The sequence below is a fragment of the Oncorhynchus masou genome, chromosome 5, assembly GCF_036934945.1.
Source record: "Oncorhynchus masou masou isolate Uvic2021 chromosome 5, UVic_Omas_1.1, whole genome shotgun sequence".
NCBI classification, from domain to species: Eukaryota; Metazoa; Chordata; class Actinopteri; order Salmoniformes; family Salmonidae; genus Oncorhynchus; species Oncorhynchus masou.
The window spans coordinates 613,547-685,635 of record NC_088216.1 but is presented as its reverse complement, the minus strand read 5'-3'; the positions used below and the strand labels follow the sequence as shown (position 1 = coordinate 685,635).

At 42.1% G+C, this 72,089-nt stretch overlaps 2 protein-coding genes across 2 annotated transcripts; both read right to left on the bottom strand.

The window, feature by feature from the left end:
• Window positions 1-14,269: 14,269 nt before the first annotated feature.
• On the bottom strand, window positions 14,270-22,804 carry LOC135526020 (zinc finger protein 135-like). The gene is made up of 2 exons (XM_064954044.1): window positions 22,247-22,804; window positions 14,270-15,717 (listed from the first exon to the last, which is right to left on the bottom strand). Exons 1-2 carry the CDS (start codon window positions 22,584-22,586, stop codon window positions 14,624-14,626), a joined length of 1,434 nt encoding a protein of 477 aa, XP_064810116.1. The 5' UTR covers window positions 22,587-22,804; the 3' UTR covers window positions 14,270-14,623.
• A 9,927-nt stretch (window positions 22,805-32,731) lies between these two features.
• Window positions 32,732-55,685, bottom strand: LOC135530475 (gastrula zinc finger protein XlCGF57.1-like). Its single transcript, XM_064958795.1, has 2 exons — window positions 55,001-55,685; window positions 32,732-38,798 (listed from the first exon to the last, which is right to left on the bottom strand). The coding sequence occupies exons 1-2, from the start codon at window positions 55,320-55,322 to the stop codon at window positions 37,108-37,110; spliced, it is 2,013 nt and encodes a 670-aa protein (XP_064814867.1). The 5' UTR covers window positions 55,323-55,685; the 3' UTR covers window positions 32,732-37,107.
• Window positions 55,686-72,089: the final 16,404 nt, after the last annotated feature.

Sequence of the window (72,089 nt, the reverse complement as noted above, 5' to 3'; positions counted from 1 at the left end):
ACCAGCCTTCTCCTCCTCCAAATCAGGGAACACCAGCCCGCTCCTCCTCTATATCAGGGAAGACCAGCCTTCTCCTCCTCCAAATCAGGGAACACCAGGGTGCTCCTCCTCCATATCAGGGAACACCAGCCTTCTCCTCCTCCATATCAGGGAACACCAGCCTTCTCCTCCATATCAGGGAACACCAGCCTTCTCCTCCTCCATATCAGGGAACACCAGCCTTCTCCTCCTCCATATCAGGGAACACCAGCCTTGTCCTTCTCCATATCAGGTAACACCAGCCGTCTCCTCCTCCATATCAGGGAACACCAGCCTTCTACTTCTCCATATTAGGGAACACCAGCCTTCTCCTTCTCCATATAAGGGAACACCAGCCTTCTCCTTCTCCATATCAGGGAACACCAGCCTTCTCCTTCTCCATATCAGGGAACACCAGCCTTCTCCTTCTCCATATCAGGGAACACCAGCCTTCTTCTCCTCCATATAAGGGATCACCAGCCCGCTCCTCCATATCAGGGATCACCAGCCCGCTCCTCCATATCAGGGAACACCAGCCCGCTCCTCCATATCCGGAACACCAGCCCGCTCCTCCATATCCGGAACACCAGCCTTCTCCTCCTCCATATCTGGGAACACCAGCCTTCTCCTTCTCCATATCAGGGAACACCAGCCTGCTCCTCCTCCATATCAGGGAACACCAGCCTTCTCCTCCTCCAAATCAGGGAACACCAGCCTGCTCCTCCTCCATATCAGGGAACACCAGCCTTCACCTACTCCAAATCAGGGAACACAAGCCTTCTCCTCCTCCAAATCAGGGAACACCAGCCCGCTCCTCCTCTATATCAGGGAAGACCAGCCTTCTCCTCCTCCAAATCAGGGAACACCAGGGTGCTCCTCCTCCATATCAGGGAACACCAGCCTTCTCCTCCTCCATATCAGGGAACACCAGCCTTCTCCTCCATATCAGGGAACACCAGCCTTCTCCTCCTCTATATCAGGGAACACCAGCCTTCTCCTCCTCCATATCAGGGAACACCAGCCTTCTCCTCCTCCATATCAGGGAACACCAGCCTTCTCCTCCTCTATATCAGGGATCACCAGCCTTCTCCTCCTCTATATCAGGGAACACCAGCCTTCTTCTCCTCTATATCAGGGAACACCAGCCTTCTCCTCCTCCATATCAGGGAACACCAGCCTTCTCCTCCTCCATATCAGGGAGCACCAGCCCGCTCCTCCATATCAGGGAACACCAGCCTTCTCCTCCTCCATATCAGGGAACACCAGCCTTCTCCTCCTCCATATCAGGGAACACCAGCCTTCTCCTCCTCCATATCAGGGAACACCAGCCTTCTCCTCCTCCATATCCACAACACCAGCCTTCTCCTCCTCCATTTCAGGGAACACCAGCCCACTCCTCCATATCAGGGAACACCAGCCTTCTCCTTCTGCATATCAGGGAACACCAGCCTTCTCCTTCTCCATATCAGGGAACACCAGCCTTCTCCTCCTCCATATCTGGGAACACCAGCCTTCTCCTTCTCCATATCAGGGAACACCAGCCTTCTCCTCCTCCAAATCAGGGAACACCAGCCTGCTCCTCCTCCATATCAGGGAACACCAGCCTTCTCCTCCTCCAAATCAGGGAACACCAGCCTGCTCCTCCTCCATATCAGGGAACACCAGCCTTCACCTACTCCAAATCAGGGAACACCAGCCTTCTCCTCCTCCAAATCAGGGAACACCAGCCCGCTCCTCCTCTATATCAGGGAAGACCAGCCTTCTCCTCCTCCAAATCAGGGAACACCAGGGTGCTCCTCCTCCATATCAGGGAACACCAGCCTTCTCCTCCTCCATATCAGGGAACACCAGCCTTCTCCTCCATATCAGGGAACACCAGCCTTCTCCTCCTCCATATCAGGGAACACCAGCCTTCTCCTCCTCCATATCAGGGAACACCAGCCTTGTCCTTCTCCATATCAGGTAACACCAGCCTTCTCCTCCTCCATATCAGGGAACACCAGCCTTCTCCTCCTCCATATCAGGGAACACCAGCCTTCTCCTCCTCCATATCAGGGAACACCAGCCTTCTCCTCCTCCATATCAGGGAACACCAGCCTTCTCCTCCTCCATATCCACAACACCAGCCTTCTCCTCCTCCATATCAGGGAACACCAGCCTTGTCCTTCTCCATATCAGGTAACACCAGCCGTCTCCTCCTCCATATCAGGGAACACCAGCCTTCTACTTCTCCATATTAGGGAACACCAGCCTTCTACTTCTCCATATTAGGGAACACCAGCCTTCTCCTTCTCCATATAAGGGAACACCAGCCTTCTCCTTCTCCATATCAGGGAACACCAGCCTTCTCCTTCTCCATATCAGGGAACACCAGCCTTCTCCTTCTCCATATCAGGGAACACCAGCCTTCTTCTCCTCCATATAAGGGATCACCAGCCCGCTCCTCCATATCAGGGATCACCAGCCCGCTCCTCCATATCAGGGAACACCAGCCCGCTCCTCCATATCCGGAACACCAGCCCGCTCCTCCATATCCGGAACACCAGCCTTCTCCTCCTCCATATCTGGGAACACCAGCCTTCTCCTTCTCCATATCAGGGAACACCAGCCTGCTCCTCCTCCATATCAGGGAACACCAGCCTTCTCCTCCTCCAAATCAGGGAACACCAGCCTGCTCCTCCTCCATATCAGGGAACACCAGCCTTCACCTACTCCAAATCAGGGAACACAAGCCTTCTCCTCCTCCAAATCAGGGAACACCAGCCCGCTCCTCCTCTATATCAGGGAAGACCAGCCTTCTCCTCCTCCAAATCAGGGAACACCAGGGTGCTCCTCCTCCATATCAGGGAACACCAGCCTTCTCCTCCTCCATATCAGGGAACACCAGCCTTCTCCTCCATATCAGGGAACACCAGCCTTCTCCTCCTCTATATCAGGGAACACCAGCCTTCTCCTCCTCCATATCAGGGAACACCAGCCTTCTCCTCCTCCATATCAGGGAACACCAGCCTTCTCCTCCTCTATATCAGGGATCACCAGCCTTCTCCTCCTCTATATCAGGGAACACCAGCCTTCTTCTCCTCTATATCAGGGAACACCAGCCTTCTCCTCCTCCATATCAGGGAACACCAGCCTTCTCCTCCTCCATATCAGGGAGCACCAGCCCGCTCCTCCATATCAGGGAACACCAGCCTTCTCCTCCTCCATATCAGGGAACACCAGCCTTCTCCTCCTCCATATCAGGGAACACCAGCCTTCTCCTCCTCCATATCAGGGAACACCAGCCTTCTCCTCCTCCATATCCACAACACCAGCCTTCTCCTCCTCCATTTCAGGGAACACCAGCCCACTCCTCCATATCAGGGAACACCAGCCTTCTCCTTCTGCATATCAGGGAACACCAGCCTTCTCCTTCTCCATATCAGGGAACACCAGCCTTCTCCTCCTCCATATCTGGGAACACCAGCCTTCTCCTTCTCCATATCAGGGAACACCAGCCTTCTCCTCCTCCAAATCAGGGAACACCAGCCTGCTCCTCCTCCATATCAGGGAACACCAGCCTTCTCCTCCTCCAAATCAGGGAACACCAGCCTGCTCCTCCTCCATATCAGGGAACACCAGCCTTCACCTACTCCAAATCAGGGAACACCAGCCTTCTCCTCCTCCAAATCAGGGAACACCAGCCCGCTCCTCCTCTATATCAGGGAAGACCAGCCTTCTCCTCCTCCAAATCAGGGAACACCAGGGTGCTCCTCCTCCATATCAGGGAACACCAGCCTTCTCCTCCTCCATATCAGGGAACACCAGCCTTCTCCTCCATATCAGGGAACACCAGCCTTCTCCTCCTCCATATCAGGGAACACCAGCCTTCTCCTCCTCCATATCAGGGAACACCAGCCTTGTCCTTCTCCATATCAGGTAACACCAGCCTTCTCCTCCTCCATATCAGGGAACACCAGCCTTCTCCTCCTCCATATCAGGGAACACCAGCCTTCTCCTCCTCCATATCAGGGAACACCAGCCTTCTCCTCCTCCATATCAGGGAACACCAGCCTTCTCCTCCTCCATATCCACAACACCAGCCTTCTCCTCCTCCATATCAGGGAACACCAGCCTTGTCCTTCTCCATATCAGGTAACACCAGCCGTCTCCTCCTCCATATCAGGGAACACCAGCCTTCTACTTCTCCATATTAGGGAACACCAGCCTTCTACTTCTCCATATTAGGGAACACCAGCCTTCTCCTTCTCCATATAAGGGAACACCAGCCTTCTCCTTCTCCATATCAGGGAACACCAGCCTTCTCCTTCTCCATATCAGGGAACACCAGCCTTCTCCTTCTCCATATCAGGGAACACCAGCCTTCTTCTCCTCCATATAAGGGATCACCAGCCCGCTCCTCCATATCAGGGATCACCAGCCCGCTCCTCCATATCAGGGAACACCAGCCCGCTCCTCCATATCCGGAACACCAGCCCGCTCCTCCATATCCGGAACACCAGCCTTCTCCTCCTCCATATCTGGGAACACCAGCCTTCTCCTTCTCCATATCAGGGAACACCAGCCTGCTCCTCCTCCATATCAGGGAACACCAGCCTTCTCCTCCTCCAAATCAGGGAACACCAGCCTGCTCCTCCTCCATATCAGGGAACACCAGCCTTCACCTACTCCAAATCAGGGAACACAAGCCTTCTCCTCCTCCAAATCAGGGAACACCAGCCCGCTCCTCCTCTATATCAGGGAAGACCAGCCTTCTCCTCCTCCAAATCAGGGAACACCAGGGTGCTCCTCCTCCATATCAGGGAACACCAGCCTTCTCCTCCTCCATATCAGGGAACACCAGCCTTCTCCTCCATATCAGGGAACACCAGCCTTCTCCTCCTCTATATCAGGGAACACCAGCCTTCTCCTCCTCCATATCAGGGAACACCAGCCTTCTCCTCCTCCATATCAGGGAACACCAGCCTTCTCCTCCTCTATATCAGGGATCACCAGCCTTCTCCTCCTCTATATCAGGGAACACCAGCCTTCTTCTCCTCTATATCAGGGAACACCAGCCTTCTCCTCCTCCATATCAGGGAACACCAGCCTTCTCCTCCTCCATATCAGGGAGCACCAGCCCGCTCCTCCATATCAGGGAACACCAGCCTTCTCCTCCTCCATATCAGGGAACACCAGCCTTCTCCTCCTCCATATCAGGGAACACCAGCCTTCTCCTCCTCCATATCAGGGAACACCAGCCTTCTCCTCCTCCATATCCACAACACCAGCCTTCTCCTCCTCCATTTCAGGGAACACCAGCCCACTCCTCCATATCAGGGAACACCAGCCTTCTCCTACTGCATATCAGGGAACACCAGCCTTCTCCTTCTCCATATCAGGGAACACCAGCCTTCTCCTCCTCCATATCTGGGAACACCAGCCTTCTCCTTCTCCATATCAGGGAACACCAGCCTTCTCCTCCTCCAAATCAGGGAACACCAGCCTGCTCCTCCTCCATATCAGGGAACACCAGCCTTCTCCTCCTCCAAATCAGGGAACACCAGCCTGCTCCTCCTCCATATCAGGGAACACCAGCCTTCACCTACTCCAAATCAGGGAACACCAGCCTTCTCCTCCTCCAAATCAGGTTACACCAGCCCGCTCCTCCTCTATATCAGGGAAGACCAGCCTTCTCCTCCTCCAAATCAGGGAACACCAGGGTGCTCCTCCTCCATATCAGGGAACACCAGCCTTCTCCTCCTCCATATCAGGGAACACCAGCCTTCTCCTCCATATCAGGGAACACCAGCCTTCTCCTCCTCCATATCAGGGAACACCAGCCTTCTCCTCCTCCATATCAGGGAACACCAGCCTTGTCCTTCTCCATATCAGGTAACACCAGCCTTCTCCTCCTCCATATCAGGGAACACCAGCCTTCTCCTCCTCCATATCAGGGAACACCAGCCTTCTCCTCCTCCATATCAGGGAACACCAGCCTTCTCCTCCTCCATATCAGGGAACACCAGCCTTCTCCTCCTCCATATCCACAACACCAGCCTTCTCCTCCTCCATATCAGGGAACACCAGCCTTGTCCTTCTCCATATCAGGTAACACCAGCCGTCTCCTCCTCCATATCAGGGAACACCAGCCTTCTACTTCTCCATATTAGGGAACACCAGCCTTCTACTTCTCCATATTAGGGAACACCAGCCTTCTCCTTCTCCATATAAGGGAACACCAGCCTTCTCCTTCTCCATATCAGGGAACACCAGCCTTCTCCTTCTCCATATCAGGGAACACCAGCCTTCTCCTTCTCCATATCAGGGAACACCAGCCTTCTTCTCCTCCATATAAGGGATCACCAGCCCGCTCCTCCATATCAGGGATCACCAGCCCGCTCCTCCATATCAGGGAACACCAGCCCGCTCCTCCATATCAGGGAACACCAGCCCGCTCCTCCATATCCGGAACACCAGCCTTCTCCTCCTCCATATCTGGGAACACCAGCCTTCTCCTTCTCCATATCAGGGAACACCAGCCTTCTCCTCCTCCAAATCAGGGAACACCAGCCTGCTCCTCCTCCATATCAGGGAACACCAGCCTTCTCCTCCTCCAAATCAGGGAACACCAGCCTGCTCCTCCTCCATATCAGGGAACACCAGCCTTCACCTACTCCAAATCAGGGAACACCAGCCTTCTCCTCCTCCAAATCAGGGAACACCAGCCCGCTCTTTCTCTATATCAGGTAAGACCAGCCTTCTCCTCCTCCAAATCAGGGAACACCAGGGTGCTCCTCCTCCATATCAGGGAACACCAGCCTTCTCCTCCTCCATATCAGGGAACACCAGCCTTCTCCTCCTCCATATCAGGGAACACCAGCCTTCTCCTCCATATCAGGGAACACCAGCCTTCTCCTCCATATCAGGGAACACCAGCCTTCTCCTCCTCTATATCAGGGAACACCAGCCTTCTCCTCCTCTATATCAGGGAACACCAGCCTTCTCCTCCTCTATATCAGGGAACACCAGCCTTCTCCTCCTCTATATCAGGGAACACCAGCCTTCTCCTCCTCCATATCAGGGAACACCAGCCTTCTCCTCCTCCATATCAGGGAGCACCAGCCCGCTCCTCCATATCAGGGAACACCAGCCTTCTCCTCCTCCATATCAGGGAACACCAGCCTTCTCCTCCTCCATATCAGGGAACACCAGCCTTCTCCTCCTCCATATCAGGGAACACCAGCCTTCTCCTCCTCCATATCAGGGAACACCAGCCTTCTCCTCCTCCATATCAGGGAACACCAGCCTTCACCTCCTCCATATCAGGGAACACCAGCCCGCTCCTCCATATCAGAGAACACCAGCCTTCTCCTCCTCCATATCAGGGAACACCAGCCTGTTCCTCCTCCATATCAGGGAACACCAGCCTTCTCCTCCTCCATATCCAGAACACCAGCCTTCTCCTCCTCCATATCAGGGAACACCAGCCTTCTCCTCCTCCATATCCGGGAACACCAGCCTTCTCCTCCTCCATATCAGGGAACACCAGCCTTCTCCTCCTCCATATCCAGAACACCAGCCTGCTTCCCCCAAAGTGATCGATAGTATATCTTGGCTCTGTGATGATTGTGATTCTGAGCTCTCAGGTTCATACAGCAAGTTATGGTCTTCACTGATCTCACTGCGTCTCACTGATCTCACTCTGCGTCTCTCTGATCTCACTGGGTCTCACTGATCTCACTGCGTCTCACTGATTTCACTCTGCGTCTCACTGAGTCTCACTGATCTCACTGCGTCTCTCTGATCTCACTGGGTCTCACTGATCTCACTGATTTCACTCTGTGTCTCACTGATCTCACTGCGTCTCACTGATTTCACTCTGATCTCACTTATTTCTCTCTGCGCCTCACTGATCTCACTGATTTTTGTTATCTACCTTCCAGCCCCCCATTCACCCACTCAGACCTGTCCTAACACGTTATCTACCTTCCAGCCCTCCATTCACCCACTCAGACCTGTCCTAACACGTTGTTATCTACCTTCCAGCCCTCCATTCACCCACTCAGACCTGTCCTAACACGTTGTTATCTACCTTCCAGCCCTCCATTCACCCACTCAGACCTGTCCTAACACGTTGTTATCTACCTTCCAGCCCTCCATTCACCCACTCAGACCTGTCCTAACACGTTATCTACCTTCCAGCCCTCCATTCACCCACTCAGACCTGTCCTAACACGTTGTTATCTACCTTCCAGCCCTCCATTCACCCACTCAGACCTGTCCTAACACGTTGTTATCTACCTTCCAGCCCTCCATTCACCCACTCAGACCTGTCCTAACACGTTGTTATCTACCTTCCAGCCCTCCATTCACCCACTCAGACCTGTCCTAACATGTTGTCATCTACCTTCCAGCCCTCCATTCACCCACTCAGACCTGTCCTAACACGTTGCTATCTACCTCCCAGCCCTCCATTCACCCACTCAGACCTGTCCTAACACGTTATCTACCTTCCAGCCCTCAATTCACCCACTCAGACCTGTCCTAACACGTTGTTATCTACCTTCCAGCCCTCCATTCACCCACTCAGACCTGTCCTAACACGTTGTTATCTACCTTCCAGCCCTCCATTCACCCACTCAGACCTGTCCTAACACGTTGTCATCTACCTTCCAGCTCTCCATTCAGAATAACTAATTTCTGTAAGTACATAATGTAGATAATGAATGTTCACTAGTGGCTAACATCGTTCAAAAATATTAATTTAATCTTTATTCAGATACAAAAATGTTGCCTTAATCAAATTATTATTACAAATCAGCATCTGTGTTTTTTCCGACTTGGCGGAATAATACTGATGGGAACATTAATGAAGTAGCTGGGAAATGTTTTAATAATACCAATGGGAAACATTCATGAAGTAGCTGGGAAATGTTTTAATAATACTGATGGGAACATTAATGAAGTAGCTGGGAAATGTTTTAATAATACCAATGGGAAACATTCATGAAGTAGCTGGGAAATGTTTTAATAATACCAATGGGAAACATTCATGAAGTAGCTGGGAAATGTTTTAATAATACCAATGGGAAACATTAATGAAGTAGCTGGGAAATGTTTTAATAACACAGATGGGAACATTAATGAAGTAGCTCGGAAATGTTTTAATAACACTGATGGGAACATTAATGAAGTAGCTGGGAAATGTTTTAATAACACTGATGGGAACATTAATGAAGTAGCTGGGAAATGTTTTAATAACACTGATGGGAACATTAATGAAGTAGCTGGGAAATGTTTTAATAATACTGATGGGAACATTAATGAAGTAGCTGGGAAATGTTTTAATAACACTGATGGGAACATTAATGAAGTAGCTGGGAAATGTTTTAATAATACTGATGGGAACATTAATGAAGTAGCTGGGAAATGTTTTAATAATACCAATGGGAAACATTCATGAAGTAGCTGGGAAATGTTTTAATAATACCAATGGGAAACATTCATGAAGTAGCTGGGAAATGTTTTAATAATACCAATGGGAAACATTCATGAAGTAGCTGGGAAATGTTTTAATAATACCAATGGGAAACATTCATGAAGTAGCTGGGAAATGTTTTAATAACACTGATGGGAACATTAATGAAGTAGCTAAGAAATGTTTTAATAACACTGATGGGAACATTAATGAAGTAGCTAGGAAATGTTTTAATAATACCGATGGGAACATTCATGAAGAAGCTCGGAAATGTTTTAATAATACCGATGGGTACATTCATGAAGTAGTAAGGAAATGTTTTTTTTTGTCAGCAACTTATCATCGTTATCAGAACTACATTTTCATACAACTTTAGCTTGAAGACTAAGGGCTCTATTGAATCCACTACGCCCAAGTTCAGCTTTACAGCGTGATACAGCAGGAAACAGCAGAGGGAACACCCCCCTATCCACATCGATGGAACAGTAGTGGAGAGAGAAGCAAGTTTTAAGTTCCTCGGCATACACATCACAGACAAACTGAATTGGTCCACTCACACAGACAGCATCGTGAAGAAGGCGCAGCAGCGCTTCTTCAACCTCAGGAGGCTGAAGAAATTCGGCTTGTCACCAAAAGCACTCACAAACTTCTACAGATGCACAATCGAGAGCATCCTGGCGGGCTGTATCACCGCCTGGTACGGCAACTGCTCCGCCCTCAACCGTAAGGCTCTCCAGAGGGTAGTGAGGTCTGCACAACGCATCACCGGGGGCAAACTACCTGCCCTCCAGGACACCTACACCACCCGACGTTACAGGAAGGCCATAAAGATCATCAAGGACATCAACCACCCGAGCCACTGCCTGTTCACCCCGCTATCATCCAGAAGGCGAGGTCAGTACAGGTGCATCAAAGCTGGGACCGAGAGACTGAAAAACAACTTCTATCTCAAGGCCATCAGACTGTTAAACAGCCACCACTAACATTGAGTGGCTGCTGTCAACACACTGACACTGACTCAACTCCAGCCACTTTAATAATGGGAATTGATGGGAAATGATGTAAATATATCACTAGCCACTTTAAACAATGCTACCTTATATAATGTTACTTACCCTACATTATTCATCTCATATGTATACGTATATACTGTACTCTATATCATCGACTGCATCCTTATGTAATACATGTATCACTAGCCACTTTAACTATGCCACTTTGTTTACATATTCATCTCACATGTATATACTGTACTCGATACCATCTACTGTATCTTGCCTATGCTGCTCTGTACCATCACTCATTCATATATCCTTATGTACATATTCTTTATCCCCTTACACTGTGTATAAGACAGTAGTTTAGGAATTGTTAGTTAGATTACTTGTTGGTTATTACTACATTGTCGGAACTAGAAGCACAAGCATTTCGCTACACTCGCATTAACATCTGCTAACCATGTGTATGTGACAAATAAATTTGATTTGATTGAAATGTAAAGGCAATGCATTCAAGGTAAACCCTGCACGTGTCGGCTCAATCCGAAATGACCTTCTATATTTTTATAGCGGAACCCTTCAGCTGTACAGACGGAATGGAGCCCTGGTGCACAAATTAACTCAATGAAACCAAAATACTAAATTCATGAAGGTTAGAATTAAGAAATACAAACATAAGCAACCGTTTCCATTTTAAAAACAGGTTCTCCGGCACAAAATGCTGATCAGGAAATTAAAATCCTAAATTTACTGAAGAGTGAGTTGAATAAGGAACTACCTCTTCCTTCAGCCTTAAACACAAACACAGTGCTACTGCCTAATAACCATATTGAATAGACTATATTACAGGAACACCTAAATGTAGGACCGTCAACGTTGATATTGCCTAATAACCATATTGAATAGACTATATTACAGGAACACCTAAATGTAGGACCGTCAACGTTGATATGGCCTAATAACCATATTGAATAGACTATATTACAGGAACACCTAAATGTAGGACCGACAACGTTGATATTGCCTAATAACCATATTGAATAGACTATATTACAGGAACACCTAAATGTAGGACCGTCAACGTTGATATTGCCTAATAACCATATTGAATAGACTATATTACAGGAACACCTAAATGTAGGACCGACAACGTTGATATGGCCTAATAACCATATTGAATAGACTATATTACAGGAACACCTAAATGTAGGACCGACAACGTTGATATGGCCTAATAACCATATTGAATAGACTATATTACAGGAACACCTAAATGTAGGACCGACAACGTTGATATGGCCTAATAACCATATTGAATAGACTATATTACAGGAACACCTAAATGTAGGACCGTCAACGTTGATATTGCCTAATAACCATATTGAATAGACTATATTACAGGAACACCTAAATGTAGGACCGACAACGTTGATATGGCCTAATAACCATATTGAATAGACTATATTACAGGAACACCTAAATGTAGGACCGACAACGTTGATATTGCCTAATAACCATATTGAATAGACTATAGTACAGGAACACCTAAATGTAGGACCGACAACGTTAATATTGCCTAATAACCATATTGAATAGACTATATTACAGGAACACCTAAATGTAGGACCGACAACGTTAATATGGCCGAATATCCATATTGTGGAAAGAACCAAATCAAATGTATTTATTTATATAGCCCTTCTTATTTCAGCTGATATCTCAAAGTGCTGTATAGAAACCTAAAACCCAATGTTTAGAATATGGTATGTTTACAGGTTTAACTCTCATTATCATCCAACAGATGGCAGTATTGCAGTCTCATTATCACCCTACTGATGGCAGTATTGCAGTCTCATTATCACCCTACAGATGGCAGTCTCATTATCACCCTACTGATGGCAGTATTCCAGTCTCATGATCACACCACAGATGGCAGTATTACAGTCTCATTATCACCCTACAGATGGCAGTGTCATTATCACCCTACAGATGGCAGTCTCATGATAATCCTATCAATGGCAGTATTGCAGGATCATTATCATCCTACAGATGGCAGTGTCATTATCACCCTACAGATGGCAGTATTCCAGTCTCATGATCATCCTACAGATGGCAGTATTGCAGGATCATTATCATCCTACAGATGGCAGTGTCATTATCACCCTACAGATGGCAGTATTCCAGTCTCATGATCATCCTACAGATGGCAGTATTGCAGTCTCATTATCATCCTACAGATGGCAGTCTCATGATCATCCTACAGATGGCAGTCATGACAATCCTACCAATGGCAGTATTGCAGTCTCATGATCATCCTACAGATGGCAGTGTCATTATCACCCTACTGATGGCAGTATTCCAGTCTCATGATCATCCTACAGATGGCAGTATTGCAGTCTCATTATCATCATACAGATGGCAGTATTGCAGGCTCATTATCATCCTACAGATGGCATCTCATTATCATCCTACAGATGGCAGTCTCATGATAATCCTATCAATGGCAGTATTGCAGTCTCATGATCATCCTACAGATGGCAGTATTGCAGTCTCATGATCATCCTACAGATGGCAGTATTCCAGTCTCATGACAATCCTACCAATGGCAGTATTGCAGTCTCATGATCATCCTACAGATGGCAGTCTCATTATCACCCTACAGATGGCAGTATTGCAGTCTCATGATCATCCTACAGATGGCAGTCTCATTATCACCCTACAGATGGCAGTATTGCAGTCTCATGATCATCCTACAGATGGCAGTCTCATTATCACCCTACAGATGGCAGTATTGCAGTCTCATTATCATCCTATCCTATCATCCTATCATCCAGATGGCAGTATTGCAGTTCTTTAAAGATGTTTATCTCGAGTCAGGAGGACTCGAATCAACAGTCTAGAAGGGGAATATTGGCAAATTTGTTAAATGTCTCTAAGTTCCTAAACCCCTCGAACACAATGTTGGACTCTGTCAAAGTTCCCACCTCTCTCACTCAGGGAGAGATACATCACAGCCCCCCTCACATCTACTTCTTATGTGATACATTTGGGTTGTCTCACATCTACTTATGTGATACATTTGGGTTGTCTCACATCTACTTATGTGATACCTTTGGGTTGTCTCACATCTACTTCTTATGTGATACATTTGGGTTGTCTCACATCTACTTCTTATGTGATACATTTGGGTTGTCTCACATCTACTTATGTGATACATTTGGGTTGTCTCACATCTACTTATGTGATACCTTTGGGTTGTCTCACATCTACTTATGTGATACATTTGGGTTGTCTCACATCTACTTATGTGACACATTTGGGTTGTGGGCTCACATCTACTTATGTGATACATTTGGGTTGTGGGCTCACATCTACTTATGTGATACATTTGGGTTGTCTCACATCTACTTCTTATGTGACACATTTGTACTTTTTCTCAGATCTTTGCAGAGCAGGAAACAGCAGCGTACTGCTCCTAGCATAGGGCTGTAACGTGTGCCTTGTTATCTGATGAGAACCGCTTCAAATTTAGCCTGCAAGTAAATCCCTGCCTTGTTATCTGATGAGAACCGCTTCAAATTTAGCCTGCAAGTAAATCCTGATGGTAATTAGCAGATACGCATTTTCTGCCACAGAACCTTTTTTAAAATGTAACATGGTGGCTTATGGATCCGTTTTATATTCCTCCATTTAATAATTACATTTTACAACTTTCTAAATCATATCATTAACATCTGAGGGTTCATATTTCTATTCAATCAATCCAAAATCATAATCAAATATACATTTTAAATTGTAACTTTATTGTAATTGTAATCATGTCTGAAGAGGAAAAAAGTAAAGTAGGACTTTTTTTGGGGGGGGGGAGATTTGATATAAACAACATGATTTAATGTGGCATCAAAAAAAACAACACTCAAAAACATCAGTCAGAACAGCTATTTAGAACGTCTATTCTCTCTATTCTGTGATTAGACTAGACTATTATTAGACTAGCCTTGTCTATTCTCTCATGTGATTTCAGGTTCTCTGTCCGGGAAAATGTCTTTCCACAATTAGGTTCCCGAACTAAAACTCTATCCAAACTCTATCCAAACTGTGTGTTTATGGTCTCATGCCTTTTCAGGTTCCCTAACTTGGAACAATGTTAAGGCTTCTCTGCAGAGTGTATTCTCTTATGTTTATTTAAGTTCCCCAACTGGGTAAAACTCTTTCCACACTGGGAACAGGGGTAAGGCTTATCTCCAGAGTGTATTCTCTTATGTTTATTCAGGTTCCCTAGCTGGATAAAACTCTTTCCACAATGGGAGCAGTGATAAGGCTTCTCCCCTGTGTGTGTCCTCTCGTGCTCTTTTAGGTTCCCTAACTTGGTAAAATCCTTTCCACACTGGGCGCAATGATAAGGTTTCTCCCCTGTGTGTGTCCTCTCATGCTCCTTCAGATTATCTAACAACCTAAAATTCTTTCCACAATGGGAACAGGGGTAAGGCTTCTCTCCAGAGTGTATTCTCTTATGTTTGTTCAGGCTCCCTAACTGGGTAAATCTCTTTTCACAATGGGAGCAGTGGTAAGGCTTATCTCTAGAGTGGATTATCTCATGCTTTTTTAGGTTCCCTAACTGGGTAAAATCCTTTCCACACTGGGAGCATTGGTAAGGTTTCTCCCCTGTGTGTGTTCTCTCATGCTCTTTCAGATTATCTAACAACCTAAAATTCTTTCCACAATGGGAACAGGGGTACGGTTTCTCTCCAGAGTGTATTTTTTTGTGTTTGTTTAGGTTCCCTAACTGGGAAAAACTATTTCCACACTGGGAGCAATGGTAAGGTTTTTCCCCTGTGTGTGTCCTTTCATGCTCCTTCAGGGTATCTAACAACCTAAAATTCTTTCCACAATGGGAACAGGGGAAAGGCTTCTCTCCCGAGTGTATTCGCTTATGTTTGTTCAGGCTCCCTAACCACATAAAACTATTTCCACATTGGGAGCAGTGATAAGGCTTTTCTCCTGTGTGTATTCTCTTATGTTTGTTCAGGCTCCCCAACAAAGTAAAACTCTTTCCACACTGGGAGCATTGGAATGGCTTTTCTCCTACGTGTGTCCTTTTATGCTCTTTCAGCTTCCATGACCACTTAAAACTCATATTACACAGGGAGCAGTGATGTCGTCTCGCTGGTTTGGGAGTCTCTGGGTCTGGTTCCCCTGAAGGACTCTTCCATCTGTCAGAGTGAGAGGCTGGTCTCTTTCCTGCCAAAAACAAAGAGTATTTGGTTAAACTGAGAGACCTGAATGAAATCTCCTCATGATCCCTATGTAATGCCTGTTAACAATTAGATTTGAATTATCCCTATACAACCACTGTCCCACAGCCAAGCCAGCCAATTTATAAACTAATCTCCCCTGGAAAAAAGCATCTAGACATTATTACCCCATTCTTCTAGTCTAGTAGTGAGTAAAATGAGGTAAGCTAGTTTTGCTGAAGAGAATAACGTTTTGAAGTTGAGGACTTCTCCCCTTCTCACTGACTCAACATCTCTAATTCAGTTCTATGTGTAGGCTAAAGGCTAGACCTTGTGTTTAGCCAAGCTGGCAACAGCTAGCTAGCATAGCTTGGTGATTGCTGCAGCTGGCTATCCTCTCTATCACAAAGCTATGCTCGCTAGCTGCTGTCAGCTAACTGATTTGACAGAGAAATATCAGGTCAAGACCCCGGTGAGGACGACGAGCACGCAGATGAGCATCCCTGAGACGGTTTCTGACAGTTTGTGCAGAAAATATTCAGTTGCGCAAACCCACAGTTTCATCAGCTGTCTGGGTGGCTGGTCTTAAATGAAGAAGCTGGTCCTGGGCTGGTCACACGTGGTCGGCAGTTATGAGGCCGGTTGGATGTACTGCCAAATTTTCTAAAACGACATTGGGGGCGGCTTATGGTAGAGAAATTAACATTCAATCCTCTAGCAACGGCACTGGTGGACATTCATGCAGTCAGCAGCATGCATTGTGTTGTGTGACAAAACTGTACATATCAGTGGCCTTTTATTGTCCCCAGCACAAGGTGCACCTGTGTACGGATCATGCTGTTTAATCAGCTTTTTTGATATGCCACACCTGTCAGGTGGATGGATTATCTTGGCAAAGGAGATATGCTCACTAACAGGGATGGAAACACATTTGTGCACAAAATTAGAGAGAAATAAGTGTTAAGTGCGTATGGAACATTTCTGAAATATTTTATTTCAGCTCCTGAAACATGGGACCAACACTTTACATGTTGCATTTATATTTATTGTTAAGTGTACATCCCTACAGATGAAGGCTACACGTGGACATAAACTTTGCCCAGCTTGAGCGTATAGATGCTCCGATCACAGCCATTCAACTTGGTTTTAAAGTCACCATTGGCTTCATGGTGAAATCCCTGAGCAGTTTCCTTCCTCTATGGCAACTGAGTTAGGTAGGACGCCTGTATCTTTGTAGTGACTGGGTGTAAATAAATAATATAATAATAATAAATCTAAAGTAGGGTTGGGTGGTATACAGTTTTTTGCGAAATACCGATATTGAAGCACGGACCGGTTTGAGTTTGACTTGACCTTCTATACCGGTATTTTGAATGTTTGGTTTGTTAAAATGTGACACGCAGTGTGTAATGTCCATTTTTATAGTTTACTTCGATACTTGAGTCATCTCGCTCTCTCTATGCGGCTTTCTACACAGACCACGTCCCTCTGTCACAGGAGCGCATTTGGATGTTCGTCAACAACGAGACACTTGCGTTCAGACTGCATCGTCAATGCAACACTGTTGATAACCATGCAGTTGTCACTTTGCTTCTTAAATATACTAGCATTTTATATAATTACACTATTAGCTTGTGTTTCTTGCATCTGCAAACAGCTAGTTTGTCTTTTATTAGCAAGTTGTTCCTCAATCTTGTTAGCCGCTAATGCTAATCGCCAACTTAGCTAATAAATGTACTGAGTAAGAGCAAGCATAATGTAATGTTATTTATTTCACCTTTATTTAACCAGGTAGGCTTAACTTAGTTCTCATTTACAACTGCGACCTGGCCAAGATAAAGCAAAGCAATGAGACCAAACAACAACACAGATACACAGGGAATAAACAAACATACATTCAATAATACAGTAAAACAAAGAAAACAAAAAGTCTATATACAGTGAGTGCAAATGATAAGGAGGTTATTATAATTAGCTATACAGCCTCATAACACCAGTGATGGTGTAGACCTAAATCAGCATGTTGTTTGTGCAAGTGTCTTTGAAATTAGAAGAGGTGAAACGCAAAGCAAGAATAAGCTACATGAAGAAGCTAAGAGAAAACATTCAATGTTGCCAAAGATTATAGGGTCCCATTAATTCCTACCCTGTCACAACCTCCCTGGCATTTTCATTCATTGTCATGTCAAACGCTGTATTCAAAGTGCCAAATATTATATTCTAACTATATAATTAGAATAGACATTCTCGTCCCATGATTCCAACAGTTAACCCAAGTGTTTTGCTCTAAGTCAAATTGCAAGATGTGGTTAAAAATAAGGCCCAGATTCTAGCCCATATCGAGCAGCCCTGGAAATGATCTCAAATGCAGGAATTGTTTAACATGATGACTTTTTAGGGGGGTTGAAGTTGAATTGAACAGTATAAACCAATCAGAATGGAGAAAAACTAATTGAAATCACTTAGAATATATGTGCTGCCACCCTAAAAATCACTCACTACTCATAAAGCAAATTTAAAACTTTCATTATTAAAAAAACATTTCAATACAGTCAAATATCGTCAATTTCTTTTAAAATACCATGATAGAACATTTTAAATCCAAAGTGTAATTAATAACTTCACCATGCTCAAAGGGATATTCAATGTCTGCTTCTTGTTGTTGTTAAACCCATCTACCAATGGGTGACCTGTGTGAGGCATTTGAATTTATATATTTTTTGTATATACACTACCGGTCAACCGTTTTAGAACACCTACTCATTAAAGGTTTTTCTTTATTTTTACTATTTTCTACATTGTAGAATAAATAGTGAAGATATCAAAACTATAAAATAGCACATATGGAATCATATAGTAACCAAAACAAGTGTTAAAAAAATCCAAATCCAAATATATAATTTTATATTTGAGATTCTGCATATAGCCACCCCTTTGTCATGATAACATCATTGCACACTCTTGGCATTCTCACAACCAGCTTCATGAGGTAGTCACCTGGAATGCATTTCAATTAAAAGGTGTCCAAACTTTTTGCAGGTACTGTATATAAAAAAGTTAACCAGTTTAATTTAGACAAATATAAGATTTTTATGCAATGTCCTATTTAAACTTGCCTGAACTCCAACATATAGATCTTAAGGATAACGATGCATGTGGTTTCATTTGAAAATGACTAACTTTATATGTGCACGTGCTCAGTTGGACATTTACATGGAATTGCCCTTAAAAATGTTGTGAAAAAATATATTGGGAAGCATTTAATCCATTAACGTTTTGTTGGTGGATCAAACTCATGGAAGCTTTATAGCGGTAGTCTCCTTTAAACACCTGATTTACTGAACACAAGGCACATCTCAACAGGTGGTCCAGGTAAGTCATGACATGACACATCTCAACAAGTGGTCCAGGTAAGTCATAACATGACACATCAACAGGTGGTCCAGGTAAGTCATGATACATCTCAACAGGTGGTCCAGGTAAGTCATGGCACATCTCAACAGGTGGTCCAGGTAAGTCATGGCACATCTCAACAGGTGGTCCAGGTAAGTCATGGCACATCTCAACAGGTGGTCCAGGTAAGTCATGACATCTCAACAGGTGGTCCAGGTAAGTCATGACATGACACATCTCAAAAGGTGGTCCAGGTAAGTCATGACATGACACATCTCAACAGGTGGTCCAGGTAAGTCATGACATGACACATCTCAAAAGGTGGTCCAGGTAAGTCATGACATGACACATCTCAACAGGTGGTACAGGTAAGTCATGACATGACACATCTCAGCAGGTGGTCCAGGTAAGTCATGACATGACACATCTCAACAGGTGGTCCAGGTAAGTCATGACACGACACATCTCAACAGGTGGTCCAGGTAAGTCATGACACATCTCAACAGGTGGTCCAGGTAAGTAATGGCACATCTCAAAAGGTGGTCCAGGTAAGTCATGACATGACAAATCAACAGGTGGTCCAGGTAAGTCATGACACATCTCAACAGGTGGTCCAGGTAAGTCATGACATGACACATCAACAGGTGGTCCAGGTAAGTAATGGCACATCTCAACAGGTGGTCCAGGTAAGTCGTGGCACATCTAAAACAGGTGGTCCAGGTAAGTCATGACATGGCACATCTCAACAGGTGGTCCAGGTAAGTCATGACATGACACATCTCAACAAGTGGTCCAGGTAAGTCATAACATGACACATCTCAACAGGTGGTCCAGGTAAGTCATGACATCTCAACAGGTGGTCCAGGTAAGTCATAACATGACACATCTCAGCAGGTGGTCCAGGTAAGTCATAACATCTCAACAGGTGGTCCAGGTAAGTCATGACATCTCAACAGGTGGTCCAGGTAAGTCATAACATGACACATCTCAGCAGGTGGTCCAGGTAAGTCATAACATCTCAACAGGTGGTCCAGGTAAGTCATGGCACATCTCAACAGGTGGTCCAGGTAAGTCATGACATGGCACATCTCAACAGGTGGTCCAGGTAAGTCATGACATGACACATCTCAACAAGTGGTCCAGGTAAGTCATGACACATCTCAACAGGTGGTCCAGGTAAGTCATGACATGACACATCTCAACAGGTGGTCCAGGTAAGTCATGGCACATCTCAACAGGTGGTCCAGGTAAGTCATGACATGGCACATCTCAACAGGTGGTCCAGGTAAGTCATGACATGGCACATCTCAACAGGTGGTCCAGGTAAGTCATGACATGACACATCTCAACAGGTGGTCCAGGTAAGTCATGGCACATCTCAACAGGTGGTCCAGGTAAGTCATGACATGGCACATCTCAACAGGTGGTCCAGGTAAGTCATGACATGGCACATCTCAACAGGTGGTCCAGGTAAGTCATGACATGACACATCTCAACAGGTGGTCCAGGTAAGTCATGACATGACACATCTCAACAGGTGGTCCAGGTAAGTAATGACATCTCAACAGGTGATCCAGGTAAGTCATGGCACATCTCAACAGGTGGTCCAGGTAAGTAATGACATCTCAACAGGTGATCCAGGTAAGTAATGACATCTCAACAGGTGATCCAGGTAAGTCATAACATCTCAACAGGTGATCCAGGTAAGTCATAACATCTCAACAGGTGATCCAGGTAAGTCATGGCACATCTCAACAGGTGGTCCAGGTAAGTAATAACATCTCAACAGGTGATCCAGGTAAGTAATAACATCTCAACAGGTGATCCAGGTAAGTAATAACATCTCAACAGGTGGTCCAGGTAAGTAATAACATCTCAACAGGTGGTCCAGGTAAGTAATGACATCTCAACAGGTGATCCAGGTATGTCATGGCAAATCTCAACAGGTGATCCAGGTAAGTCATGGCACATCTCAACAGGTGGTCCAGGTAAGTAATGACATCTCAACAGGTGATCCAGGTAAGTCATGGCAAATCTCAACAGGTGATCCAGGTAAGTCATGGCACATCTCAACAGGTGGTCCAGGTAAGTCATAACATCTCAACAGGTGGTCCAGGTAAGTAATGACACATCTCAACAGGTGGTCCAGGTAAGTCATGACACATCTCAACAGGTGGTCCAGGTAAGTCATGACACATCTCAACAGGTGGTCCAGGTAAGTCATGACACATCTCAACAGGTGATCCAGGTAAGTCATGACACATCTCAACAGGTGGTCCAGGTAAGTAATGGAACATCTCAACAGGTGGTCCAGGTAAGTCATGACACATCTCAACAGGTGGTCCAGGTAAGTCATGACACATCTCAACAGGTGATCCAGGTAAGTCATGACACATCTCAACAGGTGGTCCAGGTAAATAATGGCACATCTCAACAGGTGACACAAGTCACAAATCTCAACAGACATAACACAAGTTCCTCTATTTGTTCCTCAAGCAAATGAATAATGACATCACCATTTCTCATCAGACCAACTCCTTTAAGTTTTGCTTAAAACTAATTTTGCTCGAAACATGTTTTATTTGTTTACCCTTTTGTGTGTGTAATTTACTGTATTTACATTTATATAAAGCTTTTCAACAGGAAACGACAACAAAAACAACACTGGAGGACGTATAACAATACCTACAGAACAACATGTTCAGGTGTAGAATTGTCTTTTAAAACCACACAATATTTCACTAACTGCAGAGTTTGTCCTTACTGGTGTTAATCAGATCAATGTCCCTGTTTTATAAAGATAGTACTCACTGTATTTACTGGTGTTAATCAGATCAATGTCCCTGTTTTATAAAGATAGTACTCACTGTATTTACTGGTGTTAATCAGATCAATGTCCCTGTTTTATTAGATAGTACTCACTGTATTTACTGGTGTTAATCAGATCAATGTCCCTGTTTTATTAGATAGTACTCACTGTATTTACTGGTGTTAATCAGATCAATGCCCCTGTTTTATAAGATAGTACTCACTGTATTTACTAGTGTTAATCAGATCAATGTCCCTGTTTTATAAGATAGTACTCACTGTATTTACTGGTGTTAATCAGATCAATGTCCCTGTTTTATAAAGATAGTACTCACTGTATTTACTGGTGTTAATCAGTTCTCCAGTCTTCTGTTCTTCTTCCTCCTCTAATGTGACAGTAATCTCCTCCTCCTCTTCCTCCTTCTCTCCAAAAACGTCTTCCTCCTCTTTCACTGTGACAGTCATCTCCCCCTCTTCCTCCTTCATTACAAAAACTGTATCTTCCTCTTCCTTCACTGTAACATCCTCCTCCTCTTTCACGCTGAAAGCCTCTTCCCCTTCTTCTTTCACTGTAACAGCCTCACCTTCTACTTCTTTCTTGACGGTAACAGTCTCCTCTTCCATGAGATTTCCTTTCTCCGTCAAGCAATTCTCAGTGTAGCTTAGTAAACTCATGGTTGGGGATGTTAGCTCATTAGCATTAGCGACTAGACTAGTGTTAATTTAACAGACAGCTAACAGCAACAACGTCAATACGAAATTGAATGGGATAACTAGTTCTTTCACACAGAAGTATGTTTAAAACACAGTTGCAAATTAAACCAGGAAATTGTCTAAAGAGCTTGAATGTTCCGACTTTGTTGTCTGGCGAGCTACCGAGGTGGCTGCAGTTGTTGAAGAAGTGTTCCGTCCGCTAGATTATACGTCACAGTAGAAACATCGCCTGAAAGAACCATATCGCCATCTGTTGTCTGGAGGGAGGAAACGCAGTTGACGAGTACTTTCTTATATTGACGTTGTTAGTCTGTTAAGTTAACACTAGGCTAGAATCCCAGAGCTGACAAGGTAGAAATCTGTCGTTCTGCCCTTGAACAAGGTTAACCCACTGTTCCCCGATAGCTCATCATTGTAAATACGAATTTGTTCTTAACTGACTTGCCTAGTAAAATAATTTAAAAAATACCTACTGTAAAATATGGTGCTGAATCTTTGATGTCATGGGGCTACTGGTTCTGGGGCCCATGTTAAGGTCAACAGCATCATGATTTTTACACAGTACCAGGATATTTTAGGCCAAAGCCTACCTTCCTCTGCCAGAAGGCGGAAACTTCCAGCAATACAATAACCCCAAGCCCACATCAAAATCAACAAAGAAATTGTTAATTGGGCACAACATTTGTCAATGACCATCTCAGTCTTCGTACTTGAACCCCATATAAAACCTGTGGTTTGAATTAAAAAGGGCCATCCATAAGAACAGACAAAAGATATCAGATCTGGAAATATTCTGTTTGGAGGAAAGATCCCTCGCAATGTGTTCTATATGTTCTAGAATCTCATAAAACATCCCTCGCAATGTGTTCTAGAATCTCATAAAACATCCCTCGCAATGTGTTCTAGAATCTCATAAACCATCCCTCGCAATGTGTTCTAGAATCTCATAAAACATCCCTCGCAATGTGTTCTAGAATCTCATAAACCATCCCTCGCAATGTGTTCTATATGTTCTAGAATCTCATAAAACATCCCTCGCAATGTGTTCTACAATCTCATAAACCATCCCTCGCAATGTGTCCTAGAATCTCATAAAACATTCCTCGCAATATGTTCTAGAATCTCATAAAACATCCCTCGCAATGTGTTCTAGAATCTCATAAAACATCCCTCGCAATGTGTTCTAGAATCTCATAAAACATCCCTCGCAATGTGTTCTAGAATCTCATAAACCATCCCTCGCAATGTGTTCTAGAATCTCATAAAACATCCCTCGCAATGTGTTCTAGAATCTCATAAAAAATCCCTCGCAATGTGTTCTAGAATCTCATAAAACATCCCTCGCAGTGTGTTCTAGAATCTCATAAACCATCTCTTGCAATGTGTTCTAGAATCTCATAAACCATCTCTTGCAATGTGTTCTAGAATCTCATAAAACATCCCTCGCAATGTGTTCTAGAATCTCATAAAACATCCCTCGCAATGTGTTCTAGAATCTCATAAAACATCCCTCGCAATGTGTTCTAGAATCTCATAAACCATCTCTTGCAATGTGTTCTAGAATCTCATAAAACATCCCTCGCAATGTGTTCTAGAATCTCATAAACCATCCTTCGCAATGTGTTCTAGAATCTCATAAAACATCCCTCGCAATGTGTTCTAGAATCTCATAAACCATCCCTCGCAGTGTGTTCTAGAATCTCATAAACCATCTCTTGCAATGTGTTCTGAATCTCATAAACCATCTCTTGCAATGTGTTCTAGAATCTCATAAAACATCCCTCGCAATGTGTTCTAGAATCTCAAAAAACATCCCTCGCAATGTGTTCTAGAATCTCATAAAACATCCCTCGCAATGTGTTCTAGAATCTCATAAACCATCTCTTGCAATGTGTTCTAGAATCTCATAAAACATCCCTCGCAATGTGTTCTAGAATCTCATAAAAAATCCCTCGCAATGTGTTCTAGAATCTCATAAAACATCCCTCGCAGTGTGTTCTAGAATCTCATAAACCATCTCTTGCAATGTGTTCTAGAATCTCATAAACCATCTCTTGCAATGTGTTCTAGAATCTCATAAAACATCCCTCGCAATGTGTTCTAGAATCTCAAAAAACATCCCTCGCAATGTGTTCTAGAATCTCATAAAACATCCCTCGCAATGTGTTCTAGAATCTCATAAACCATCTCTTGCAATGTGTTCTAGAATCTCATAAAACATCCCTCGCAATGTGTTCTAGAATCTCATAAACCATCCTTCGCAATGTGTTCTAGAATCTCATAAAACATCCCTCGCAATGTGTTCTAGAATCTCATAAACCATCCCTCGCAGTGTGTTCTAGAATCTCATAAACCATCTCTTGCAATGTGTTCTGAATCTCATAAACCATCTCTTGCAATGTGTTCTAGAATCTCATAAAACATCCCTCGCAATGTGTTCTAGAATCTCAAAAAACATCCCTCGCAATGTGTTCTAGAATCTCATAAAACATCCCGCAATGTGTTCTAGAATCTCATAAACCATCTCTTGCAATGTGTTCTAGAATCTCATAAAACATCCCTCGCAATGTGTTCTAGAATCTCATAAACCATCCTTCGCAATGTGTTCTAGAATCTCATAAAACATCCCTCGCAATGTGTTCTAGAATCTCATAAACCATCCCTCGCAATGTGTTCTAGAATCTCATAAACCATCTCTTGCAATGTGTTCTAGAATCTCATAAAACATCTCTTGCAATGTGTTCTAGAATCTCATAAAACATCCCTCGCAATGTGTTCTAGAATCTCATAAACCATCCTTCGCAATGTGTTCTAGAATCTCATAAAACATCCCTCGCAATGTGTTCTAGAATCTCATAAACCATCCCTCGCAATGTGTTCTAGAATCTCATAAACCATCCCTCGCAATGTGTTCTAGAATCTCATAAATCATCCCTCGCAATGTGTTCTAGAATCTCATAAAACATCCCTCGCAATGTGTTCTAGGATCTCATAAAACATTTTAGAAAATGTCTCAGTGTATTTGTATTTATATTTGTTTATTGTGGATCCCCATTAGTTCCTGCCAAGGCAGCAGCTACTCTTCCTGGGGTTTATTATGGATACCCATTAGTTCCTGCCAAGGCAGCAGCTACTCTTCCTGGGGTTTATTATGGACCCCCATTAGTTCCTTCCCAGGCAGCAGCTACTCTTCCTGGGGTTTATTATGGATCCCCATTAGTTCCTTCCCAGGCAGCAGCTACTCTTCCTGGGGTTTATTATGGATCCCCATTAGTTCCTGCCAAGGCAGCAGCTCCTCTTCCTGGGGTTTATTATGGATCCCCATTACTTCCTGCCAAGGCAGCAGCTACTCTTCCTGGGGTTTATTATGGATCCCCATTAGTTCCTGCCAAGGCAGCGGCTACTCTTCCTGGGGTTTATTATGGATCCCCATTAGTTCCTGCCAAGGCAGCGGCTACTCTTCCTGGGGTTTATTATAGATCCCCATTAGTTCCTGTCAAGGCAGCGGCTACTCTTCCTGGGGTTTATTATGGATCTCCATTAGTTCCTGCCAAGGCAGCAGCTACTCTTCCTGGGGTTTATTATGGATCCCCATTAGTTCCTGCCAAGGCAGCAGCTACTCTTCCTGGGGTTTATTATGGATCCCCATTACTTCCTGCCAAGGCAGCAGCTACTCTTCCTGGGGTTTATTATGGATCCCCATTAGTTCCTATAATAATAATAATAATAATATATCCCATTTAGCAGACGCTTTTGTCCAAAGCGACTTACAAGTCGGCTGGGGCCACTACTTTTTACATATGGGTGGCCCCAGCGGGAATCGAACCCACGACGCTTGGCGTTGCAAGAGCCATGCTCTACCGACTGAGCCACACAGGACCCCAAGGCAGCAGCTACTCTTCCTGGGGTTTATTATGGATCCCCATTAGTTCCTGCCAAGGCAGCGGCTCCTCTTCCTGGGGTTTATTATGGATCCCCATTAGTTCCTGCCAAGGCAGCAGCTACTCTTCCTGGGGTTTATTGTGGATCCCCATTAGTTCCTGCCAAGGCAGCAGCTCCTCTTCCTGGGGTTTGTTATGGATCCCCATTAGTTCCTGCCAAGGCAGCAGCTACTCTTCCTGGGGTTTATTATGGACCCCCATTAGTTCCTGCCAAGGCAGCAGCTACTCTTCCTGGGGTTTATTATGGATCTCCATTAGTTCCTGCCAAGGCAGCGGCTACTCTTCCTGGGGTTTATTATGGATCCCCATTAGTTCCTGCCAAGGCAGCAGCTACTCTTCCTGGGGTTTATTACGGATCCCCATTAGTTCCTTCCAAGGCAGCGGCTACTCTTCCTGGGGTTTATTATGGATTCCCATTAGTTCCTGCCAAGGCAGCAGCTACTCTTCCTGGGGTTTATTATGGATCCCCATTACTTCCTGCCAAGGCAGCAGCTACTCTTCCTGGGGTTTATTATGGATCCCCATTAGTTCCTATAATAATAATAATAATATATCCCATTTAGCAGACGCTTTTGTCCAAAGCGACTTACAAGTCGGCTGGGGCCACTACTTTTTACATATGGGTGGCCCCAGCGGGAATCGAACCCACGACGCTTGGCGTTGCAAGCGCCATGCTCTACCGACTGAGCCACACAGGACCCCAAGGCAGCAGCTACTCTTCCTGGGGTTTATTATGGATCCCCATTAGTTCCTGCCAAGGCAGCGGCTACTCTTCCTGGGGTTTATTGTGGATCCCCATTAGTTCCTGTCAAGGCAGCGGCTACTCTTCCTGGGGTTTATTATGGATCCCCATTAGTTCCTGCCAAGGCAGCAGCTACTCTTCCTGGGGTTTATTATGGATTCCCATTAGTTCCTGTCAAGGCAGCAGCTCCTCTTCCTGGGGTTTATTATGGATACCCATTAGTTCCTGCCAAGGCAGCAGCTACTCTTCCTGGGGTTTATTGTGGATCCCCATTAGTTCCTGTCAAGGCAGCGGCTACTCTTCCTGGGGTTTATTATGGATCCCCATTAGTTCCTGCCAAGGCAGCAGCTACTCTTCCTGGGGTTTATTGTGGATCCCCATTAGTTCCTGCCAAGGCAGCAGCTACTCTTCCTGGGGTTTATTGTGGATCCCCATTAGTTTCTGCCAAGGCAGCAGCTACTCTTCCTGAGGTTTATTATGGATCCCCATTAGTTCCTGCCAAGGCAGCGGCTACTCTTCCTGGGGTTTATTATGGATCCCCATTAGTTCCTGCCAAGGCAGCAGCTACTCTTCCTGGGGTTTATTGTGGATCCCCATTAGTTCCTGCCAAGGCAGCAGCTCCTCTTCCTGGGGTTTGTTATGGATCCCCATTAGTTCCTGCCAAGGCAGCAGCTCCTCTTCCTGGGGTTTATTATGGACCCCCATTAGTTCCTGCCAAGGCAGCAGCTACTCTTCCTGGGGTTTATTATGGATCTCCATTAGTTCCTTCCCAGGCAGCAGCTACTCTTCCTGGGGTTTATTATGGATCTCCATTAGTTCCTGCCAAGGCAGCAGCTACTCTTCCTGGGGTTTATTATGGATCCCCATTAGTTCCTGCCAAGGCAGCAGCTACTCTTCCTGGGGTTTATTATGGATCCCCATTACTTCCTGCCAAGGCAGCAGCTACTCTTCCTGGGGTTTATTATGGATCCCCATTAGTTCCTATAATAATAATATATCCCATTTAGCAGACGCTTTTGTCCAAAGCGACTTACAAGTCGGCTGGGGCCACTACTTTTTACATATGGGTGGCCCCAGCGGGAATCGAACCCACGACGCTTGGCGTTGCAAGCGCCATGCTCTACCGACTGAGCCACACAGGACCCCAAGGCAGCAGCTACTCTTCCTGGGGTTTATTATGGATCCCCATTAGTTCCTGCCAAGGCAGCGGCTACTCTTCCTGGGGTTTATTATGGATCCCCATTAGTTCCTGTCAAGGCAGCAGCTCCTCTTCCTGGGGTTTATTATGGATACCCATTAGTTCCTGCCAAGGCAGCAGCTACTCTTCCTGGGGTTTATTGTGGATCCCCATTAGTTCCTGTCAAGGCAGCGGCTACTCTTCCTGGGGTTTATTATGGATCCCCATTAGTTCCTGCCAAGGCAGCAGCTCCTCTTCCTGGGGTTTATTATGGATCCCCATTAGTTCCTGTCAAGGCAGCAGCTACTCTTCCTGGGGTTTATTATGGATCCCCATTAGTTCCTGCCAAGGCAGCGGCTACTCTTCCTGGGGTTTATTATGGATCCCCATTAGTTCCTGCCAAGGCAGCAGCTACTCTTCCTGGGGTTTATTGTGGATCCCCATTAGTTTCTGCCAAGGCAGCAGCTACTCTTCCTGGGGTTTATTATGGATCCCCATTAGTTCCTGCCAAGGCAGCGGCTACTCTTCCTGGGGTTTATTATGGATCCCCATTAGTTCCTGCCAAGGCAGCGGCTACTCTTCCTGGGGTTTATTATGGATCCCCATTAGTTCCTGCCAAGGCAGCGGCTACTCTTCCTGGGGTTTATTATGGATTCCCATTAGTTCCTGCCACGGCAGCAGCTCCTCTTCCTGGGGTTTATTATGGATCCCCATTAGTTCCTGCCAAGGCAGCAGCTACTCTTCCTGGGGTTTATTGTGGATCCCCATTAGTTCCTGCCAAGGCAGCAGCTCCTCTTCCTGGGGTTTGTTATGGATCCCCATTAGTTCCTGCCAAGGCAGCAGCTACTCTTCCTGGGGTTTATTATGGACCCCCATTAGTTCCTGCCAAGGCAGCAGCTACTCTTCCTGGGGTTTATTACGGATCCCCATTAGTTCCTTCCAAGGCAGCGGCTACTCTTCCTGGGGTTTATTATGGATTCCCATTAGTTCCTGCCAAGGCAGCAGCTACTCTTCCTGGGGTTTATTATGGATTCCCATTAGTTCCTGCCAAGGCAGCAGCTCCTCTTCCTGGGGTTTATTATGGATCCCCATTAGTTCCTGCCAAGGCAGCAGCTCCTCTTCCTGGGGTTTATTATGGATCGGGACAAGTCTCTAAATGTCTTGAGTGGCCCAGCCACTCTTCAGAGAAGAATGGGATTTGCAGAGAATTGGAGAAACTCCCCAAATACAGGTGTGCCAAGCTTGAAGCCTCATACCCATGAAGACTCAAGGCTGTAATCGCTGCCAAAGCTGCTTAAAAAAGTACTGAGTAAAGGTCTGTATACTTTGTAAATGTGATATTGGATTTATTTATAAAAATAAAATAAATGTTTTTGCTTTGTCATTATGGGGTATTGTGATATCATTATGGGGTATTGTGTATAGATTGACGAGGGGGAAAAACGATTGAATCAATGTTAGCTGTGATGTAACAAAATCTGTGAAAAAGTCAAGGGGTCTGAATACTTTCTGAATACACGGTATACTAATGGGTATAATGGGGGAATCTGATTGGTAGCTTGTGTAGGTGGGCTATGTCATGGAAAGAGCAGGTGTTCATAATGTTTTGTAAATTCAGTGTATATAATGAACGTGTACTAGTGGCGTTCCACATTTGATCTTTATTCAGACCAAAATAAATGTTGCATCAATCAAATGCTTTTTACAATGAGCACCTGTGTTGTCTTCCTCTGACATGGTGGATTAATACATTTGGGAAGATCGATGAGGCAGCAAGTGAATGTTTTTCATGTCAACAACTCTTATCAACGTCATTAATATGTTCTTCATGTCAACAACTCTTATCAATGTTATTAATATGTTCTTCATGTCAACAACTCTTATCAACGTCATTAATATGTTCTTCATGTCAACAACTCTTATCAACGTCATTAATATGTTCTTCATGTCAACAACTCTTATCAACGTCATGTCAGGATTTGGCCAGGGTTGTTCCGGTTGTTGGTCACTAGATGCCCCCATTGTGCTTTTTGTCCTTATGTTTTTCCCTTGTTCCCCATTATTATTTGCACCTGTGTCTCGTTTTCCCCTGAGTGTATTTAAACCCTTAGTTTCCCTCTGTTCTGTGCTCTGTGTTTGTATGTTAGCACCCTGCCCTAGTGTTCTGTGTGCTCTTGTCGATTCCGGGTGACGTTCTTGTGGTATTCTGTTTTTTGTTTTTGTTTATTTTTGGTGAGTTTCTTTTGAGGTCTTTTTTGTGTTTTACCTACCACCTTTTGGATTTGCCATTTTTTGTATTTTAGGATTTTTTCTTTATTAAATACACCGTCTTAAGTACTGCTGTGTCTGCCTCATCTTCTGGGTTCTGCTGACTATTCGTGGCTCAGTTGGTTAAGTGACTGTTTCTCACTCCAGAGATCCAGGTTCAAAACCGGGTCCTGACACATTAATATTTTCTTCATGTCAACAACTCTTATCAACGTCATTAATATGTTCTTCATGTCAACAACTCTTATCAACGTCATTAATATGTTCTTCATGTCAACAACTCTTATCAATGTTATCAGAACGTCGTCATCACATTTTCATACACCTTTAGTTTGAAGACTAGTACACTCTCACGACATGGCCCTTTGGGGTGTATATTCGTGGCTCCCCACCCCTCTCTCATTCTGAGGGGGGGTCACTACCTGGCCCTTTGGGGTGTATATCGTGGTCATGCAGAAAGAGAGGGGGAATAAACCTAACTTCTATTTCCCAAGATTGAAGGATTAAACAGTATTTCTAATTTTGAGAATGTGGGAATGGTCCGTGGGTATTTAAAGAACAATCCTGTCGAAGGTGTTTTATTTTGTGACATCAGGAAGGACAGTAGCACAGAATAACGGTAGCTTTGGAAGTGTCTCAGTTATTAGTTTTCTTCCTGAATGTTGTGTAAAAAAGTATGATTGAATAAGAAACTATTTGTGAGAAGATGTAATGTCATGTTGGCCTTCTAAACGAGATACTTGTTTAGTTATAAAGTTTCACTGGTCAGTGGCCACACCCCCCATGAGTCTAGACTTTACATCAGACGTCATAGAACCACCCCTTTTTTCCACAGAGTATAAAACCCTACACTAAGTCAGAGAACGCCGGGACAGAGTCCCCACGTTGGAATGGCTACAATTCTATAGACCATACAGCTGTAGTTTTGGCTACACAGCTGGAAAGGTTTAAACTGAGACTATCAATCACTATCGATCACTGAGACTATCGATCACTAGGCTACCCTGGAGCGGTTAGAGCGTTGGACTAGTAACCGGAAGGTTGCAAGTTCAAATCCCCGAGCTGACAAGGTACAAATCTGTCGTTCTGCCCCTGAACAGGCAGTTAACCCACTGTTTCTAGGCCGTCATTGAAAATAAGAATTTGTTCTTAACTGACTTGCCTAGTTAAATAAAGGTAAAATTAAAATAAATAAAAAACTACAGAAGAAGGAGCAAATTCTAGACAAAACAAATTACTAGTCTGAAGCTAGACATGACGTAAACCTAGAACGAGAATACCGACAACCGCCGAAGCATCTAACCTATGAGAACATTTCTGAATGGCACTCTGAAGTACCCATTATAACCACCTACAACCACGAAAGATATTATGACTTCTGGGAAAGTTAACCAGAGACTCTGATGAACTCTACAGGGCGATCAAGTGCTTTCAACGGAGAGACAACAACGACGACATAAAAGTGTAAATATGTACATCATTATTTCAGAATGAGCGGCCGTTCACGTGCAAAGTATTAGTATGTCCATTCGTACAATTATCCTCTGTGTGAATCCATGTTGTCTTTCCAGCTCTTTCTCAGTCCCCACCCCTTTCCTTTCCGTCATATCGGCTTCGTCCACTAGGGACTTTTTCTTTGTATCATGCAGTAACCCAAATATACACTTGTTTGTCTGTTATGTCATTCTGTGTGATTATTTATTTAGTTAGTAAATAAATAATTAAGTCAATTTGTATATCCCTGATTCATGATTTAGGCTAGGGTTTCATGCAGATATCCAGGGGTTTGCGAGGTTCAGTAATGAGAACTGATGAAGTAATAATAACAATTAATTCATAACAATAAGCGACTGTTTTTGAGAGTTATATTCGGGAAATTGACATTCTATAAACAAAATCTTCCCGTGGTGCCTCGACTTCCTAGTTAATTAAAGTTTACGTGATTAGTTTAATTACACACAGAGAACTGATTTGATAAATAAGTCTTTACGTTTAATGATAGTCACAGACACAACAACACAAATTAATTAAATGAAACAAAACGACTAAATTGACAAGTTTTTTTTCAAGGTTAGAAACAAGAAATACACATTCATTCAAATCTATTTAATAAAATCTACAACTTTCCAAATCAAATCATTAACATCTAAAGGGTTCATATTGCTATTCAATAAATCCAAATCCATAATCAAAATAAAATACACGTTTTAAAATGTCTCGTCTCGAGGGAAAAAAAAACTCAAGTAGGCCTTTTTTTTGTGGTAATATTTCATACAAACATGATTTCATGCGACATCAACAAAAACACAAATTCTCAGTCAAAAACATGTCAGAACACAGCCCCCCCTTTATGATCTTATTGTAGGTGTCCTGGAAAATGAGGAAGGTCTTATCTTCCCCTGTGTGCTCCCTCTGATGTGTTTTCAGGTTCACTAACTGGGTAAAACGCTTTCCACACTAGGAACATTGGAAAGATTTTTCTCCTGTGTGTCCCTCTCATGTGTTTTCAGATTTCCTAACTGGGTAAAACATTCCCTTATTCGGGAACATTTTGCAATTTTGGGCGGATTTTCTGTTGGACAAATTCTGATAAGTCCCTCCCCGTTTTCTATCGGACAAATTCTGATAAGTCCCTCCCCTTTTTCTATTGGACCAATTCTGATAAGTCCCTCCCCGTTTCGTAATGAATACACCCCAGGGGTTGGAACCACAATTCTAGAACCAGAACTCCTTTCATTCCGCACCAATCAGTGTGGACAGAGCAGCTTGCTATGGGAGCGGGCAAGCTAGTTATTTACATGCGTGATGGACAGACAAGTGTAGAGCGCAAGAGGCCACATACATTTTGTGGGCGGAGAGAGCGAGGAGGGAGGAGCAGGCTTGTCTTGAAGAGCATCTTGTTGTAGCGTATCATTATCTGAATTAGACCCACAGAATTATACCTACGGAGGAGGAGGAGGCTTCTATGGAGGAACGTTGAACTTCAGTGTGTGTTCAGAGTGACACCAGCACTAAAAACACATCTTACCTTTCTGTAGTTGATAAATCCAATGTGAAACGTGATAACTATAGTATGCTATAGTAACTATAGTATGCGTCTTCCAAAACACACCAGCCAAGCCGTACTGCTTCTTGACACAATACCCGCTTAACCCGGAAGCCAACGAGTTAACGCTGTACACCTGGCGACCATGTCAGCATGCATTGTGGCCGGCCGGACGATGCTGGGCCAAACCCTCCCATAAACCGGATGATGCTGGGCCTAACCCTCCCCTAAACCGGACGATGCTGGGCCAAACCCTCCCCTAAACCGGACGATGCTGGGCCAAACCCTCCCCTAAACCCGACGATGCTGGGCCAAACCCTCCCCTAAACCGGACGATGCTGGGCCTAACCCTCCCCTAAACCGGATGATGCTGGGCCTAACCCTCCCCTAAACCGGATGATGCTGGGCCTAACCCTCCCCTAAACCGGACGATGCTGGGCCTAACCCTCCCCTAAACCGGATGATGCTGGGCCTAACCCTCCCCTAAACCGGATGATGCTGGGCCTAACCCTCCCCTAAACCGGACGATGCTGGGCCTAACCCTCCCCTAAACCGGACGATGCTGGGCCTAACCCTCCCCTAAACCGGACGATGCTGGGCCAAACCCTCCCCTAAACCGGACGATGCTGGGCCAAACCCTCCCCTAAACCCGACGATGCTGGGCCAAACCCTCCCCTAAACCCGACGATGCTGGGCCAAACCCTCCCCTAAACCCGACGATGCTGAGCCAAACCCTCCCCTAAACCCGACGATGCTGGGCCAATTGTGCACCGCCTCATTGGTCTCCCGGTCATGGACGAATGCGAACCTGGACTAGAACCAGGATCTCTAGTGACACAGCTTGCACTGAGACAGAACCTGGACTAGAACCAGGATCTCTAGTGACACAGATAGCACTGAGACAGAACCTGGACTAGAACCAGGATCTCTAGTGACACAGCTTGCACTGAGACAGAACCTGGACTAGAACCAGGATCTCTAGTGACACAGATAGCACTGAGACAGAACCTGGACTAGAACCAGGATCTCTAGTGACACAGATAGCACTGAGACAGAACCTGGACTAGAACCAGGATCTCTAGTGACACAGATAGCACTGAGACAGAACCTGGACTAGAACCAGGATCTCTAGTGACACAGATAGCACTGAGACAGAACCTGGACTAGAACCAGGATCTCTAGTGACACAGATAGCACTGAGACAGAACCTGGACTAGAACCAGGATCTCTAGTGACACAGATAGCACTGAGACAGAACCTAGACTAGAACCAGGATCTCTACTGAGACAGAACTGAGACAGAGACAGAACCTGCACTGAGACAGAACCTGGACTAGAACCAGGATCTCTAGGAGCACAGCTCGCACTGCGATGCCTTAGACCGCTGCGCCACTCGAGAGGTCCTGTAACTGCCTGGAACTTAATTAAAGTAAGTTCCCATTGTTTCCAGATTTCTATGAAATATGACTTATAATTACTGATAAATACTTTCCTTTCACTCTTTTCTATAATAAATATGTTAAAAGCATATTTTCTGTGGTGGAATGGTATGGGCGTACCCCAACAACAGAATGGTGTGGTCGTACCCCAACAACAGAATGGTGTGGGAGTACCCCAACCACAGAATGGTGTGGGTCTTACCCCAACCACGGAATGGTGTGGGTCGTACCCCAACAACAGAATGGTGCGTGTCGTATCCCAACAACAGAATGGTGCGTGTCGTACCCCAACAACAGAATGGTGTGGGTCGTACCCCAACAACAGAATGGTGTGGGTCGTACCCCAACAACAGAATGGTGTGGGTGTACCCAAACAACAGAATGGTGTGGGTCGTACCCCAACAACAGAATAGTGTGGGCGTATCCCAACAACAGAATGGTGTGGGTCGTATCCCAACAACAGAATGGTGTGGGTCGTACCCCAACAACAGAATGGCGTGGGTCGTACCCCAACAACAGAATGGTGTGGGTCTTACCCCAACCACGGAATGGTGTGGGTCGTACCCCAACAACAGAATGGTGCGTGTCGTATCCCAACAACAGAATGGTGCGTGTCGTACCCCAACAACAGAATGGTGTGGGTCGTACCCCAACAACAGAATGGTGTGGGTCGTACCCAAACAACAGAATGGTGTGGGTCGTACCCCAACAACAGAATAGTGTGGGGCGTACCCCAACAACAGAATGGTGTGGGTCGTACCCAAACAACAGAATGGTGTGGGTCGTACCCCAACAACAGAATGGTGTGGGTCGTACCCCAACAACAGAATGGTGTGGGTCATACCCCAACAACAGAATGGTGTGGTCGTACCCCAACAACAGAATGGTGTGGGTCGTACCCCAACAACAGAATGGTGTGGGCGTATCCCAACAACAGAATGGTGTGGGCGTACCCCAACAACAGAATGGTGTGGGTCATACCCCAACAACAGAATGGTGTGGTCGTACCCCAACAACAGAATGGTGTGGGTCGTACCCCAACAACAGAATGGTGTGGGCGTATCCCAACAACAGAATGGTGTGGGCGTACCCCAACAACAGAATGGTGTGGGTCATACCCCAACAACAGAATAGTGTGGGGCGTACCCCAACAACAGAATGGTGTAGGTCGTACCCCAACAACAGAATGGTGTGGGTCGTACCCCAACAACAGAATGGTGTGGGTCGTACCCCAACAACAGAATGGTGTGGGTCATACCCCAACAACAGAATGGTGTGGGCGTACCCCAACAACAGAATGGTGTGGGGCGTACCCCAACAACAGAATGGTGTGGGGCGTACCCCAACAACAGAATGGTGTGGGTCGTACCCCAACAGCAGAATAGTGTGGGTCGTAACCCAACAACAGAATGGTGTGGGCGTACCCCAACAACAGAATGGTGTGGGTCATACCCCAACAACAGAATGGTGTGGGTCGTACCCCAACAACAGAATAGTGTGGGCGTATCCCAACAACAGAAGGGTGTGGGTCGTACCCCAACAACAGAAAGGTGTGGGCGTACCCCAACAACAGAATGGTGTGGGTCGTACCCCAACAACAGATTGGCAAGCTCATCCTCCGCAGGGAGATAACGTGTTCTATGACGGAAATAGTAATTTTTTTTAAACAGTCTGTTTGAGATACAAGTTTGAGGGTTTTTGAAGTGTAAATTTATGCTTTGTCCACAAATATGAGTACAGCATGTCTCAACATTATGTCGATGAGTTAACAGAATGTTAACTTTTTAAAGAAGATTTTCAGTTACTTTAAAAGAACGTTATTAATACTTTACTTTTGAAATAAAGGTTCTGTTTCAGAACTGTAGAGATTTCACTTTCTTTCCCGGTTCGGTTTCTGTTTCTTCATGTTTTTTGTTCTTACGCGGTTTTCTGTTCTGTTCTTCGAACTGTTTCCAACTCCTGGGGTCATTGTTAAAACTGTGTGTGTTCTCTCATGCCTTTTCAGGTTCACTAACTGGGTAAAATCCTTTCCACACTGCGGACAATGGAAAGACTTCTCTCCTGTGTGTATTTTCTCATGCCTTTTCAGGTTCCCTATCTGGGTAAAACCCTTTCCACACTGGGAGCATTGGAAAGGCTTCTCTCTTGTGTGTGTTCGTTTATGGTCCTTCAGATTCCCTAACCGTGTAAAACCCTTCCCACACTGGGTGCATTGGAAAGTCTTCTTTCCTGTGTGTAATTTTTCATGTTTGTTTAGGTTCCCTAACTTGGTAAAATTCTTTCCACACATAGAGCAATGGTAAGCTGTCTCCCATGTGTGTGTCCTTTCATGCTCCTTCAGGCTCCCTAACCTTTTAAAACTATTTCCACACTTGGAGCATTGGAACGGCTTCTCTCCTGTGTGTGTTCTCTCATGCTTTTTCAGGTTTCCTAACCATGTAAAATTCTTTCCACACTGCGAACATTGGAATGGCTTCTCTCCTGTGTGTACTCTTTTATGATCCTTCAGGTTCCCTAACCGTGTAAAACCCTTCCCACACTGGGAGCATTGGAAAGGTTTCTCTCCTGTGTGTAATTGTTTATGTTTTTTTAGGTTCCCTAACTTGGTAAAATTCTTTCCACACAGAGAGCAATGGTAAGATGTCTTCCCTGTGTGTGCCCTTTCATGTACCTTCAAGCTTCCCAATTGTGTAAAACTCTTCCCACAATGGGAGCATTGGAACGGCTTTTCTCCTGTGTGTGTTCTCTCATGCTTTTTCAGGCTCCCTAACAGGGTAAAACCCTTTCCACACTGAGAACATTGGAAACGCTTCTCTCCTGTGTGTATTAATTTATGTTCGTTCAGGCTCCGTAACCGTGTAAAACTCTTTCCACACTGGGAACATTGGAAAGGTTTCTCTCCTGTGTGTACTCTTTTGTGATCCTTCAGGTTCCCTAACCGTGTAAATCCCTTCCCACACTGGGAACATTGGAAAGGCTTCTCTCCTGTGTGTAATTCTGTATGTTTTATCAGGTTCCTTAGCTTGGTAAAATCCTTTCCACACAGGGAGCAATGGTAAGATGTCTCCCCTGTGTGTGTCCTTTCATGCTCCTTCAAGCTCCCTAACTGTGGAAAACTCTTTCCACACTGGGAGCATTGGAACGGTTTCTCACCCGTGTGTGTTCTCTCATGCTTTTTCAGATTCCCTAACCACCTAAAGCCCTTTCCACACCGGGAGCATTGGAAAGGCTTCTCTCCTGTGTGTATTATTTTATGTTCTTTCAGGCTCCCTAACCGTGTAAAACTCTTTCCACATTGGGCACATTGGAAAGGTTTCTCTCCTGTGTGTATTCTCTCATGCCTTTTCAGGTTCCCTAACCGGGTAAAACTCTTTCCACATTGGGAACATTGTGAAGTCTTCCCTACTATGTCTGTTCTATCATGACTTTTCAGCTTCCATAACCACTTAAAACTCTTTTTACACTGGGACCAGTGATGTCGTCTCGCTGGTTTGGGCGTCTCTGGGTCTGGTTCCCCTGAAGGACTCTTCCTGCTGTCAGAGTGAGAGTCTGGTCTCTCTCCTGCCAAAGACAAACAGAGTATTTGGTTAAACGGAGAGATCTAAATTAAAGCTCCACGTGATAAAACTTTAAAATTGAGGTTCAATCCAGACTAGATCGCTCATTATAAAATAGCAAATTTGAATCCTGGCTGCTAATTGGTTGATTGCTTTAGTTATTCAAGATAATTAATGGGAAATGCCTGTTAATAACAGTTCCATTTGAATTACCCCTACACATCCACTGTCCCACAGCCCTGCCAGGAAATTTATAAACAAATCTCCACTGTCCCACGGCCGGGCCAGGCAATTTATAAACTCACCTCCACTGTCCCACAGCCCAGCCAGGCAATTTATAAACAAATCTCCACTGTCCCACAGCCCAGCCAGGCAATTTATAAACTAACCTCCACTGTCCCACAGCCCAGCCAGGCAATTTATAAACAAATCTCCACTGTCCCACAGCCCAGCCAGGTAATTTATAAACTAACCTCCACTGTCCCACAGCCAAGCCAGGCAATTTATAAACTCACATCCACTGTCCCACAGCCCTGCCAGGAAATTTATAAACAAATCTCCACTGTCCCACAGCCCAGCCAGGCAATTTATAAACTAACCTCCACTGTCCCACAGCCAAGCCAGGCAATTTATAAACTCACCTCCACTGTCCCACAGCCCAGCCAGGAAATTCATAAACTCATCTCCACTGTCCCACAGCCCTGCCAGGCAATTTATAAACTAAACTCCACTGGACAAAAAAAATCTAGACATAATTCCCCCGTGCTTCTAGTCCAGCATTTGGTTTGCAATAGAAGGAATTTGAATAAACCTCTGCAACTGTTAGAACCATTTTGTCTGTAAAATAGAATGTGGAACGTATTGTGATGATTTAATATTGGACACTTTTTACCCTCATTATTTATAGACACAAATATATATATATATATTATGTACCAATATGAATTACAACCTGTTATATATCAATATGAATTACAACCTGTTATATATCAATATGAATTAAAACCTGTTATATATCAATATCAATTACAACCTGTTTTATATCAATTACAACCTGTTATATATCAATTACAACCTGTTATATATCAATATCAATTACAACCTGTTATATATCAATATCAATTACAACCTGTTTTATATCAATTACAACCTGTTATATATCAATTACAACCTCTTTTATATAAATATCAATTACAACCTGTTATATATCAATTACAACCTGTTTTATATCAATTACAACCTGTTATATATCAATATCAATTACAACCAGTTATATATCAATTACAACGTCTTTTATATCAATATCAAATACAACCTGTTTTATATCAATTACAACCTGTTATATATCAATTACAACCTCTTTTATATCAATATCAATTACAACCTGTTATATATCAATTACAACATGTTATATATCAATATCAATTACAACCTGTTTTATCACCAATATCAATTACAACCTGTTTTACCATCAATATCAATTACAACCTGTTTTATCACCAATATCAATTACAACCTGTTTTATATCAATATAAATTACAACCTGTTTTATATCAATTACAACCTGTTTTATCAACAATATCAATTACAACCTGTTATATATCAATATCAATTACAACCTGTTTTACCATCAATATCAATTACAACCTGTTTTAACACCAATATCAATTACAACCTGTTTTATATCAATTACAACCTATTATATATCAATATCAATTACAACCTGTTTTATATCAATTACAACCTGTTTTATCACTAATATCAATTACAACCTGCTTTATATCAATTACAACCTGTTATATATCAATATCAATTACAACCTGTTATATATCAATATCAATTACAACCTGTTTTATATCAATATCAATTACAACCTGTTATATATCAATATCAATTACAACCTGTTTTATATCAATATCAATTACAACCTGTTTTATATCAATTACAACCTGTTATATATCAATTACAACCTGTTTTACCATCAACATCAATTACAACCTGTTATATATAAATTACAACCTGTTTTATCACCAATATCAATTACAACCTGTTTTACCATCAACATCAATTACAACCTGTTATATATCAATTACAACCTGTTTGATCACCAATATCAATTACAACCTGTTTTACCATCAACATCAATTACAACCTGTTTTATATCAATTACAACCTGTTTTACCACCAAAATCAATTACAACCTGTTTTACCACCAATATCAATTACAACCTGTTTTGCCACCAATATCAATTACAACCTGTTTTACCACAAATATCAATTACAACCTGTTTTATATCAATTACAACCTGTTTTATATATATTACAACCTGTTTTATATCAATTACAGCCTGTTTTATATCAATTACAACCAGTTTTATATCCATTACAACCTGTTTTATATCAATTACAACCTTTTTTATATCAATTACTACCTGTTTTATATCAATTACAACCTGTTTTATATCAATTACAACCTGTTTTATATATATTACAACCTGTTTTATAGTAATTACAACCTGTTTTATATCAATTACAACCTGTTTTATATCAATTACAGCCTGTTTTATATCAATTACAACCTGTTATATATCAATATCAATTACAACCTGTTTTACCATCAACATCAATTACAACCTGTTATATATCAATTACAACCTGTTTGATCACCAATATCAATTACAACCTGTTTTACCATCAACATCAATTACAACCTGTTTTATATCAATTACAACCTGTTTTACCACCAAAATCAATTACAACCTGTTTTACCACCAATATCAATTACAACCTGTTTTACCACCAATATCAATTACAACCTGTTTTACCACAAATATCAATTACAACCTGTTTTATATCAATTACAACCTGTTTTATATATATTACAACCTGTTTTATATCAATTACAGCCTGTTTTATATCAATTACAACCTGTTTTATATCCATTACAACCTGTTTTACATCCATTACAACTTGTTTTATATCAAAAACAACCTGTTTTATATCAATTACAACCTGTTTTATATCAATTACAGCCTGTTTTATATCAATTACAACCTGTTCTACCACCAATATCAATTAAGACCTGTTTTACCACCAATATCAATTACAACCTGTTTTACCACCAATATCAATTACAAACTGTTTTACCACCAATATCAATTACAACCTGTTTTACCACCAATATCAATTACAACCTGTTTTACCACCAATATCAATTACAACCTGTTTTACCACCAATATCAATTACAACCTGTTTTATATCAATTGCAACCTGTTTTATATCAATTACAACCTGTTTTATATCAATTACAGCCTGTTTTATATCAATTACAACCTGTTTTATATCAATTACAGCCTGTTTTATATCAATTACAACCTGTTTTATATCCATTACAACCTGTTTTATATCAATATCAATTACAACCTGTTTTATATCAATTACAACCTGTTTTATATCAATTACAACCTGTTTTATATCAATAACAACCTGTTTTATATCAATAACAACCTGTTTTATATCAATTACAGCCTGTTTTATATCCATTACAACCTGTTTTATATCAATATCAATTACAACCTGTTTTATATCAATTACAACCTGTTTTATATCAATTACAACCTGTTTTATATCAATAACAACCTGTTTTATATCAATAACAACCTGTTTTATATCAATTACAGCCTGTTTTATATCAATTACAACCTGTTTTATATCAATATCAATTACAACCTGTTTTATATCAATTACAACCTGTTTTATATCAATTACAACCTGTTTTATATCAATTACAACCTGTTTTATATCAATTACAACCTGTTTTATATCAATTACAACCTGTTTTACCATCAATTACAACCTGTTTTACCATCAATATTATCAGTGTAGATGAAGGGGAGGAGACGGGTTAAAGAAGGATATATATTACAACCTTTTTAAGCCTTGAGACAACTGAGACATGGATTGTGAATGTGTGCCATTCAGAGGGTGAACAGGCAAGACACAATACTTCAGTGTCTTTGAACGGGGGTGTGGTAGTAGGTACAAAGCACACCGGTCCGTGTCAAGAACTGCAACGCTGCAGGGTTTTTAAAACTCAACAGTTTCCTGTGTTAATCAAGAATGGTCCACCACCAAAAGGACATCCAGACAAATGGACACAACTGTGGGAAGCATTCATGGGGCAGCAACCCTGTGGAATGCTTTGGACACCTTGAAGAGTCCAACAACCTGTTTTACCACCAAGAGCCTCGATATACAGTGTCTTCAGAAAGTACTCAGACCCCATTTTCCACATTTTGTTACGTTACAGCCTTATTCTAAAACTGATTTAATAAATACAAATCCTTAGCAATCTAAACGCAAAACCCCAAAATGACAAAGCAAAAACAGTTTTTTTTAATTTATTTTTTACATTTTTGCATATTTATTACAAATAAAAAGCAGAAATAGCTTATATTCATCATTATTGAGACCCTTTGCGATGATACTTCGAAATTGAGCTCAGATGCATTCTGTTTCTATTGATCATCCTTGAGATGTTTCTACAACGTGATTGGAGTCCACCTGTGGTCATTTCAATTGATTGGACATGATATGGAAAGACACATACCTAGGGTCGCACATTTTGGGGAATATTCAGAGGTGGAAACTTTCCGTGGGAATATATGGGAATTAACGGGAATATATGGGAATTAACGGGAATATATGCAAATGTATATTAATACAGTGGCTGTCACATTCTGACTTCCTTTTTTACGTCTTTGTGTTAGGTTGGTCAGGGCTGGGGTGGGTTGTCTATGTCCTTTTTTATGTCTTTGTGTTAGGTTGGTCAGGGCTGGGGTGGGTTGTCTATGTCCTTTTTTATGTCTTTGTGTTAGGTTGGTCAGGGCTGGGGTGGGTTGTCTATGTTCTTTTTTATGTCTTTGTGTTTGGTTGGTCAGGGCGTGAGCTGGGGTGGGGTGTCTATGTCCTTTTTTATGTCTTTGTGTTTGGTTGGTCAGGGCTGGGTTGTCTATGTTCTTTTTTATGTCTTTGTGTTAGGTTGGTCAGGGCGTGAGTTGGGGTGGGTTGTCTATGTCCTTTTTTATGTCTTTGTGTTTGGTTGGTCAGGGCTGGGGTGGGTTGTCTATGTTCTTTTTTACGTCTTTGTGTTTGGTTGGTCAGGGCGTGAGTTGGGGTGGGTTGTCTATGTCCTTTTTTATGTCTTTGTGTTTGGTTGGTCAGGGCTGGGGTGGGTTGTCTATGTTCTTTTTTACGTCTTTGTGTTTGGTTGGTCAGGGCGTGAGTTGGGGTGGGTTGTCTATGTCCTTTTTTATGTCTTTGTGTTTGGTTGGTCAGGGCTGGGGTGGGTTGTCTATGTTCTTTTTTATGTCTTTGTGTTTGGTTGGTCAGGGTGTGAGTTGGGGTGGGTTGTCTATGTCCTTTTTTATGTCTTTGTGTTTGGTTGGTCAGGGCTGGGGTGGGTTGTCTATGTTCTTTTTTATGTCTTTATGTTAGGTTGGTCAGGGCTGTGGTGGGTTGTCTATGTCCTTTATTATGTCTTTGTGTTAGGTTGGTCAGGGCTGGGGTGGGTTGTCTATGTTCTTTTTTATGTCTTTGTGTTAGGTTGGTCAGGGCTGTGGTGGGTTGTCTATGTTCTTTTTTATGTCTTTGTGTTAGGTTGGTCAGGGCTGAGGTGGGTTGTCTATGTTCTTTTTTATGTCTTTGTGTTAGGTTGGTCAGGGCTGAGGTGGGTTGTCTATGTTCTTTTTTATGTCTTTGTGTTAGGTTGGTCAGGGCTGAGGTGGGTTGTCTATGTTCTTTTTTATGTCTTTGTGTTAGGTTGGTCAGGGCTGAGGTGGGTTGTCTATGTTCTTTTTTATGTCTTTATGTTTGGTTGGTCAGGGCGTGAGTTGGGGTGGGTTGTCTATGTTCTTTTTTACGTCTTTATGTTAGGTTGGTCAGGGCGTGAGTTGGGGTGGGTTGTCTATGTTCTTTTTTACGTCTTTGTGTTTGGTTGGTCAGGGCGTGAGTTGGGGTGGGTTGTCTATGTCCTTTTTTATGTCTTTGTGTTTGGTTGGTCAGGGCTGGGGTGGGTTGTCTATGTTCTTTTTTACGTCTTTGTGTTTGGTTGGTCAGGGCGTGAGTTGGGGTGGGTTGTCTATGTCCTTTTTTATGTCTTTGTGTTTGGTTGGTCAGGGCTGGGGTGGGTTGTCTATGTTCTTTTTTATGTCTTTGTGTTTGGTTGGTCAGGGCGTGAGTTGGGGTGGGTTGTCTATGTCCTTTTTTATGTCTTTGTGTTAGGTTGGTCAGGGCTGGGGTGGGTTGTCTATGTTCTTTTTTATGTCTTTGTGTTAGGTTGGTCAGGGCTGTGGTGGGTTGTCTATGTTCTTTTTTATGTCTTTGTGTTAGGTTGGTCAGGGCTGAGGTGGGTTGTCTATGTTCTTTTTTATGTCTTTGTGTTAGGTTGGTCAGGGCTGAGGTGGGTTGTCTATGTTCTTTTTTATGTCTTTGTGTTAGGTTGGTCAGGGCTGAGGTGGGTTGTCTATGTTCTTTTTTATGTCTTTATGTTTGGTTGGTCAGGGCGTGAGTTGGGGTGGGTTGTCTATGTTCTTTTTTACGTCTTTATGTTAGGTTGGTCAGGGCGTGAGTTGGGGTGGGTTGTCTATGTCCTTTATTATGTCTTTGTGTTAGGTTGGTCAGGGCGTGAGCTGGGGTGGGTTGTCTATGTTCTTTTTTATGTCTTTGTGTTAGGTTGGTCAGGGCTGGGGTGGGTTGTCTATGTTCTTTTTTATGTCTTTGTGTTAGGTTGGTCAGGGCGTGAGCTGGGGTGGGTTGTCTATGTTCTTTTTTATATCTTTGTGTTAGGTTGGTCAGGGCTGGGGTGGGTTGTCTATGTTCTTTTTTATGTCTTTGTGTTAGGTTGGTCAGGGCTGGGGTGGGTTGTCTATGTTCTTTTTTACGTCTTTGTGTTTGGTTGGTCAGGGCGTGAGCTGGGGTGGGTTGTCTATGGTCTTTTTTACGTCTTTGTGTTTGGTTGGTCAGGGCGTGAGCTGGGGTGGGTTGTCTATGTTCTTTTTTATGTCTTTGTGTTTGGTTGGTCAGGGCTGAGGTGGGTTGTCTATGTTATTTTTTATGTCTTTGTGTTAGGTTGGTCAGGGCGTGAGTTGGGGTGGGTTGTCTATGTTCTTTTTTATGTCTTTGTGTTAGGTTGGTCCGGGCGTGAGCTGGGGTGGGTTGTCTATGTTATTTTTTCTATGTTATATTTTATATATATATTTTCTCTGTGTTTGGCCTAGTATGGTTCTCAATCAGAGGCAGGTGTCGTTCGTTGTCTCTGATTGAGAATCATACTTAGGTAGCCTTTTCCCACCTGTGTTTTGTGGGTGATTATTTTCTGTTTAGTGTTTTCCGCACCTTACAGGACTGTTTCGGTTTTTTCACGTTGTTATTTTGTATTTCAGTGTTCAGTAATAAAACATCATGAACACATACTACGCTGCGCGTTGGTCCGATATTTCATACTCGTCGTCAGACGATGAAGACAACCGTTACAGTGGCTTTGCGAAAGTATTCACCCCCTTGGCATTTTTCCTATTTTGTTGCCTTACAACCTGACATTAAAATGGATTTTTGGGGGGAGGTTTGTATTATTTGAGTTACACAACACGCCTACCACTTTGAAGATGCAAAATATTTTTTATTGTGAAACAAATAAGAAATAACACACAAAAAATAAACCTTGAGCGGGCATAACAATTCACCCCCCCAAAGTCAGTACTTTGTGGAGCCAACTTTTTCAGCAATTACAGCTGCAAGTCTCTTGGGGTATGTCTCTATAAGCTTGACACATCTAGCCAATGGGATTTTTTCCCATTCTTCAAGGCAAAACTGCTCCAGCTCCTTCAAGTTGGATGGGTTCATATGGTGTACAGCAATCTTTAAGTCATGCCACAGATTCTCAATTGGATTGAGGTCTGGGCTTTGACTAGGCCATTCCAAGACATGTAAATGTTTCCCCTTAAACCACTCAAGTGTTGCTTTAGCAGTATGCTTAGGGTCATTGTCCTGCTGGAAGGTGAACCTCCGTCCCAGTCTCAAATCTCTGGAAGACTGAAACAGGTTTCCCCCAAGAATTACCCTGTATTTAGCGTCATCCATCATTCCTTCAATCCTGACCAGTTTCCCATACCCTGCCGATGAAAAACATCAGCATGATGCTGCTATCACTATGCTTCACTGTGGGGATGGTTTTCTTGGGGTGATGAGAGGTGTTGGGTTTACGCCAGACATAGCATTTTCCTTGATGGCCAAAAAGACCAATTTTAGTCTCATCTGACCAGAGTACCTTCTTCTATATGTTTGGGGAGTCTCCCATATGCCTTTTGGTGAAATCCAAAAGTGTTTGCTTATTTTCTTTAAGCAATGGCTTTTTTCTGGCCACTCTTCCGTAAAGCCCAGCTCTGTGGGGTGTACGGCTTAAAGTGGTCCTATGGACAGATACTCCAATCTCCGCTGTGGAGCTTCGCAGCTCCTTCAGGGTTATCTTTGATCTCGTTGTTGCCTCTCTGATTAATGCCCTCCTTGCCTGGTCCGTGAGTTTTGGTGGGCGGCCCTGTCTTGGCGGGTTTGTTGTGGTGCCATACTCTTTCCTTTTTTTTGGATTTAATGGTGCTCCGTGGGATGTTCACAGTTTTGAATATTTTTATAAACCAACCTTATTCTGTTCCTATCCACAACTTTGTCCCTGACCTGTTTGGAGAGCTCCTTGGTCTTCATGGTGTCGCTTGCTTGGTGGTGCCCCTTGCTTAGACTCTGGGGCCTTTCAGAACAGGTGTATATTTCCTGAGATCATGTGACACTTAAATAAAGTCCACCTGTGTGTCTAACTAATTATGTGACTTCTGAAGTTAATTGGTTGCACCAGATCTTATTTAGAGGCTTCATGGCATTGGGGGTGAATAACATGCACCACTTTTCTGTATTTTAAAAAATGTCTTTAATTTTAAAACATGGTATTTTTTTAAATTTCACTTCACCAATTTGGACTATTTTGTGTATGTCCATTACATGAAATCCAAATAAAAATCCATTTAAATTACAGGTTGTAAGGCAACAAAATAGGAAAAACGCCATGGGGGATGAATACTTTTGCAAGGCACTGTACCATTTAAATGTTTTTTTGCATTAGATATATTTACCATGTTATATTATATATCATATTATACGGAGACAGAAACATAAACCTTTTACAAATTACAAATGGGGTTAAATCCTTCCAATATAAATAAAAAAACAATTTAGTTTAAACCTTTAACCTTTCATAATTACAAATGATTAAATCCTTCCAATATAAATAAAAAAAACAATTTAGTTCTGAATGTAACTTTAATTAAATGAGTTGACTCTTCACATTGAATGATTTCACTGAACAACAAAGGAATGATCCCCAATGATCCATCGCATCTCCCAAAAAAACGTTTTCAACATACATCTGTAAAATGATAGTCTACAAACTAAAGCTTTGGTTGTCTTCCTCTCAGGCTTCTCCCTGGACCTCCTCAATGTCCACCTATTGAACATCAGACTCTGAAGGCCTCATCATCACTGTCACTTTCCAACCTTGTTGAGGATGGCTCATTGTCAGGCTCAAAAAGCCTCAAATTTGCTCGGATGGCCACAAATTTTTCAACCATTGTATTGGTCAGCCTGTTGCATGGTTTGGTGTGTGTGTTCCCAAACAAGGACCAGTTGCGCTCTGTGGGGGCTGATGTTGGTGGGATTTGGAGGATGATGGAGGCAACAGGGGAAAGAGCCTCAGATCCACAAAGTCCTGCCCACCAGGTGGCTGATGAGATATGTTGGCACGACTGCCATATTGCATCTCCAACCCAAAGCCCTTCCTTGGAAGTGAACTTCGCCAGACTGCCAAGAACCTTGCCCTCATCCAGGCCAAGGTGGTGAGACACGGTAGTGATGACACCATAGGCATTGTTGGTCTCTGCACCAGACAGGATGCTCTTGCCAGCATACTTGGGGTCCAACATGCTGCGGCGTGTCTGGGCTTCAGGCAGAAGTCTTCGCACTTTTTGAGGTATTTCAGAACTGTAGTTTCCTCTGCTTGGAGCAACAGCGAAGTGGGCAGGTGGGCAGGGCAGTACGGATTTCTTCTCTTACATCTGCAAGCAGAGTCTGAACATCAGACAGGATGGCATTGTCTCCCTCAATCCGGGCAATTGCTACTGCTATAGGTTTCAGGTGTTTCAGGCTGCTTACCACTCTCTCCCAAAATACATAATCCAGGAGGATCCTCTTGAAGGGGCTGTCCATATCGGCAGACCATATGGCCATTTCTTGGAGAGACTCCTTCCCTTCCAGGAGACTGTCAAACATGATGACAACACCACCCCAACTGGTGTTGATGGGCAGCTTCAATGTGGTGCTCTTACTCTTCTCACTTTGCTTGGTGAGATAGATTGCTGCTATAACTTGATGACCCTTCAAATACCTAACCATTCCCTTGGCTCTCTTGTAGAGTGTATCCATTGTTTTCAGTGCCATGATGTCCTTGAGGAGCAAATTCAATGCATGAGCAGCACAGCCAATGGGTGTGATGTGAGGGTAGGACTCCTCCACTTTAGACCAAGCAGCCTTCATGTTGGCAGCATTGTCTGTCACCAGTGCAAATACCTTCTGTGGTCCAAGGGCATTGATGACTGCTCATCAGCTCATCTGCAATGTAGAGACCGGTGTGTCTGTTGTCCCTTGTGTCTGTGCTTGCTTGACCTTCACTTGAACTCTGTTGAACTCTGCATCCAGCAAATGAGTAGATAAAGCATGTCTGGTTGGGGGGGGCGAAGAACATTCAGAAATCTTTTCCAATACACATTGCCTGTGAGCATCAGAGGTGAGCCAGTTGCATACACAGCTCGAGCAAGACATTCATCAGCATTTCTCTAACTTCGTTCCTCCATTGAGTCAAAAAAAACATTCTGATTCCAGGAGGACCATGAGCTGTTGCTATCGATAAGGTGTCTGATTCATCATTTTCACCTCGAATAGAAGTAGAGGGACTTTTGTCAGAGGTTGCTTGTTGTGAGCGCTGAGGGAACTTCATGCACTTGTCCAGATGATTCTGCATCTTTGTTGCATTCTTTACATATGATTTGGCAGAGTATTTGCACAGTTTTTCCTTCTACATTAGCTGCAGTGTGTAACGACTTCCGCCGAAGTCCTGCCTGTTCGGGTGGCGCTCGGCGGTCGTTGTCACCGGCCTACTAGCTGCCACCGATCCCTTTTTCGTTGTCTATTTGTTTTGTCTTATTAGTTGCACCTGTGTCTATTTGTGTGCTTATTTAAAGTATGTTTACCCGCCCTTGTTTCGTGCGTATGTTACGTGTGTATGTTGTTTGGTGTTCATGCTCTGGACCTGGTACCCTGTGTTTTGGGTTGGTCCACATTTGTTGTTGGGCATTATTCTCAGTGCGACATTAAAGTGCACGTCTTCCTGTGGAACTTTATGCTCTCTGCGCCTGATTCTTCCCTCACGCACCAACTTTCCCACAGTGAAATGTCTCCACACATCAGATAGTGCCTGTGGCATTTTTCTGTAAAGATTAGAAAAGAAATGAGTAAAAAAAACAAATACAATTCCATGTACCGATAAATAGTTAAGCAATTAGATTAAACAACTCCATCGTAAGATAATGGGTTAAAATGAAGCATGTATGGAAACAGGTGAATTAACACTCCTCAGTTAGCAGGCTCAGCAAGCTAAAACTCACATGGTAGCAAAAACTAGCAGAAAGTTAGAAATTATTTAAAAACACTTTGCTGTAGGCTACTATTTACTAGTTAACAAAAATCATGTATGTCATACAAAATATATTCACCCCGCCCAGTATTGTAATCAAAACTCACCAGAAAGCATGTAGTCCTTGGCTCAGGTAGTGTAGTAGTGTGGGCTCAATAGCATCTCATTAGTGTGCAATATCTTGAGAATCAGCTGTACATGTGATGGAAGAATGCACTGTGCATGCAGAGGGTTGTAATTCCATTGAAATTGGGGATAGTTTTACCAAAATATGCCACAAGACCTAGAGTTGACTTATGTGTATCCCACAAAAAAGGTTCACCGTTATAAGCTGACAATTTTGATGAATTTAAGTCAAATTCCCGGGCTTAACTTCCCATGGAAAATTTTTGGAGAATTTCCAGAAATTTACCAGAAATTTACCTGTCTGTACCAAGTCGTACAGTGGTCAGTGCATGTCAGAGCAAAAACCAAGCCATTAGTTTGAAGGAAGATCTCCGAGACAGGATTATGGTGGAAGCATAGCATAGCAGACTAGTCAGGATCAAGGGAAAAATGAACAGAGCAAAGTGCAGAGAGATCCATGATGAAAGACCTGCTCCAGAGCACTCAGGACCTCAGACTGGGGGTGAAGGTTCACCTTCCAACAGGTCAACGACCCCTAACAGCCAAGACAGTGCAGAGAGATCCTTGATGAAAGACCCGAAGCACACAGCCAAGACAGTGCAGTCAGAGCCTGGACTTGAACCCGATCGAACGTCTCTGGAGACCTGAAAATAGCTGTGCAGCGACACTCCCCATCCAACCTGACAGAGCTTGAGAGGATCTGCAGAGAACAACGGGAGAAACTCCCCAAATACAGGTATGCCAAGCTTGTAGCGTCATACCCAAGAAGACTGCTTCAACAAAAACAGAAAAGCATGATGTTTCCACCCCCATGCTTCACAGTAGGTATGGTGTTCTTTGGATGCAACTCAGCATTCTTTGTCCTCCAAACACAACGAGTTGAGTTTTTACCAAAAAGTTATATTTTGGTTTCATCTGACCATATGAAATTCTCCCAATCTTCTTCTGGATCATCCAAATGCTCTCTAGCAAACTTCAGACGGGCCTGGACATGTACTGGCTTAAGCAGGGGGACACGTCTGGCACTGCAGGATTTGAGTCCCTCGCGGCGTAGTGTGTTACTGATGGTAGGCTTTGTTACTTTGGTCCCAGCTCTCTGCAGGTCATTCACTAGGTCCCCCCCCCGTGTGGTTCTTGGATTTTTGCTCACCGTTCTTGTGATCATTTTGACCCCACGGGGTGAGATCTTGCGTGGAGCCCCAGATCCAGGGAGATTATCAGTGGTCTTGTATGTCTTCAATTTCCTAATAATTGCTCCCACAGTTGATTTCTTCAAACCAAGCTGCTTACCTATTGCAGATTTAGTCTTCCCAGCCTGGTGCAGGTCTACAATTTTGACAGCTCTTTGGTCTTGGCCATAGTGGAGTTTGGAGTGTGACTGTTTGAGGTTGTGGACAGGTGTCTTTTATACTGATAACAAGTTCAAACAGGTGCCATTAATACAGGTAACGAGTGGAGGACAGAGGAGCCTCTTAAAGAAGTTACAGGTCTGTGAGAGCCAGAAATCTTGCTTGTTTGTAGGTGACCAAATACTTATTTTCCACCATAATTTGCAAATAAATTCATTAAAAATCCTACAATGTGATTTTCTGGATTGTTTTCTCTCATTTTGTCTGTCATAGTTGAAATGTACCTATGATGTGTTATAATATCTATATATAATATATAGGGAATCTGGCTGTGTTTTATAATATCTATATATAATATATAGGGAATCTGGCTGTGTGTCTGCTATGGGATTTTTTATGAATAATGACTAAATGAGGTATACGGCAAGAGGTCTACCCTGTCTTTCTTGTAGTGTTAAATAATGTGTGTTCATTAGGAAGGGGTTATATGGCACGTACCTAGGAAGAAATGAATGCATGTGGAGAAAGAGAACGGAGAGGAGCATTAACCTATGTACCGATCGGGATGTAAATCAGGGGAGATAAGAGAGGACAGGGAGGGCCCCTCCAGAGCTCTAGTATCTGGGGGAGCCTGGAACTGTCAGCTGAGTGGTTATAAACTGTGGTGAGACTCGTGAGAAAATCCCTATGTTGGTGTGTATGTATGTGCGTAGGTTAGGATGGTATAAAAGGAATGTATTTGTGTAAACTGCAGAGCTCTCGCAAATAAACTTGGATCTGATCAATTGTGAGCTGGGAATTCTGTCTGTTTAATTTAAGACCAGAACTTTGGGTATCAGACAGATAAAGATCATTGGAATTTATGAACATTGATTACAAAATTACTTAACAGTGTCCTAAAGTGCGCAGCCACCAAAAAATAGTCTGTTTATAAAGAAAGAAGAAACTTGTGTTCATTAACAGAATATTCCAGATCACTCCTCTCCACGTCGTCCTTAAGAACAGCCCTTAGTGTGTTAGAACATTAACTAACAGAACGTTCCAGATCACATCATCCTTAAGAACAGCCCTTAGTGTGTTAGAACATTAACTAACAGAACGTTCCAGATCACTCCTCTCCACGTCGTCCTTAAGAACAGCCCTTAGCGTGTTAGAACATTAACTAACAGAACGTTCCAGATCACATCGTCCTTAAGAACAGCCCTTAGTGTGTTAGAACATTAACAGAACGTTCCAGATCACAATGATCCTTCCTTGTCTCGATTCTGTCCTCTTCATCATTTGAAATCAGACATGAGTGGTATGGTATCATAGATATTTAAAATCAGAACAGTCTTATAACTGAACAACGACGGACCTAATACTAACCCGATTTGATATTTAATCATGTTAATTATGTTTTTTTTAAATAATAACTTTTTCCTCATGGGATGTCGATTACAGACACTGAGCAAAAGCACAACAGAGATATTCAGAGCACAACAGAGATATTCAGAGACGGTTTAAAAATAAATAAAAGCATGTTTGTTGACTCTTTTGTAGCCTTTTCCAATTCCGACAGTACAGAACAACATATCCAAGATTATAATATCATTTTAAAATTACACGTTAGTTCAACAACTTACTGGTGTTAATCAGATCAATGTCCCTGTTTTATTAGATAGTACTCACTGTATTTACTGGTGTTAATCAGATCAATGTCCCTGTTTTATTAGATAGTACTCACTGTATTTACTGGTGTTAATCAGATCAATGTCCCTGTTTTATTAGATAGTACTCACTGTATTTACTGGTGTTAATCAGATCAATGTCCCTGTTTTATAAGATAGTACTCACTGTATTTACTGGTGTTAATCAGATCAATGTCCCTGTTTTATAAGATAGTACTCACTGTATTTACTGGTGTTAATCAGATCAATGTCCCTGTTTTATAAGATAGTACTCACTGTATTTACTGGTGTTAATCAGATCAATGTCCCTGTTTTATAAGATAGTACTCACTGTATTTACTGGTGTTAATCAGATCAATGTCCCTGTTTTATAAGATAGTACTCACTGTATTTACTGGTGTTAATCAGATCAATGTCCCTGTTTTATAAGATAGTACTCACTGTATTTACTGGTGTTAATCAGATCAATGTCCCTGTTTTATTAGATAGTACTCACTGTATTTACTGGTGTTAATCAGATCAATGTCCCTGTTTTATTAGATAGTACTCACTGTATTTACTGGTGTTAATCAGATCAATGTCCCTGTTTTATAAGATAGTACTCACTGTATTTACTGGTGTTAATCAGATCAATGTCCCTGTTTTATAAGATAGTACTCACTGTATTTACTGGTGTTAATCAGATCAATGTCCCTGTTTTATAAAGATAGTACTCACTGTATTTACTGGTGTTAATCAGATCAATGTCCTATGTTTTATAAAGATAGTACTCACTGTATTTACTGGTGTTAATCAGATCAATGTCCCTGTTTTATAAGATAGTACTCACTGTATTTACTGGTGTTAATCAGATCAATGTCCCTGTTTTATTAGATAGTACTCACTGTATTTACTGGTGTTAATCAGATCAATGTCCCTGTTTTATTAGATAGTACTCACTGTATTTACTAGTGTTAATCAGATCAATGTCCCTGTTTTATAAGATAGTACTCACTGTATTCACTGGTGTTAATCAGATCAATGTCCCTGTTTTATAAGATAGTACTCACTGTATTTACTAGTGTTAATCAGATCAATGTCCCTGTTTTATAAGATAGTACTCACTGTATTCACTGGTGTTAATCAGATCAATGTCCCTGTTTTATAAGATAGTACTCACTGTATTTACTGGTGTTAATCAGATCAATTTCCCTGTTTTATTAGATAGTACTCACTGTATTTACTAGTGTTAATCAGATCAATGTCCCTGTTTTATAAGATAGTACTCACTGTATTCACTGGTGTTAATCAGATCTCCAGTCTTCTGTTCTTCTTCGTCCTCCAATGTGACAGTAATCTCCCCCTCTTCCTTCTCTCCAAAAACGTCTTCCTCTTCTTTCACTGTAACAGTCATCTCCCCCTCCTCTTCCTCCTTCTCTCCAAAAACGTCTTCCTCTTCTTTCACTGTGACAGTCATCTCCCCCTCCTCTTCCTCCTTCACTCCAAAAACGTCTTCCTCTTCTTTCACTGTAACAGTCATCTCCCCCTCCTTTATTCCAAAAACTGCAGCCTCCTCTTTCTCTTCCTTCTCTTCTTTCACGGTAGTCAACATCCTCCTCCTCTTTCACTCTGAAAGCGTCTTCCTTTTCTCCTTTCACTGTAACAGCCTCCTCGAAACCCTCTTTCTCCGTGAAGCAGACCTCTTCTTTAGCAACTGGGGGAAGAGTAGCTTTGTGACTCTATGGTCGATGATGTTAGCTAGCTAGCTAGTTAGCGTTAGCCTAGTCCTACTGCTAAGTTAACCAGCTAGCTAGAGAATCTAACAATGTTAAATATTACATTAAATGTAATAACAGCTTGATGACAACAACAAAAAAATTGTGTTTTAAAACAACAGTGGCTTATATATACGCCAGAAAGCTTCCGAAGAGCTCCAATATTTCGGCCTTGTTGGTTAGTAAGCTCCCGAGGTGGCTGAACTGTTCATGTTGATGACGCGATCCGTCCACGAGATTATACGTCATACTCTGGCAGAGTCAACTGAAAGACGCACATCGCCATCTGCTGACTGTAGTGAGAAACGCAGTTGAGATAAGTTTTATTTTAATTCGATAATTTAAAAATATATATATAGATATTTTCATTAAATAATATTATTGTATTTAGACGTACAAAGGAAAAGCGTGTGTGTTTGATTGATTGGTGCTGATTTGAAATGAGTGAGATGATAGTGCAAAACAATTTTAACTGCATCTCCAGGTCCAGGTATATCAGCACACTGTACAAAGCTATCTGCATGCCCAGGCCCTGATATATCACCACCAGACTGCATACAAACCTAACTGCATCTCCAGGCCCTGATATATCTTCAGACTGCATGCAAACCTAACTCTGTATTTATCACGTCACCCCGCTCCTCCGCTCTCTCCACTGGCTTCCAGTTGAAGCTCGCATCCGCTACAAGACCATGGTGCTTGCCTACGGAGCTGTGAGGGGAACGGCACCGCAGTACCTCCAGGCTCTGATCAGGCCCTACACCCAAGCAAGGGCACTGCGTTCATCCACCTCTGGCCTGCTCGCCTCCCTACCATTGAGGAAGTACAGTTCCCGCTCAGCCCAGTCAAAACTGTTCGCTGCTCTGGCCCCCCAATGGTGGAACAAACTCCCTCACGACGCCAGGACAGCGGAGTCAATCACCACCTTCCGGAGACACCTGAAACCCCACCTCTTCAAGGAATACCTAGGATAGGATAAGTAATCCTTCTCACCCCCCCTTAATGATTTAGATGCACTATTGTAAAGTGGCTGTTCCACTGGATGTCAGAAGGTGAATTCACCAATTTGTAAGTCGCTCTGGATAAGAGCGTCTGCTAAATGACTTAAATGTAAATGGAAATTATACCCCCCCCCCCATTCTGATACTGACCAGAACTCTCTATTTATAATACCAGTTTATTATACCCGCCCCCCATTCTGATACTGACCAGAACTCTGTATTTATAATACCAGTTTATTATACCCCCCATTCTGATACTGACCAGAACTCTGTCTTTATAATACCAGTTTATTATACCCCCCCATTCTGATACTGACCAGAACTATGTGTTTATAATACCAGTTTATTATACCCCCCCCATTCTGATACTGACCAGAACTCTGTATTTATAATACCAGTTTATTATACCCCCATTCTGATACTGACCAGAACTCTGTATTTATAATACCAGTTTATTATACCCCCCCCCCCCCATTCTGATACTGACCAGAACTCTGTATTTATAATACCAGTTTATTATACCCCCCATTCTGATACTGACCAGAACTCTGTCTTTATAATACCAGTTTATTATACCCCCCCCCCCATTCTGATACTGACCAGAACTATGTGTTTATAATACCAGTTTATTATACCCCCCCCATTCTGATACTGACCAGAACTCTGTATTTATAATACCAGTTTATTATACCCCCCATTCTGATACTGACCAGAACTCTGTATTTATAATACCAGTTTATTATACCCCCCCCCCATTCTGATACTGACCAGAACTCTGTATTTATAATACCAGTTTATTATACCCCCCCCCCCATTCTGATACTGACCAGAACTCTGTATTTATAATACCAGTATATTATACCCCCCATTCTGATACTGACCAGAACTCTGTATTTATAATACCAGTTTATTATACCCCCCCATTCTGATACTGACCAGAACTCTGTATTTATAATACCAGTATATTATACCCCCCCCATTCTGATACTGACCTGAACTCTGTATTTATAATACCAGTATATTATACCCCCCCCCCATTCTGATACTGACCAGAACTCTGTATTTATAATACCAGTTTATTATACCCCCCCCCCCCCCATTCTGATACTGACCAGAACTCTGTATTTATAATACCAGTATATTATACCCCCCCATTCTGATACTGACCAGAACTCTGTATTTATAATACCAGTATATTATACCCCCCCCCCATTCTGATACTGACCTGAACTCTGTATTTATAATACCAGTATATTATACCCCCCCCCCCATTCTGATACTGACCAGAACTCTGTATTTATAATACCAGTTTATTATACCCCCCCATTCTGATACTGACCAGAACTCTGTATTTATAATACCAGTATATTATACCCCCCCCCCATTCTGATACTGACCTGAACTCTGTATTTATAATACCAGTATATTATACCCCCCCATTCTGATACTGACCAGAACTCTGTATTTATAATACCAGTTTATTATACCCCCCCCCATTCTGATACTGACCAGAACTCTGTATTTATAATACCAGTATATTATACCCCCCATTCTGATACTGACCAGAACTCTGTATTTATAATACCAGTTTATTATACCCCCCCCCCCATTCTGATACTGACCAGAACTCTGTATTTATAATACCAGTTTATTATACCCCCCCATTCTGATACTGACCAGAACTCTGTATTTATAATACCAGTTTATTATACCCCCCCCCATTCTGATACTGACCAGAACTCTGTGTTTATAATACCAGTTTATTATACCCCCCCCATTCTGATACTGACCAGAACTCTGTATTTATAATACCAGTTTATTACACCCCCCCATTCTGATACTGACCTGAACTCTGTATTTATAATACCAGTTTATTATACCCCCCCCCCCCCATTCTGATACTGACCAGAACTCTGTATTTATAATACCAGTTTATTATACCCCCCCATTCTGATACTGACCAGAACTCTGTATTTATAATACCAGTTTATTATACCCCCCCCCATTCTGATACTGACCAGAACTATGTGTTTATAATACCAGTTTATTATACCCCCCATTCTGATACTGACCAGAACTCTGTATTTATAATACCAGTTTATTATACCCCCATTCTGATACTGACCAGAACTCTGTATTTATAATACCAGTTTATTATACCCCCCCCATTCTGATACTGACCAGAACTCTGTATTTATAATACCAGTTTATTATACCCCCCCCCCATTCTGATACTGACCAGAACTCTGTCTTTATAATACCAGTTTATTATACCCCCCCCCCATTCTGATACTGACCAGAACTATGTGTTTATAATACCAGTTTATTATACCCCCCCCATTCTGATACTGACCAGAACTCTGTATTTATAATACCAGTATATTATACCCCCCATTCTGATACTGACCAGAACTCTGTATTTATAATACCAGTTTATTATACCCCCCCCATTCTGATACTGACCAGAACTCTGTATTTATAATACCAGTATATTATACCCCCCCCCCCATTCTGATACTGACCTGAACTCTGTATTTATAATACCAGTATATTATACCCCCCCCCATTCTGATACTGACCAGAACTCTGTATTTATAATACCAGTTTATTATACCCCCCCCCCCATTCTGATACTGACCAGAACTCTGTATTTATAATACCAGTATATTATACCCCCCCATTCTGATACTGACCAGAACTCTGTATTTATAATACCAGTTTATTATACCCCCCCCCCATTCTGATACTGACCAGAACTCTGTATTTATAATACCAGTTTATTATACCCCCCCCCATTCTGATACTGACCAGAACTCTGTATTTATAATACCAGTTTATTATACCCCCCCATTCTGATACTGACCAGAACTCTGTGTTTATAATACCAGTTTATTATACCCCCCCCCCATTCTGATACTGACCAGAACTCTGTATTTATAATACCAGTTTATTATACCCCCCCCCCCCCCCCCCCATTCTGATACTGACCAGAACTCTGTATTTATAATACCAGTTTATTATACCCCCATTCTGATACTGACCAGAACTCTGTATTTATAATACCAGTTTATTATACCCCCCCATTCTGATACTGACCAGAACTCTGTATTTATAATACCAGTTTATTATACCACCCCCCCATTCTGATACTGACCAGAACTCTGTATTTATAATACCAGTTTATTATACCCCCATTCTGATACTGACTGAAACTCTGTATTTATAATACCAGTTTATTATACCCCCCATTCTGATACTGAACTGAACTCTGTATTTATAATACTACCCCCCCATTCTGATACTGACCAGAACTCTGTATTTATAATACCAGTTTATTATACCCCCCATTCTGATACTGACCAGAACTCTGTATTTATAATACCAGTTTATTATACCCCCATTCTGATACTGACCAGAACTCTGTATTTATAATACCAGTTTATTATACCCCCATTCTGATACTGACCAGAACTCTGTATTTATAATACCAGTTTATTATACCCCCCCATTCTGATACTGACCAGAACTCTGTATTTATAATACCAGTTTATTATTCACCCCCCCCCCCCCATTCTGATACTGACCAGAACTCTGTATTTATAATACCAGTTTATTATACCCCCCCATTCTGATACTGACCAGAACTCTGTATTTATAATACCAGTTTATTATACCCCCCCCCCATTCTGATACTGACCAGAACTCTGTATTTATAATACCAGTTTATTATACCCCCCCATTCTGATACTGACCAGAACTCTGTATTTATAATACCAGTTTATTATACCCCCCCATTCTGATACTGACCAGAACTCTGTATTTATAATACCAGTATATTATACCCCCCATTCTGATACTGACCAGAACTCTGTATTTATAATACCAGTTTATTATACCCCCCATTCTGATACTGACCAGAACTCTGTATTTATAATACCAGTTTATTATACCCCCCCCCCCCATTCTGATACTGACCAGAACTCTGTATTTATAATACCAGTTTATTATACCCCCCCCATTCTGATACTGACCAGAACTCTGTATTTATAATACCAGTTTATTATACCCCCTCCGCCATTCTGATACTGACCAGAACTCTGTATTTATAATACCAGTTTATTATACCCCCCCCCCCCATTCTGATACTGACCAGAACTCTGTATTTATAATACCAGTTTATTATACACCCCCCCCCATTCTGATACTGACCAGAACTCTGTATTTATAATACCAGTTTATTATACCCCCCCCCATTCTGATACTGACCAGAACTCTGTATTTATAATACCAGTTTATTATACCCCCCCCCCCATTCTGATACTGACCAGAACTCTGTATTTATAATACCAGTTTATTATACCCCCCCATTCTGATACTGACCAGAACTCTGTATTTATAATACCAGTTTATTATACCCCCCATTCTGATACTGACCAGAACTCTGTATTTATAATACCAGTTTATTATACCCCCCCATTCTGATACTGACCAGAACTCTGTATTTATAATACCAGTTTATTATACCCCCCATTCTGATACTGACCAGAACTCTGTATTTATAATACCAGTTTATTATACCCCCCCCCCCATTCTGATACTGACCAGAACTCTGTGTTTATAATACCAGTTTATTATACCCCCCATTCTGATACTGACCAGAACTCTGTATTTATAATACCAGTTTATTATACCCCCCCATTCTGATACTGACCAGAACTCTGTATTTATAATACCAGTTTATTATACCCCCCCCATTCTGATACTGACCAGAACTCTGTATTTATAATACCAGTTTATTATACCCCCCATTCTGATACTGACCAGAACTCTGTATTTATAATACCAGTTTATTATACCCCCCCCCATTCTGATACTGACCAGAACTCTGTATTTATAATACCAGTTTATTATACCCCCCCCCATTCTGATACTGACCAGAACTCTGTATTTATAATACCAGTTTATTATACCCCCCCCCATTCCGATACTGACCTGAACTCTGTATTTATAATACCAGTTTATTATACCCCCCCCATTCTGATACTGACCAGAACTCTGTATTTATAATACTACCCCCCCCCCCATTCTGATACTGACCAGAACTCTGTATTTATAATACCAGTTTATTATACCCCCCATTCTGATACTGACCAGAACTCTGTATTTATAATACTACCCCCCCATTCTGATACTGACCAGAACTCTGTATTTATAATACCAGTTTATTATACCCCCCCCCATTCTGATACTGACCAGAACTCTGTATTTATAATACTACCCCCCCCCCCATTCTGATACTGACCAGAACTCTGTATTTATAATACCAGTTTATTATACCCCCCCCCCATTCTGATACTGACCAGAACTCTGTATTTATAATACCAGTTTATTATACCCCCCATTCTGATACTGACCAGAACTCTGTATTTATAATACCAGTTTATTATACCCCCCCATTCTGATACTGACCAGAACTCTGTATTTATAATACCAGTTTATTATACCCCCCCCCATTCTGATACTGACCAGAACTCTGTATTTATAATACCAGTTTATTATACCCCCCATTCTGATACTGACCAGAACTCTGTATTTATAATACCAGTTTATTAAACCCCCCATTCTGATACTGACCAGAACTCTGTATTTATAATACCAGTTTATTATACCCCCCCCCCATTCTGATACTGACCAGAACTCTGTATTTATAATACCAGTTTATTATACCCCCCCCCCCCATTCTGATACTGACCAGAACTCTGTATTTATAATACCAGTTTATTATACCCCCCCCCCATTCTGATACTGACCAGAACTCTGTATTTATAATACCAGTTTATTATACCCCCCATTCTGATACTGACCAGAACTCTGTATTTATAATACCAGTTTATTATACCCCCCCCCCCATTCTGATACTGACCAGAACTCTGTATTTATAATACCAGTTTATTATACCCCCCATTCTGATACTGACCAGAACTCTGTATTTATAATACCAGTTTATTATACCCCCCCCCCCATTCTGATACTGACCAGAACTCTGTATTTATAATACCAGTTTATTATACCCCCCCCCCCCCATTCTGATACTGACCAGAACTCTGTATTTATAATACCAGTTTATTATACCCCCATTCTGATACTGACCAGAACTCTGTATTTATAATACCAGTTTATTATACCCCCCCCCCATTCTGATAATGACCAGAACTCTGTTTTTATAATACCAGTTTATTATACCCCCCCCCCCCATTCTGATACTGACCAGAACTCTGTGTTTATAATACTTTACCCCCCCCCCATTCTGATACTGACCAGAACTCTGTATTTATAATACCAGTTTATTATACCCCCCCATTCTGATACTGACCAGAACTCTGTATTTATAATACCAGTTTATTATACCCCCCCATTCTGATACCATTCTGATACTGACCAGAACTCTGTGTTTATAATACCAGTTTATTATACCCCCCCCCATTCTGATACTGACCAGAACTCTGTGTTTATAATACCAGTTTATTATACCCCCCATTCTGATACTGACCAGAACTCTGTGTTTATAATACCAGTTTATTATACCCCCCCATTCTGATACTGACCAGAACTCTGTATTTATAATACCAGTTTATTATACCCCCCCCATTCTGATACTGACCAGAACTCTGTATTTATAATACCAGTTTATTATACCCCCCCATTCTGATACTGCCCAGAACTCTGTATTTATAATACCAGTTTATTATACCCCCCCCCCCCCCCATTCTGATACTGACCAGAACTCTGTATTTATAATACCAGTTTATTATACCCCCCATTCTGATACTGCCCAGAACTCTGTATTTATAATACCAGTTTATTATACCCCCCCATTCTGATACTGACCAGAACTCTGTATTTATAATACCAGTTTATTATACCCCCCCATTCTGATACTGACTAGAACTCTGTATTTATAATACCAGTATATTATACCCCCCCCCATTCTGATACTGACCAGAACTCTGTATTTATAATACCAGTTTATTATACCCCCCCATTCTGATACTGACCAGAACTCTGTATTTATAATACCAGTTTATTATACCCCCCCCCCATTCTGATACTGACCAGAACTCTGTATTTATAATACCAGTTTATTATACCCCCCATTCTGATACTGACCAGAACTCTGTGTTTATAATACCAGTTTATTATACCCCCCCCCATTCTGATACTGACCAGAACTCTGTATTTATAATACCAGTTTATTATACCCCCCCCCCCCCCCCATTCTGATACTGACCAGAACTCTGTATTTATAATACCAGTTTATTATACCCCCATTCTGATACTGACCAGAACTCTGTATTTATAATACCAGTTTATTATACCCCCCATTCTGATACTGACCAGAACTCTGTGTTTATAATACCAGTTTATTATACCCCCCCCCCCCCCATTCTGATACTGACCAGAACTCTGTATTTATAATACCAGTTTATTATACCCCCCCCCCCCCATTCTGATACTGACCAGAACTCTGTATTTATAATACCAGTTTATTATACACCCCCCCCATTCTGATACTGACCAGAACTCTGTATTTATAATACCAGTTTATTATACCCCCCCCCCCCCATTCTGATACTGACCAGAACTCTGTATTTATAATACCAGTTTATTATACCCCCCCCCATTCTGATACTGACCAGAACTCTGTATTTATAATACCAGTATATTATACCCCCCCCCCCATTCTGATACTGACCAGAACTCTGTATTTATAATACCAGTTTATTATACCCCCCCCCTGTATTTATATTCTGATACTGACCAGAACTCTGTGTTTATAATACCAGTTTATTATACCCCCCCCATTCTGATACTGACCAGAACTCTGTGTTTATAATACCAGTTTATTATACCCCCCCCATTCTGATACTGACCAGAACTCTGTATTTATAATACCAGTTTATTATACCCCCTCTGTATTTATAATCCCCATTCTGATACTGACCTGAACTCTGTATTTATAATACCAGTTTATTATACCCCCCCCATTCTGATACTGACCAGAACTCTGTATTTATAATACCAGTACCCCCCCCCATTCTGATACTGACCTGAACTCTGTATTTATAATACTTTACCCCCCCCCATTCTGATACTGACCAGAACTCTGTATTTATAATACCAGTTTATTATACCCCCCCCCATTCTGATACTGACCAGAACTCTGTATTTATAATACTACCCCCCCCCCATTCTGATACTGACCAGAACTCTGTATTTATAATACCAGTTTATTATACCCCCCCCCCATTCTGATACTGACCAGAACTCTGTATTTATAATACCAGTTTATTATACCCCCCCCATTCTGATACTGACCAGAACTCTGTATTTATAATACCAGTTTATTATACCCCCCCATTCTGATACTGACCAGAACTCTGTATTTATAATACCAGTTTATTATACCCCCCCCATTCTGATACTGACCAGAACTCTGTATTTATAATACCAGTTTATTATACCCCCCCCATTCTGATACTGACCAGAACTCTGTATTTATAATACCAGTTTATTAAACCCCCATTCTGATACTGACCAGAACTCTGTATTTATAATACCAGTTTATTATACCCCCCCATTCTGATACTGACCAGAACTCTGTATTTATAATACCAGTTTATTATACCCCCCCCATTCTGATACTGACCAGAACTCTGTATTTATAATACCAGTTTATTATACCCCCCATTCTGATACTGACCAGAACTCTGTATTTATAATACCAGTTTATTATACCCCCCCCCATTCTGATACTGACCAGAACTCTGTATTTATAATACCAGTTTATTATACCCCCCCCCCATTCTGATACTGACCAGAACTCTGTATTTATAATACCAGTTTATTATACCCCCCCCCCCATTCTGATACTGACCAGAACTCTGTATTTATAATACCAGTTTATTATACCCCCCCCATTCTGATACTGACCAGAACTCTGTATTTATAATACCAGTTTATTATACCCCCCCCCATTCTGATACTGACCAGAACTCTGTATTTATAATACCAGTTTATTATACCCCCCATTCTGATACTGACCAGAACTCTGTATTTATAATACCAGTTTATTATACCCCCCCCCATTCTGATACTGACCAGAACTCTGTATTTATAATACCAGTTTATTATACCCCCCATTCTGATACTGACCAGAACTCTGTATTTATAATACCAGTTTATTATACCCCCCCCCCATTCTGATACTGACCAGAACTCTGTATTTATAATACCAGTTTATTATACCCCCCATTCTGATACTGACCAGAACTCTGTATTTATAATACCAGTTTATTATACCCCCCCCATTCTGATACTGACCAGAACTCTGTATTTATAATACCAGTTTATTATACCCCCCCATTCTGATACTGACCAGAACTCTGTATTTATAATACCAGTTTATTATACCCCCCCCCATTCTGATACTGACCAGAACTCTGTATTTATAATACCAGTTTATTATACCCCCCCCCATTCTGATACTGACCAGAACTCTGTATTTATAATACCAGTTTATTATACCCCCCCCATTCTGATACTGACCAGAACTCTGTATTTATAATACCAGTTTATTATACCCCCCCCCCATTCTGATACTGACCAGAACTCTGTATTTATAATACCAGTTTATTATACCCCCCCCATTCTGATACTGACCAGAACTCTGTATTTATAATACCAGTTTATTATACCCCCCCCATTCTGATACTGACCAGAACTCTGTATTTATAATACCAGTTTATTATACCCCCCCCCCCATTCTGATACTGACCAGAACTCTGTATTTATAATACCAGTTTATTATACCCCCCATTCTGATACTGACCAGAACTCTGTATTTATAATACCAGTTTATTATACCCCCCATTCTGATACTGACCAGAACTCTGTATTTATAATACCAGTTTATTATACCCCCCCCATTCTGATACTGACCAGAACTCTGTATTTATAATACCAGTTTATTATACCCCCCCCCATTCTGATACTGACCAGAACTCTGTATTTATAATACCAGTTTATTATACCCCCCATTCTGATACTGACCAGAACTCTGTATTTATAATACCAGTTTATTATACCCCCCCATTCTGATACTGACCAGAACTCTGTATTTATAATACCAGTTTATTATACCCCCCCCATTCTGATACTGACCAGAACTCTGTATTTATAATACCAGTTTATTATACCCCCCCCCCATTCTGATACTGACCAGAACTCTGTATTTATAATACCAGTTTATTATACCCCCCCATTCTGATACTGACCAGAACTCTGTATTTATAATACCAGTTTATTATACCCCCCCCATTCTGATACTGACCAGAACTCTGTATTTATAATACCAGTTTATTATACCCCCCCCCCCATTCTGATACTGACCAGAACTCTGTATTTATAATACCAGTTTATTATACCCCCCCCCCCCCCCATTCTGATACTGACCAGAACTCTGTATTTATAATACCAGTTTATTATACCCCCCATTCTGATACTGACCAGAACTCTGTATTTATAATACCAGTTTATTATACCCCCCCATTCTGATACTGACCAGAACTCTGTATTTATAATACCAGTTTATTATACCCCCCCCCATTCTGATACTGACCAGAACTCTGTATTTATAATACCAGTTTATTATACCCCCCCCCATTCTGATACTGACCAGAACTCTGTATTTATAATACCAGTTTATTATACCCCCCCCCATTCTGATACTGACCAGAACTCTGTATTTATAATACCAGTTTATTATACCCCCCATTCTGATACTGACCAGAACTCTGTATTTATAATACCAGTTTATTATACCCCCCCCCCCATTCTGATACTGACCAGAACTCTGTATTTATAATACCAGTTTATTATACCCCCCCCCATTCTGATACTGACCAGAACTCTGTATTTATAATACCAGTTTATTATACCCCCCCCCCCATTCTGATACTGACCAGAACTCTGTATTTATAATACCAGTTTATTATACCCCCCATTCTGATACTGACCAGAACTCTGTATTTATAATACCAGTTTATTATACCCCCCCCCCATTCTGATACTGACCAGAACTCTGTATTTATAATACCAGTTTATTATACCCCCCCCCCATTCTGATACTGACCAGAACTCTGTATTTATAATACCAGTTTATTATACCCCCCCCCCCATTCTGATACTGACCAGAACTCTGTATTTATAATACCAGTTTATTATACCCCCCCCCATTCTGATACTGACCAGAACTCTGTATTTATAATACCAGTTTATTATACCCCCCCCCCCCCCCCCCCCCATTCTGATACTGACCAGAACTCTGTATTTATAATACCAGTTTATTATACCCCCCATTCTGATACTGACCAGAACTCTGTATTTATAATACCAGTTTATTATACCCCCCCCCATTCTGATACTGACCAGAACTCTGTATTTATAATACCAGTTTATTATACCCCCCCATTCTGATACTGACCAGAACTCTGTATTTATAATACCAGTTTATTATACCCCCCCCATTCTGATACTGACCAGAACTCTGTATTTATAATACCAGTTTATTATACCCCCCCATTCTGATACTGACCAGAACTCTGTATTTATAATACCAGTTTATTATACCCCCCATTCTGATACTGACCAGAACTCTGTATTTATAATACCAGTTTATTATACCCCCCCATTCTGATACTGACCAGAACTCTGTATTTATAATACCAGTTTATTATACCCCCCCCCATTCTGATACTGACCAGAACTCTGTATTTATAATACCAGTTTATTATACCCCCCCCATTCTGATACTGACCAGAACTCTGTATTTATAATACCAGTTTATTATACCCCCCCCATTCTGATACTGACCAGAACTCTGTATTTATAATACCAGTTTATTATACCCCCCCCATTCTGATACTGACCAGAACTCTGTATTTATAATACCAGTTTATTATACCCCCCCCATTCTGATACTGACCAGAACTCTGTATTTATAATACCAGTTTATTATACCCCCCCCCCCATTCTGATACTGACCAGAACTCTGTATTTATAATACCAGTTTATTATACCCCCCCATTCTGATACTGACCAGAACTCTGTATTTATAATACCAGTTTATTATACCCCCCCATTCTGATACTGACCAGAACTCTGTATTTATAATACCAGTTTATTATACCCCCCCCCCATTCTGATACTGACCAGAACTCTGTATTTATAATACCAGTTTATTATACCCCCCCATTCTGATACTGACCAGAACTCTGTATTTATAATACCAGTTTATTATACCCCCCCCCTGTATTCTGATACTGACCAGAACTCTGTATTTATAATACCAGTTTATTATACCCCCCCCATTCTGATACTGACCAGAACTCTGTATTTATAATACCAGTTTATTATACCCCCCATTCTGATACTGACCAGAACTCTGTATTTATAATACCAGTTTATTATACCCCCCCCCCCATTCTGATACTGACCAGAACTCTGTATTTATAATACCAGTTTATTATACCCCCCCCCATTCTGATACTGACCAGAACTCTGTATTTATAATACCAGTTTATTATACCCCCCCCCCCATTCTGATACTGACCAGAACTCTGTATTTATAATACCAGTTTATTATACCCCCCATTCTGATACTGACCAGAACTCTGTATTTATAATACCAGTTTATTATACCCCCCCCCATTCTGATACTGACCAGAACTCTGTATTTATAATACCAGTTTATTATACCCCCCATTCTGATACTGACCAGAACTCTGTATTTATAATACCAGTTTATTATACCCCCCCCCCATTCTGATACTGACCAGAACTCTGTATTTATAATACCAGTTTATTATACCCCCCCCCCATTCTGATACTGACCAGAACTCTGTATTTATAATACCAGTTTATTATACCCCCCCCCCATTCTGATACTGACCAGAACTCTGTATTTATAATACCAGTTTATTATACCCCCCCATTCTGATACTGACCAGAACTCTGTATTTATAATACCAGTTTATTATACCCCCCCCCATTCTGATACTGACCAGAACTCTGTATTTATAATACCAGTTTATTATACCCCCCCCCCCCCCTGATACTGACCAGAACTCTGTATTTATAATACCAGTTTATTATACCCCCCATTCTGATACTGACCAGAACTCTGTATTTATAATACCAGTTTATTATACCCCCATTCTGATACTGACCAGAACTCTGTATTTATAATACCAGTTTATTATACCCCCCCATTCTGATACTGACCAGAACTCTGTATTTATAATACCAGTTTATTATACCCCCCCCATTCTGATACTGACCAGAACTCTGTATTTATAATACCAGTTTATTATACCCCCCATTCTGATACTGACCAGAACTCTGTATTTATAATACCAGTTTATTATACCCCCCCCCATTCTGATACTGACCAGAACTCTGTATTTATAATACCAGTTTATTATACCCCCCCATTCTGATACTGACCAGAACTCTGTATTTATAATACCAGTTTATTATACCCCCCCCCATTCTGATACTGACCAGAACTCTGTATTTATAATACCAGTTTATTATACCCCCCCCATTCTGATACTGACCAGAACTCTGTATTTATAATACCAGTTTATTATACCCCCCATTCTGATACTGACCAGAACTCTGTATTTATAATACCAGTTTATTATACCCCCCCATTCTGATACTGACCAGAACTCTGTATTTATAATACCAGTTTATTATACCCCCCCATTCTGATACTGACCAGAACTCTGTATTTATAATACCAGTTTATTATACCCCCCCATTCTGATACTGACCAGAACTCTGTATTTATAATACCAGTTTATTATACCCCCCCCCATTCTGATACTGACCAGAACTCTGTATTTATAATACCAGTTTATTATACCCCCCCATTCTGATACTGACCAGAACTCTGTATTTATAATACCAGTTTATTATACCCCCCCCCCATTCTGATACTGACCAGAACTCTGTATTTATAATACCAGTTTATTATACCCCCATTCTTCTGATACTGACCAGAACTCTGTATTTATAATCTTATTATACCCCCATTCTGATACTGACCAGAACTCTGTATTTATAATACCAGTTTATTATACCCCCCCATTCTGATACTGACCAGAACTCTGTATTTATAATACCAGTTTATTATACCCCCCATTCTGATACTGACCAGAACTCTGTATTTATAATACCAGTTTATTATACCCCCCCCATTCTGATACTGACCAGAACTCTGTATTTATAATACCAGTTTATTATACCCCCCCCCCATTCTGATACTGACCAGAACTCTGTATTTATAATACCAGTTTATTATACCCCCCCATTCTGATACTGACCAGAACTCTGTATTTATAATACCAGTTTATTATACCCCCCCCATTCTGATACTGACCAGAACTCTGTATTTATAATACCAGTTTATTATACCCCCCCATTCTGATACTGACCAGAACTCTGTATTTATAATACCAGTTTATTATACCCCCCCATTCTGATACTGACCAGAACTCTGTATTTATAATACCAGTTTATTATACCCCCCCATTCTGATACTGACCAGAACTCTGTATTTATAATACCAGTTTATTATACCCCCCATTCTGATACTGACCAGAACTCTGTATTTATAATACCAGTTTATTATACCCCCCCCCCCATTCTGATACTGACCAGAACTCTGTATTTATAATACCAGTTTATTATACCCCCCCATTCTGATACTGACCAGAACTCTGTATTTATAATACCAGTTTATTATACCCCCCCCCCATTCTGATACTGACCAGAACTCTGTATTTATAATACCAGTTTATTATACCCCCCCCCATTCTGATACTGACCAGAACTCTGTATTTATAATACCAGTTTATTATACCCCCCCCCATTCTGATACTGACCAGAACTCTGTATTTATAATACCAGTTTATTATACCCCCCCCCCATTCTGATACTGACCAGAACTCTGTATTTATAATACCAGTTTATTATACCCCCCATTCTGATACTGACCAGAACTCTGTATTTATAATACCAGTTTATTATACCCCCCCATTCTGATACTGACCAGAACTCTGTATTTATAATACCAGTTTATTTATACCCCCCCATTCTGATACTGACCAGAACTCTGTATTTATAATACCAGTTTATTATACCCCCCCCCCCCATTCTGATACTGACCAGAACTCTGTATTTATAATACCAGTTTATTATACCCCCCCCATTCTGATACTGACCAGAACTCTGTATTTATAATACCAGTTTATTATACCCCCCCATTCTGATACTGACCAGAACTCTGTATTTATAATACCAGTTTATTATACCCCCCCATTCTGATACTGACCAGAACTCTGTATTTATAATACCAGTTTATTATACCCCCCCATTCTGATACTGACCAGAACTCTGTATTTATAATACCAGTTTATTATACCCCCTGTATTTATAATACCAGTTTATTATACCCCCCCCATTCTGATACTGACCAGA

What these genes read in the sequence shown, in the direction of transcription:
- LOC135530475 (XM_064958795.1), bottom strand. Translation starts at nt 55,322, where the DNA reads ATGTTGACTACCGTGAAAGAAGAGAAGGAAGAGAAAGAGGAGGCTGCA. An exon ending in GATTAACACCAGTGAATACA is followed by an intron (nt 38,799 to 55,000) that starts GTGAGTACTATC and finishes TGTCTTTGGCAG; the next exon opens with GAGAGAGACCAGACTCTCAC.
- LOC135526020 (XM_064954044.1), bottom strand. Translation starts at nt 22,586, where the DNA reads ATGAGTTTACTAAGCTACACTGAGAATTGCTTGACGGAGAAAGGAAAT. An exon ending in GATTAACACCAGTAAATACA is followed by an intron (nt 15,718 to 22,246) that starts GTGAGTACTATC and finishes TGTTTTTGGCAG; the next exon opens with GAAAGAGACCAGCCTCTCAC.